The sequence below is a fragment of the Gavia stellata genome, chromosome 7, assembly GCF_030936135.1.
Source record: "Gavia stellata isolate bGavSte3 chromosome 7, bGavSte3.hap2, whole genome shotgun sequence".
Lineage (NCBI taxonomy): Eukaryota > Metazoa > Chordata > Aves > Gaviiformes > Gaviidae > Gavia > Gavia stellata.
In genome coordinates this window covers 28,926,533-28,998,621 of record NC_082600.1, presented here as the reverse complement: position 1 = coordinate 28,998,621, position 72,089 = coordinate 28,926,533, and the positions used below count along the sequence as shown (strand labels likewise).

Sequence of the window (72,089 nt, the reverse complement as noted above, 5' to 3'; positions counted from 1 at the left end):
GAAGCCAGAGCCCTAATATTAAGCATTAGTGAGATTGCTATTGGAAGAAGAGCTTGTGTATCTGCCTTTGAAAAGGATCCTGACATAGTGAAATAGGTTCAGAAAAGAGTTACAAGAAAAAATCTGGGAAATCTGTCTACAGTAAGAAAGTCTGTCTATGGTAAGAAAGTAGAGAGGTACCATCTTTTTCAGTTTATCTGGAAGATGATGAAGAGCAGGCTTGACCATGGTCTGTAATTTCTACAGAGAGATGATTTCTGACAGCCCAAGGCTCTTGAACTTTACAGACCAAGACACAAGTAGGTAGAAAAAATTCAGACTAAAAATAAGGCAGTATTATGGTGTTACTAATTAACTTTCAGAAAAACTTGCCAAGAGATGGAGTGGATTTTCTGTCATTTGAAATCTCTAAATAAGGATCTTTTTTTTTTTTTTTTTTTTTTTTACTATGTGTCTTCCAGCTCATCCCTGGGATATAGACAACACACAGGAATTACCAGCTGGAAACCTCTGTCCCGTGTCATGCAAGGGATTAGGATAGTCCCTTCTGGCTGTAAATCTGTGCATATACATTTTTAGACAGACGTGACATATAAAAGAGTAGAAAGAACAGAATATAAAGGTGCAGAGATTGATGGTAGAATTGCCTGGTTACTGCAGATATTATGCTTTAACCTTCAATCTTTTATTCATTTCATTCAGGCTCAATCTTGAAAGGCTCAGGTCTTAAAAATTAAGCTAAATAAGAAGGAAACGTAGTTGGAGGGATCTGCCATGGGATGGGTTTTGTACGTCAGGCACAGCCGGAGGGTCTGGGGATGAGAGAGAAGGTGGAGAATTTGTGAATTAAGAGCAGGCAGCCAACCTGCTTATCTTTGCTGCTGTTTTTAAATCTATAGATTCCAAAGGAAGTGGATTATATTTATATAGATGTATAGAAAGAGGCTTTTGCTCTAAACAGCTCCTAATGCAGGTGAAAACCATGTATTGATTACTTAAAGAAAGTTAAAATAAAAGCAATTTTTCCCCCATTTCCACACATTGCAGCTTTTGGCCTATCCACTCATAGCTAAAAAAGCATTCTTTCCTGATAATCAAGCTTCAGCTGTCTGAATTTCAGGCCGAGCCTCTCATCTTGAGCTCTGCTGAAGAGCTTCTTTAATTAACCATTATACCACAGATGTTATTGATTTTTTTTTTTCAAATCTGGTTGAAACATCATTGTGCTGGATCATCGCCAAGACGAAGGCCTGCATTTTTTGTGCACTGCTTTTACTCCTTCTGCATACCTTATTAGTCTCCATGTCTGTTAAGTGCAACCCTTAGTATTAACTCAGAAAATATAGCATTGATTTTTAGCCTTGCAGCCGTGATCTAAGGGCTCCTAATTTGGAATGTGGAAACCAGAGTTCTGCAAGAGGCTATATTACTGTACACTTCCTACAAGTAAGACCTTTCACTCTCTTTACCTTTTTGCCAGACTTTTGATGTGGTTTAAAGTTCTTGGAATTGTTTTGTTGCAAGAGGAACTGAGCAACATGTCCAAAACATGTCTGCTTACATGTGTGTAAATAAGCATATATTTATATACATTAAAAAAATATGTGAGTAAATTAGAAGTCTGATTTGCAAAGGTGCTGTTCGCCACAGTTTCTAATGATGATTTCAGCCAGGTTGTGGCAGCTCAGTTTCTCCGCAAACCTGTTTGCTCACCTTTAGCTGCATAAGTGTAATTTGGGGAGCTAAATTTTGCTGGCCAGGCTTCAATGTTTGGGCAGTGTTCTTTTAAATGTTACTGTATTTTTCTCTTTCAGCCTGTGATTGGGTCGGTTATTAGCATGGTGTAACATCTCTGGTAGAATTAATTCTTGAATTTAAGGACTCGGTTAAATCAAGTCTGCATTGTCGTGGGGGGAGGTTATGCTTTAGCTTGGGGGACAAGCTGAGTCCAAGCCTTGAGTGAATCTCAGCCTTCCTAACAACAGCGCATTCCTTTCAAAATACGTCTTCCTCTGATGATGAATTCAAGAACTAAAACAACGACAATAGGTTCTTAAATTCTGATAAGATTTCTCCAAGTTTAGCGATATGTTATTTAAACATAATTTGAAGCTTTTAAAATACTGTAATGGCACCTCTTGACCTTTCCAAAATCACATGGAGCAAGCGATGGTGAAAAATGTTTATTTACTCTGCATTAGAAGCTAAATCCCTGTTCCTTCTTAGAACCGGTAGTTCTTTTATACTGGGGAACTCATGCATGGCACTTCCATTCTTCAAACAAGAGCTAGACAGTCCTACTTGAACTGCAGAAACAATGACCTGCAGTCTATCCTATGCCTGAGTGATAAACAACAATGCAGACCTCTTGACAAGCTCTGGCATCAAGCGTGGAGTCTTGCAGCTCAACATGTCTGCTGAACAGAAGTTAGAAAAAGAAAAGATCATCTTGTAAACAATTAATTAATGTTTGTCATGAATTATCATTTTTACTTCCTTCTCAAGAGGCTCAAAGGGAATAAAAAGGCATTTTTGCAGGTGGTGGCATTCAAAGTAAGGGCAATCAAATGTTTGAGAGCAGTGGCACAGCACTTTGAGTCTCTAAGGGTGAATGGTGCTAGGATTAGAGCACAGCAGGGGGTTGAGGGTTTCAGGTGTGAAGCTTAATGTTTGTGATCAGCAAAAAAAAGTCTTGAATTTATCTAAACTGCTCTTCTGCTAACAGTACTTCTAGCACATAAATGTTCTGAAAGTGACAAGTGTTCTCATTGCTCTACTAATGCAAACATGATCTGCATTTGAAAGATGCATCCCTTTTGCCTAAATTAGAATGTGCATCACAAAGAGCGTAAGATGATGACCCAAAAACAGTTCTTTACACACACACACACACTCACTCTCTCTCTCTCACACATGCACACACACTTCAGTTCAAGATACAGCCACAAAAATGCAAACTTCCACTTCTTTTTACACAGCTACCAGAGCTGCTACTCTGTCCATTATTCTGCCTGCACCGCAGGTTTGTAATTAGGATGCTTTACCACCGGTGCTTCAGTCCTTATGCAGCATCATTCACACAGAGTTTCGTGTCTTTGCGGCGCTGTGCACGAGCAGCTCAATTTTATTTCGGCCAAGCGGTTCTCAGGGATTTTTTGCTGTGCCATCCTAATGCACGCAGACTCCTTACCTCCTCCCCCTGCTTATATTGCTCAGCACCACAGAGAAGATAGCATGAGAGGAGTCCTAACAATACGTTTAAGCTATTCTGAGGAAATTAATGGGTTTAGGATTTGTGTAGAATGTTTGCTATCCCTGGGAAAGAGAAAATAGGTTTTAGTAAATACGACAAATAAACAGATTGTAGAAATTAATTTCTGTCTCTCCTGGGACCATCTATTTTGCCTTTTTGGAAAATATTTTCCCTCTGCTTAACATTAAATAAAATCTTAGTAACCAGCAGGAAGATTCTGCCCCTAAGAGAAAAAGTATTGTGCAACACAGGTTAGAAATTAAAGCAGCAAGGAAAAAAACTCTCAGATGTATGTACAAATGTAGGAAAACCTGCATGGATCCTCTGTTTTTGTTTCAAATGTTTTCATGATGCAATACGCTGTTAAAATTTGGCATCCGGAGGGAGCGTGCTGTGTTCTAGAATTTGAGAACTATTGAGGCAGACCACACAGGCTGCAGACAATAACCATAAAGGTAAATATATGTATATTTTTTTTTCCTACAACTTAATTGAACAATCAGAAGAGGGAGTGTTGTCTAATCATTTACTTCATGGGCCTGAGCTGGCCATGTAAGATTGGGTGAATAACTTCAGCTTTCAGTTCATAAGCCTGTCTATTTATAAAATAAGATTTTTAACTGATATAGAAGCCAATTATTTGGGAACTTTGACATTTGTCATTGTCATAAATTAATAAATTAATTTCATAATATACTATGAGATAGAAGAGGAAGAGTGGTAAAGAACAATAACTTCATTTTTTCCAGTCTCTCACGTAAACTGATACGAACTGACAATAGTTGATTAGTATACGTTTTCATCAGCTAACGTCTGAAGTTCAAGGACTAGATTTCTATTCACCCTAAGGTCCTTTCACCTCTCTTTGGCAGAGTGTCAGGGACTCCATGACGTAGCACGTTCTCATCAGAAAAATCTCTATTTGTCAAAACAAATTAGTTTTAATCCATGCTGTAGAATTATCTGTTTCTAGGCAGTGGTGGAAGGAGAAAGCATCTCAGCTCTAGCTCAGCCCTGGGGGATGCTCTGCGGTAGCAACCAATGTCCGGCTCAGAGCTCTCACTCCACTTGATTTAGGCAAGGGTTTGGACAGGTCTTTCCTACTCCAGTGAGTCTCTAAACACCTCTTTCGAGTGCCCATCAGCTGGGCTGGAGGGAGTCTCTCTCTGTCCCTCTATTTTGAAGTTGTTCCTTTCTGAGTCATCCCTGACCCTCACTCAAGCAGGGGGCTGATCCTCGGGAGCCATCCATGTATTCTCAGCCTTCCTTGCTGGTTCTTTCTTGTTTGCTTGCTTTTTGCAGAAATAACTCTATAAGAAAGAAAGAAAGAAAGGTCTTCCTGAATCCCAGTTAGTAATGGGGAAAGTTTTGCAGCCCAGGAAAAGTTTTCTGCCCAGCTTAGTGCAATTCCCACGCAAAGACAATTTTGAACAGAGAACCCATGACTTGTGCCCCCACTTTAAGGATCCTTGTACACCATCAAAGTGGCTCAAGGGGACTCAGAAATGACAGGGACCTGGTCCAAAATGCTTCTGCCTGAATTCCTGCTGGTGGCCGCTCGTTGAGGTGGAGGCAGGAAATGAAAAATATCGGAAAGTGCTGTAGGACTGTTTGTTTGTTTGCTTTCCCCCTCTCTCTCACTGCCCCTCCTCGCCTGATTGCAGATGTTTCTGCAATAACTCACCCCCCCACTCGGAGGGACCGATGTTTGGGGGGCACTGAGCCGGCACCTTTCCTCTCTGTTGGTCAGGCCCCGTGTCAAAACACTCCTGACTCCCGGGAAGTCGGCTCTGCTGAATCCCAAGTCTTGCCAGTGCCAGTCAGCTGCTGTTTGAACTAAGTCCTGACCGCAAAATCAAAAGTGGGTCCAAAGAAAGCTGTAAACAGTGTGCAATGAGCCATTTGAAGGCAGCTGATGCCTCATTTGGGGTGACATGTTGTGGCTGATGAGTGTGGATGATGTGGGGTTTTCGATAAGTGCCTCATCAGTATCCTCATCATGATCGTGTTGCTCAGCCACGGCGTGTGCCCTGACTTGATTGTAATTGCCTGAATCTGCTCCTGCTGCTCAGGAGCGCACAGTAATATGCAATAAAACAGCAAGAAGTGAATGTTAACCATCTGAGTTCTGACATGGCTGCTTGCAGTTCAAGTTTTCCATTAAGGATAAAAAAAAATCCATATAGACACACAAATATGGGTATATAATTGCATGTTTAGAATAATTATTGTTTGTATATGTAATAAACTCATTTCATAAATAATGCATGATGGTCATACACAGATACATAGGTAGATGTATCTATATACATCTTCCCCCTGACACCTGTATATACCGTATACAAATGAACATCACATGCTCACGGTGTGTAAGTAAATAGTAGAGGGATGAAGAGCATCAGGACCATACTTTGATTCAAATTTTTAGGAATGTAAGCAGAACCTGTAGTTAAATCTATGCATAGTCTTCATAAATCTTAATAGCACGTGTGCATACAGATAAGTAATTGATTTTTAGATGCAGTTAATCTACTCATGTAAATGTGTGCGTGTGTGTACTTGTGCAGGTGTGTGGGGGGGGTAAGGTACACATGCATATGTGGTTCATACTGCTAAATTAGTCTTTGGAGAGAAGACAATTTATTCTCACAAGTTAGCCAGTTTGGATTAATTCCATAGCGTCACTGGCTGGAAAAAAAAAACAAACCCAAATTTTCTGAACCCTGTGCCTGTGAGTTTGACAATACAAAGTACTGAGAACTTGTGCCCGGGGGAAGCTCTTCAGATCAGAGACTTTTTGTAAGGTGGGAACTGTCATTACCCTGTTAGGGTCCCACTGCATGAGAGGGGTTCCTAGGTGTTGTGTTCATGCCTATTGGTAGCAACAGAAATGGCAGGTTTGCCAATGACTTGTCAAAACATACAATATAATCAGAATGTGATCTATGTTTCTTTTTAATAAATAAGTGGCAGGGATGGTGTTCTTGACTTTAAAATTATGTTCAGCTGTGGTTATAGGTCAGAAAGGTAAAAAAACAGACAATCATTTAATTGTTGTCTGCTACACTACACCCTTGCAGTCAACAGCTTTGGGGTTTCTGCATGCAGCTGGTTTTTTGGAATAGTTTGGGGGACATTTAAACAATAAAATTTACACAGGCAAACTCTGTTTGCATTCAGTTAACGTTTGATGGAATGAACAAGTGGGTTTTCTTCATCTCCACTGTGTTATTTAAGTATATCAGCAAAAGTGCACAAAAATGTTTCGAAAACGTTATTTGCAGCTGCTGTTGCTACTGTGCATCGTCCTGCATGCTCCGTGCCTGCGTACGGAGGCTACCACTGTAAGGTACAGGTCCTGCTACACCGACACAGAAAGATCAGTGTTAAAGTGAAGGTAGAGAAGAGAGAGACTGTTATTTGCAGACCAAAATCGCCAGGGCATAAGATGTTTTAAACCCTTTAAAAATAATTCCCTTTCCCCAATTCAAGAGAAATTTGCACTGCCTTAGAAATGTCCTTAATATCTTCATTATAGAAAACAAATCTGCACAGATTAAACACTCTAAGTCTGACCATTTGAGAGGTAAGACAATCATTATAATTATAAATACTTCTGTTGTCATGTGTGATCAAGTGGATTCACTGTTGTAGCTTAAATATATTAACTTTAACCCTTTTTAATTACGGATTTAGCATAATGCTGACGGAGTCCCTCCTAGAATCCTGCATTCACCCTGGGCCTCTCTTTATGCTCAAAATATGTAGACAAATAGAAAGGAATTCCTAGGAGGGTAGAAAACATGACTGAGAAGTTGGAAGGATTTGTTTATGAGGAAAGATTAGAAGAATGAAATGGGGAGCTTTAGTTAAATGGGATTAAAAGCAACTAATCTGCCTAGCATTTATAGTTTCAGAGGATGAAACTCATCATTCCTATTAAATTAACTATACATCATTCCCCAAACTTGTATATCAGATATCTGATTACTGCTTTACTTATTCAAAAATAACTTTTACTATCGACAATACTGATTTTTCATCATTTTAAGAAAAGAACCTGCATTTGTTCGGCAGAGCAAAGTGATAACAAAGGGATGGGTTATAGCTGGGTACAAGCATACGGAGTGTTCAGACAAGGAAAGGCATTTCTTGACTTGGTAAATATTGATTCTGACTATCAGCAGAGAGAATTTTTTTAAAGGGAACGATAGCTGGACAAAGGCCCAGATTTTCTCTCAGTAGCACCTACAGGTAGTAAAACAGTTTTTTGAAAATGGGGCTAGGATCTCCATTGAGAGAAACACAGACTACCAGTTTGGATTAAGAATTGGGACAAAATTTAGCACTGAGAGCAATCTGACAGCCCTGAGTAACATGGGTTTGCTCTTGAATTAAATAATTCTTGCATGTGGGTTTTTTTCTTTTTTTCTTTTCTTTTTAATGAAGAATGCATTGCCTTCACATGCACAAAACACCTTTGCATGTGATTTATTACTAGCATTAGAAACTATCCTGAGAAAAATTTCATTGTGAGTTTTGCCAGGGACTTTCTAGACATTCAGAAAAACGCAGCATGTGTCTTGAAAGGTTTTTATACTAATTTAAATTAACTCAAAAGCAACAGCTTTATGCAAGTGTAAACCAAAATCAATGCAGTGCTGAATCAGGCCCCACATCTTGGACCTTTCTGAGATCTAAATAGCAAACCACAGAATCTCAAATACAAGATGCAGTCCGGTGTGAACTGGCTGATTTGTTAACTTCACAGTATTAATGTATCTTCCCAAGAAAAGTTTTCTTAAGAAATGGAGGATAAACAATTCTTTCAGATTGCAGTTTCTACATAAAATGCATGACAAGAAAAATTTCTTTTTTTTATCTTTGAAGGTTTGTGTAGCGTCAGGATTCTTTTGCATAAAAGAAATGTTCTCTAACAATAAGATATAAAGGAGAGTACAAACAAAAAAACCCAGGATGAAAACCCAGGATTCAGCATGAATCAATTATAAAAATGCTTTTTCTAGCCCTTGTGTTCATAAACATCTGCACTGGCCCAGATTTTTTGATCTGTATTGTTCAAAACCCCTATCTAGTTCTGTCTGTGCCAGCTGGGATCACCCAATTCCGTATGTTTGGATGCCACTTCTAATTCCAACCTGGTGCTCTGAGCCCACCCAGCATAGAAATGTTAATGCAGCATTGCATGATCAAAGAAATCCTGCCAGATCCAGACTGGGCTGCAAATTCCTCCTTCCCTCCCCACTGCAACCCTCCATTCCTGCAACACATGATATTACCCCCAGTTTTGCTTTCCTCTGCCCAAGGAGTATTCCCAGGAGGGTGGAAGAAACTGTCCCGTGGGCTAGATATGCTCACCAGTTTGCCATCCCTGAAACAAAAGAAATTTTCTGGGATCTCGATTTTGCTCAAGCAGGAATAGCAAGGACCAAATAAGAAGTTAATTGACAGTAATGGGGGATTTAATGCTGGATAGGAAGAATGACAGATGAAAATATGATTGTCCAATAGTAATGTTAGAAGTCGTTCACAGCTCCTGGCAAGCTGGAAAGGGTATTTGACTTGTAAAGAACTTTTTCTTCCTTTAACAAGTGCTAAATTCAGAATTAAACTCGGAATTAGATTCTTAGTTATTCAGAATTACACCTTATGCACAGTATGTGTGAAGGTTACAAGGAAGAAACGGGCCCGTGCTGCACTGCAGGACACCTTTTGCACAGCTTTACTCCTGCTCTGGTGGGATAGCTCTGGCTAAAGCCAACACACAGGGGATGTGACGCATCTCCTCCAAAGGACTTTCAAGCTCTCCCTTTTTCAGGTCGTGTTTTTCTGTTCAGAGCATAAGCCTTCTGCACACCTGAATCTGACTCCTTGCCACGACACAAGGCATCTCTCAGAGCACCAACAGGGCTGCGTGGGCTCTTCCCACCCCTTGCGTATTTTCTCTACAGAGGCCCAAACCTTATGTCTATATTACATCCCCTGGCAACATCCAGCTCCTCAGAGTGCTGCTGGTGTGGCCCCTGGGCAGGGGGGCTGCGCCGGGCTCCGAGCAGGGAGCAGAGCTCAGCCCGGCCACGGTGCAGAGCAGTGGGTAGGTGCAGCTGCACTCCGGGTGAATTTTTCTCTCGCTAAATGATGGCGAGGGAAGGGATTCTTCCTGCTTCACTACAGCAAGTGTTCTGCCTTCACCCTGAACACGTCCCAAATATTTCCACGTTCTCAAGATAACTTCAGAGACAAGGGGTTATTTAACTCTGGCAAATCGTGGCGTTTGTTCTATGCAACGTATAACTGCCAAATATTTATGCGATTAACACCTGAATTCAAGCATACTTTACTAGTACAAAGATGTGATTAGTCCCACCAGAATACGATTTTTTTAATGGACGTGGCTCCCACTTTCCAGCAAAGATTTAATAGCTGAGTCCTGCAGGGAAGTCTCCATTTACTGAACTTTTATAGCTTTAAAAATATCCTAGGGTACATTTCCTAGCATGCAGCATGGCACAACACAGAATTTAAATGAAATGCTGTGTTCAAAGTGAATGAACAAAGTATGTAGTGTCAATCACTACCCTCATGCGTTCCTTTGTTTGGCCAAAATCCTATAAATGACTGGTACTGACAATTAGCATCGTTCTGGTGCTTGGGAGCAGCATTTTTCCTCTTCATCCTAAAGATCTGGAACGGGGGGGCTAAGAGGCTCCGAGCATGCCTTGGGGGAGCTCCTCAGCCTTCTCCACTCCATGGAGATCCGCTGGCCTCTCCAGGGCGCAGGGGAGAGGCCCAGAGGCAGACAGGCCCCCACAGCCATTTTTGAGCCTCCTCAATCCCAACGCACACGGGGAGACAGGGGACAGTGCCAACGGCACGGGCCCTTCCCTTTCACCCCGCCGTGTGCGTCTGCAGCGCCTGCCGAGGTCCAGCCCAACGCGGGCGGCTCTGACCCCTACCAGGTGTCCCAGGGGACCCGGGCTCCCGGTACACAGCTCTGGTAAAAGCTCCTGGGCTGCAGGAGCCAGCCACTGGGTCTTCCCGTGAACTTCTCCCGGTTTGTTTTTTAACCAAACTTACTTTTTCCCCCTTCACACCATTGCCCTCAAGATCAGAAAGCGGGTCCTGAGCCACCTAGCAGAGGGCAGAGGCCAAATTTCATGTCAGTGCATTTGCAGATGGAGAAACGTAAAATAGAAAACAGCAGAATCATCTTAAAATCCAAACCCCGCCACCTTCTGCAATTTCTTCGCGCAGTAAGTAAACTATGAAAAATAAACAAGTTGGTTGTTATTATGGGAAGAAAACCCAAACAAACCAGGACATACCTAACATGTTTCATCTCCCTAAGGATGATGAGGACAGTCAGTGGTCAGCCGAATTGCCTTCCACATGCAACCGTGGGCTCAGACTATGAATCTGATATAAGTAGCTGGGTGCACAATAACTGCAGAATCAGCATCTTGTTTTGAAAGGGCTCCTGCAAATCCTGCAGGAACATTTCAGTACTAGATGGTGTTGCTATGGGCACCAGAAGGAAGCTTAATATAAGAGAAACTGTCTTAGGAATTCATGGGGGATGGGTGTAAACAGAATACGTACGTAGGAACCGGAATGTCCCTGGCACTAAAAAGCAAATGGCATTTTGGGGTTTTTAATGTTCTGCTAACAACATTTTAGCGTAGGTCTTTCCAGAGGGAAAATATAAGCTGGTACCTTTTTTCAAGTTGCCTAAAGTGAAAGACAGGTAAATAGATAATGAAGTTCTGTATTGTATATCTGCATGCCATGTAGCGTACGCGTAAGGAAATCTGGACGCTCCAGATAGATATAATTTCTCTTTAAAAACAGACGTTAAAAACAGGAGTGGAAAACGGGGGAAACAGAAGCACTGCAGTTCCCTCTCATATTCAGGAATAAGGATCCCACACTGCCTTTGAGTACAGTTCAAACTTTAGGCAAAAATCACATTGGCAAGGGACAGCCGGATGATTTAATTCATGGCTAGATTTCTCCCATTCTGGCTGTCTCTCCACCAGTGTAGACTACCTAAGTGGATGAAAAGAAAGAAAAAGTAACCAGTGTAGAATAACTGCAAGTATATCTCACGACAGACAAAGAGAATGCAAAATTAAATTCTTGATGTGAAAAGGATGGGACAATGAGCCCCTCTCCCCAAGATACCTTCAGAGAGGATTCCATTTCAGAGCTTGCTTTCTTTCTTGCTTGCTTTATTTTTCATTGATGCGTCCCAAAGAAAGCCTGAAAGCCTTTTATTATTTCTTATTTTCTTTTTCTTTTTCGTATGTGGCATAAGTTTTTTTTATATATATTATTTTCCTGCCAATGTTAAAGCAGTTCTCATTTTTCTAGTTTGTTTCTGACACCTAGCTGTGATCAACAATGCTTCCCACTGAATCACTTCTTTCATCTATTCAGCTTCTGTTATTTCCCTTATCTCCTCTCCCCCCCTTCACCAGCTTACCTCTTATTAACCCTCAGGGTTCCGAACATATTGTGTCTCTCCCGAAGATACATATTTTTATTCGGACATAAGTAATTTTTGCTCGCTAGCCTCAGTTTTCATAATTCCCTAACAGAATAGCTGGTATAGTACATACTCTTCATGGCACGGTGAACAATAAACCCAGACATTAATTTATACTTGTGCATTGCACAGTGTTCCACTTCACCTTTTTCCCCCTCTGAACTGATAGTCACATAAAAACTCATTCTTCTCTAACGTAGGGAGTATAGTTCAATCCGCATGTAAAAATCTGCTTGGCTAGCAATTTTGTTTGACCAACAAAACTATTATTTTCTAAGAGGTACTTTAACGTTTTAACTTTAAAAGTAGTCGTAGCGATACATTAAGTTACATTTCTGCTCGTATAAAAGATACAGGGGGTTTCTAGGAAATAAGCTCTCTCTTACGTATACCAATGTATTTATGGCTCATTTTCAGATGTACAACTGCCTTTACTTTTCTGAGGATGAAAAATAGGCAAAATCCAAGAGATTTAACTCCTGAGCTTTAGCTATAACTTTTGTGACTGAAACTGGTGAAAGCAGCTGGAAATATATTCAGCTATTCATGTAGACTTCCCTTTTTGCTATCCCTTCAATTAATTGTGTAACCCAGCTCCAATGGTGAAGTCCTTTCCCAGCTAAAATTCGTATAGTTTTTGGAAATGTGTATTGCGTAGCATGAGGTGAGAGTGTCTGTTCAGATACACACAGAGAAGGCTCATTGCTCATCCTGGTAAATAACATACCTGTGTCAATAAGCTCAAGCAGGCATCTATATTTAAGAAAAATTAGGGTACTGTATGGAATATTATGAAAATAACTTCACAGCTAGTAGTGTGTGTAAAAAGAAGACATACTTTGGAAAACATATTTTCAGCATTAATTTCAGCATTAATTGATGCTGGCTGTAAACAAAGGTTATTTAACACTCATGGAAAGTATTTGCTTTGTTAATACATTAACAGGCGTGTTTATTGGAATCAGGTGGAAGTTTTTGTGTATTATTTGAAAAGATATTGAACTGAGCAAATGGATTCATCTGTCTCAACTTAAAAACTAACAGTTGGATGAACTGATGTTTAGAAAGCAGAAATTAGTTTTTCTTTTTTAATTTGGGCAACATTTCTTCTGATTTTATTATGTAAATTATCATTTGACTGTATACAGTATCTTTCACACAAAAAAACCACCTTAAAAATGAATACAGCTTTCATATTTTTAAATGAAATGTTTATACTGGTTTATGGTAAACTTTCTCAAAATTCAGTAAAATTGTAGCACAATTCAATGCAGTCTTTTGAGCAAAAGCAAATTACATCCAAGGACATCCTTATAGACATTAAAAATAACTGGCGTCACTGAAAATTTCAAGTTCGTGCCAGGAGCAAAATAAATATTTAAGTTACATTGTGTGCAAGTAGTCCTTGCTAATTTAACCCTCAGAGATACTCAGTCCTGTATAAATTAATCTCTCCTTCATCTTATATTTACTACTTCAAAAGGTTAGTTTTCTGTTACAGGGGAACTTACTGCTGCACCAAAGGTTTAATTGAGCTCCTTTTAAAGTATCACGATTGTCACTATAAAATCATGCATCCCAGAAAGCACGTTTATAGAGAACTTACAGCTTTAAATTTCACTTAGAAAAAAAGCCTTATACTTTCCTGCAGGTTTTGAATGCAGATTTACTACAAAATAAGTGAATAATAATACCAGGTTATTTTGGAAAGTGTTCTTTCATGCAATCCCTGCATTTAGCACAATCCCAAAATGGCAGCCCAACAGGTGGTCCTTTCACAGCCTTCAGCCCAAACAATCGGAACAAAAAGGACACCAAGAATCGAATGTTCTTCAGGATTTAAAAAGCTGTTCACTTCCCTTTGTTCATTTTCAGATTTAGCCATGTTCATTATTGTTGAGCCACAAATGCAGGACATTCTTTTTTGACATTTTGCCATAAATAGACACTGACTGAGGCTGACTAGCCAGCTAGCTGCTTTGTCACATGCAAGCGGAAACTACTTCTTCACAAAGCGAATGCATTCCTGGTGCCTCAATGGCCCCGGCAAGCACCGGTTGTGACATGTTGCAAATCTGGCAAAGTCTAGGTTAACAAAAGTATGGGTGACAAAGGCTGAAGTTTCTCTTCCTATATTTTCCTCCACAGTAAGTATTTAATTCTGGCCTAATGAATTTGCCTGCAAGACTGGGTGTCACGTTGACAGGCTCTTGAATGTCTGAAAATATACTTCTGCATTGTGGGCTCTCTTTAGAGGTTAGTTAACCGGTAATGATGGACTTCAGGGGCGAAATCTAAGATGAAATACTTGTTTCTCGGTATTTTAAAAGTTGTGAAAGTTCCTCGTTACAGTGATCTCAGTCTCAAGATACGTAACAAAAGATGGGCACAGTCCTATGAGGCTTTAATGATGCAAGGAGCCTTTACAGCTGCCCTCACTGCGCTGCGAGGAATTACACAAGTAACGGGCGCAGAGACACAGACCGAGATTTTTTGGTAGAAAAGGCAGAGCTCTAATGGTACTGGTCAAGTCTAGTAAGTGAATTTATCATCAAAATTTTTAATTTACCAAGTCAAATCCTCTTCTGCTACTGTGTACTTTAAATGTAGTCCACACAGCATTTTTCTTTTTTTTTTTTTTTCTCCTTTTTTTGATACCTCCAGCCAAATTCAAAACTTCCAGGCTTTCCTACTGCTATTACCTTGGGGACTTTCCAACGCCCATGTGAGTCCAGGGCTTCTGATGCCTGCCGGGGTGTGGATGAGACCTGTGTTTGTAGGGAGTCCCGGTGTGCGGTTTGAAACTAGACCCTTGTTAACCTGCTAGATTACAACTAGACCCTGTTAACCTCTTACTTTCAGCATTCAACTTTTGGTGGAAAATGTGACTTCCTTCAAACTGTCCTAAGGAAAAATATGTTGCAGATATAAATAAAAGATTAATGTATTTTAACTTTAAAACATCTATGTTCAGACTTGTTTATAACAGAAAAAAAGATATTTTGATCACTTCTGGTAACAATTCCAGCACATGCACAAGGAAATACGTGTCACTCAAGTCCCGCTGCTGCCAAAGGCAACAGCACGGTCTGGAAGAAAACAGCCTTTAGGTACAGACACAGTCTTGCCTGTTAGTAAGGTGGCAATTAGGTAAGGTGGCAATTAAGTAAGGTGGCAGCTACGCTGAGCAGTGAATTTTTCCTCTTCAGTTCAAAAACTTGAAATCAGTAATGAAAAAACACAGTGTTGAATTGGTTATTGAATGAAGCCGATGCTCGATGTTGTTTGCCATCCTGATGTTCGTTTCATGGTTTACCTGAGCCCATTGTATGTGGAGGAACGAGTTTATAGATGAACGAAAGGGTGAAAGCCAAGACCTGCTGCTGAGACCCTGAAGACACTTTGGCAAACTCGTTCACTGCGGGTCTCCCCTTCCAGGGTCCTGAACTCGCGGGGGTCTTTCCATTGCAAACGAAGCTTCACAGAGAGCTGGGGGTCCTCATGGGGCCCTCATGGTGTTCCTCCAAAGGAAGAGGCCTCTGCTATTTTTTTGCAGTAGCAAAGGTAGAATTGTTCAGCTTTTTAATATATGAATTTAAAATCCATAACCCTCATAGATTTCAGGGGGAATCAGTCAGCAAAATGTTTAGGCAACCACCAGCCAAAATGATTGTTGGGTGCTAAACAATGAATATGTGTTGTAAGAGGACTTTGACTTATTTTAACCACCAAGTACACACAGGCCAAAAAAGTCAGTTTGTGAAAAAAAAAAAAAAAGTACAATCTCACAAAAGTGGGACTTGATGCTCTTTCTAATCTTATCCTTATTTTTAATTTTATTTTAGCCTTATTATCATTCCAACATTCCCTAGCAACTGTTTTAAATCAAGATATCTTTCCTAAAGAAAAGTACTTACACAAAATATCTACATATATTTTTGTAAACTCAAGACCAAGTTTCAAGTTAAAACTCTGGGGGAAAAAAAAATCTGTGGAAAAAAAAGCTGGCTTAAGGGAAGAAAAGTAGGAGTCGCAGGACACAGAGAAACTTCACTAGAATAAATCAAACATCACTGAAAGTCAATTAATGCAGAGGTAGAAGCAGGGAAGCATCCAGCTTTACCTCTCTCCAGACAGCAGTAAGTCTCTTGCAAATTTAGCTGTCAGAAATGATTGCTTTGTTTTCGACAAGTGGCATTACTTCCTCTTATACTGGAATTAAAATTGATTGAAATTGATTCATGACTTTTCAATATTTTCTGCACCCCTTCATTCCTTTCAATTTGAAAACATTATGTCACTGAAATAAACACAGATAGAAACAGTATATATATGGGGTTTTGGTATTCTTTTTTTTTGTGTGTTTGAGACATCTAAGTATTAAGATGAGAGAATGGTATACCTAGTGTTTTTTGACTGGGTAGAAATTAATTTTCCATGAAAGAAATGCTTTCAGAAATTATGTCTTCCTAAGGGAACAAGGTTTTTAAAAATGTTTTTTACTGATTCTTCTGGGGGAAAAAAAAAGGGGGAATAAAATAACTATAAATTCTTAAGCAGCCACACACAGAAAGATTCAAATCAGAACAAAACTTTTGCTATGCTGCTTGGAAGGGTTTCCCATTTGAAGTCTTGCCCCTGCTTTCGGACCCACCTGGACGAAGGGCAGTGAGCAGGCGGTGATGCCTGGGAGCAGGGCCGAGGATGATGAGGAACTTGCACTGGACAGGGACCCTCAGGGGAAAGCAGAGCCTGGCAAAAGTGTGCTGATGGTTCAAGGAGCTCATGATGACAGTTCACGGTGAAACTGCCTGCTCTGCCTAAACTCCTTTGGCTTCAGCAGCTGTAAAGCTGCGTTTGTTTGGATTCAGCTCCAGGACCAGTTTACCTAAAGTCTTGCAGCAGCAGAATACAGCATAACTCAGGCATCTTTACTCTGTAGCATAATTAAAACAAGATCCTATTAGAAAGTCTGCTAATTCTTGTCCCAGATACAATACGTGATAGCACCATTTTAAGTGCAGGACCCAAACACATCCCAAACATTTCTTGATATATCACAACAGCAACCCTGTAAGACAGCCAGTCTTTATGATCCCCATTTACCTACAGGGAACTGAGGGATAAGGCATGGAAAGGTCAAATGATTTGCACAGAGCTTCACTAGTAACTTGTGGATGTGGCAGGCACTGGACCCGTCCCTGCTAAATCTCAACAGAGAACTGTAACCATGAGAACATCCTTTCCCTGAGAACACAGGAGTTTGTATTCAGTCTAATTGAATACTTTGTTTTTCAGTGTTTTTGCCCCCTTGTATTTCAAGCCTTTGCTGACTTCTGCTCAACTGCAGAACCCCACATGAAACCAGGGTGCCTTGCTGCAAAACAGACCTGCATGTCACCCTTATATAGACCCACTGGCAGCAGTCCAAGGACTTCCCTTATCCCAGGGAGCTTTTCCACATGTTCAGAGCAGTGACGAATGAGATCACCAAATACATGGCAGATAAAGGGAGGATGAGGGCAGTAATCTGAGCAAGGGAGAGCAGGTGGGAAAGCTAGCAGTGATTGCATAGCTAAATTGTCAAGAATGGGAGCGACTAAAATACTAAGCAGCTGCAGTCATAGGGAACATGTTGGGATATGGTGAGGAGTGCTGAATGGCGGAAGGATGGTAGCGTTTCTTTCTTGTCATGAAGGTATGCTCTGTTCTTGGTGGTTACTAGCTGGTAAACCTTTTTTCTAACTCTTGCTGTAGTACATCTATTCCCTCAGAAGGAAGTAAGCAGGCAAAATTCACTGTGTCATCCAGCAGATTCTGTGTGACTGACAAATTGAAAGGATGTAAAAAATATTTTGTAATTAATCAAATCTGTGGAGTTACAAAAATGACCATAACAATCTCCTTAAAAACTAGATTGTGAAGCCAATTCCTTCTTTAGTTAATTCCCCAGGAGCCCTGAACCCTGGTTATAAGACACAACACTGATATTAACTGAGAGAAAACCAGTTTCTGAAGCCTGTAGCCATTGCATGCGGAATCATGGGGCTCTGCATCACTAGGAGTCAGAAACACCTTTTGCACTGAGATGTTCTGAGGGACTAATAGTCTGGTTTTCTTCTGCACGGAAACAGCTCTCCTCTATGCAGTTAATGACCTGATACCCTTTAGACTTCTTGGTGCCTGTGTAACCTTCAGCAGCAGCAGTAGCCTGTCAGAGTCACGTAGCCAGAATTGGTTCTTTCCTCTCCTGTCAAACTGCTTTTTCTTTGTTTTCATCTCCTCTGTGCTAACAACCCTTCTGTGTAGCATCCTGCAAGGTCAATCTCTGACACTCTCCTTTGGCCCATGTTGTGTCACTCTGGTCTCTTCTCTACCTTCACAGCTATCTGTGCTGGGTAAGTGTCTTCTCTTCTGCAGCTCCACCACCTGGAACAACCTTATTTTGTCTCTTGTTGACTCTGTCTTCTTTCAAATTGCATTTGAAACAGCTTTTCACCTTTGCTGTACCTATTTTTCTCATTCTCCGCTGCTTGCTTGCCTTGTAATTGCATTAAAGGCACTCAGTGAAACACTTTGTCACAGCTAAAAGACAAGTCCAGATACACAAATGTTATTGTACTGTATTAAAGTGGAATTCACAGGCCAGAACAGTTTGTTGTTTGACAGCTGTTATTGTTGCAAAACCAAAGCAGAGATGAAAAACTCCCTGTAAGTGTGGGTTTTGAACTGATGCTTCCCTCAACCTGTGCTGGAGGGTGTATCAGTACTGTTTCTCCATGGGTAAGAAGCAATTAGCATCAGCAACTTTTAACATACTGATTTTTAAATACTCCAAAACAACTCCATTTTGCAGTGGTTTTCCTCCTTCGCTGTTTAGGACACGTAATAATGAAGAACTGTGAGTGTTCACTCTAAAGGAGAATCTCTTTCATCCCCACAATCTAAGAAATGTTTTTGTCATAAGCTATTGCAACGTGTCAGTGGAGATTTTTCACTGCACTGAGGAATTCCTGTATTTGGCTGTCTCACACTAAGCTGTGGTAGATAACTCACACAAGCACGATGTTTCTTTTTGCACCCTGTAACTGAAGTTACAGGCAGAAAAATCTTCTTAGCTGTGTCACCTGAAGAGGCTGCCTTCCCACAACGGTAGTTTAGTCTGTATTAAACAGAAGGCTCTTTCTGCTCTCCTTTCCCATCTTATGATGCTATTATTTGGTGACATCAGATTCTGAAAAATTAATGCATACATAAAGGCAACAATCCATACATTTTCTTTCCTTCGCAAGTTTTGTGCAAAGGCGGTAGTTCAGGATTTGAGCTTGTTTGATAATACCTACCCTCGTGGCCAGAGAAGCATCTGGTTAGTAAAGGTCCTTGCTGGTTTTCTTCACATTTATTAGTGGTGGCTGTTGTGACTGATCACAAAATAAATTCCCTGTGTGGTGGTCAAGCAAAGTAGCTGGCGTGCTTAAGCAAACGTCTACAGTATGACGTGTACAAAATTACCGGCATGAAAGTGTACCTCTCATTACTGCACTAGCTCTGCATGCATCCTGCTTTCTTGCTATTACATGTACAGGTTACATGCATACAGCTCTGACTACGTCTCAGAGGTGGGGCTACTGGGTAATTAAGGGCCCTTTCTCCATTCTTTGAATGATTTCAATGATTCAAGGTCTGGGGTTGATAACAATTCTTCTGTCTAAAGACAACTACAGTGCAGCTTATTCAAACTACTCCCCATATACCCAGAAGACTCAGAAATGAAACAGAGCAAGAGCTAGCTTTACAGGCCACCACTTGGTGAAGACTTGCCCATGCTATGTGTTTTCACAGGAAGAGAGGAGACCCTTTGGTGGAAAACATCTAGCCAGCTTCTGCTCCTTTTGACAACTCAAAAGGAAGTGGGAGAGTCTCCACAAATGCAAAAATATATATGTATACACTGTGTCTAAAATAATGTAGCATATGCATGCACAGCTGTATGAGATAGACTACATAAGAACTTACTAGAATTATCATAGAACAGGCTACAGAGGCATAGCTTTTATTCTCTCACAAGTGTTAGTAGGGGTATAATTCTTGTTTTGAGCCAAATGAGTTTGTGACAATTGCTTTAGCCTGGCTCTTGCTACAAAACTTCATAATAACAGAGCATATTGTAGAACCGGTAAAATAGGTCATAATTAAGACCTCTTATTATATTTATGTATAAACAACTTATTTGTATTCATAGTGGATTGTCTCCACAAATCTATTCTTGTCTCAGAGACAAATAGAAATTTTATGTCATTATTATGTTTAGGTGAGCATCACACTCTTATATTCCCCTCTGTTTGGCCTTGAATAAAAATCAGAGCAACGATAATATAAATGGTATGAAAGTAGTCATGAACAGTAGCCCATCTGTACTGGACAGAATTCTACAAATCAATTAGATGGTCATAAAAAGCTAAACAGATGTGGATGAATCAACTGTGGAAATAAAATGGATTGAACTCTTACATTTATTGTTCATGTATATCCCTTTTTAATAACCAAGATGGGTAAATTACACTAATTAACCTTTAAAAATTTAGATGATTTCTAAATAATAGCTTCAAACAATGCCTATTCTTTTCATTGTTACTCCTAAGTGTTTTGTCCATGAGAAGGCAGTTCCATTAGAGGATCTAGAGAGGTAGTTGTTTAAATGCGCTTTTTCTTTTTCTTATTTCTCTATCATTAGACTTTCTACAGCACACACTCCCACCTCTCCCCCATCAGGTAGCCCTTGGAGTCAGAAGAAATCAAATCCATATATCCTAGGAAGCAATGACAAGAAAACTTGTCTGCTGAGACCACTTGAGTTGGGTCTTACTGCTCTTGGGTGGGATAGATGATCCGCCAAGCCAGCAAATCCTACTCCTAGCCATAAGAACGTGCTATCTGGGCTATGGCGATGCTGGCAGCAAAGGCAATGTGTAGCCCAACACTTTTGGACAGGTTGCCCGGATCCTCAGCAACCTGCAGGGCTGCAGGTAGTTTTCAGCCACTTTCTGTCATGCTTTGAGATAAAAGCAATTGTGAGAGGATTATATGGGTTCATGTTACAGCACAGCTGAAATCAGGGTAGAGAGATTCCTATGGCTACAGAAGCCTGACAGGCTCAGCAAGTCTTCAGCAGGAAGGGTTAAGAGAAAGACCTGCTCTTATGGGGGAAGGGAAAAGGTAGCTGTAAGGGAAACTTTCTGGAGACTTTTCTTCCTCTTCAAAGCCCCCTCCCCATGTCTTCATTCAGGAGAGTATGGTTCAGCATGTGTTACTGGAGAAAATGTTTTGTTTGTTCTCACTGGTGCAAATGATTTGTAAACTCATCAATCAAAAACATGTTTTTATTCAGTATTTTGACTACTAGTCCTTCAAATAATGTATCTTTGGCATTCTGGGATTAAAGTTTCTCAGTGGTGTTGTAAGGTCTTAATTAAAACAAAAGAGATAACTTATGATGTATTTAAAAATAAAAAATCCAGCACTGATCACAATACATTGGATGGAATGGTGAATGCTTTGAGTTTCCTAAATTACTGATATTACCTGCTGATATGAGGGCTGTTCAAAAGGGCACTTCACTTTTGGGTTTATTTATTAAAATCCTGCACTCAACTGTAAGAAATTAGCCTCCTAGAGATGAATCACTCCCTACACAGGGGAGCTTGAAGCAAAGAAACCTTTCATACACACATTGCAAACTGCACAGTAACACAAGCTCCAATGTTTTACTACATCTCTCATGCAAGGTGCTAAACAGCAATGTGAAGCATTCCTAAGGGAGACAAATGTTCTTGGCTTAAAAGTGACGATCTTAAGACGTCCCTGGTGAGGTGCCCTGGTGAGGCCGCATCTGGAGTACTGTGTCCAGTTCTGGGCTCCGCAGTTCAAGAAGGACAGGGAGCTGCCGGAGAGGGTACAGCAAAGGGCTACGAAGATGATTGGGGGACTGGAACATCTTTCTTATGAGGAAAGGCTGAGGGACTTGGGCCTTTTTAGTCTGGAGAGGAGAAGACTGAGGGGGATCTTATTATTGCTTATAAAGACTTAAGGGGTGGGTGCCAGGAGGATGGGGCCAGTCTTTTTTCAGTGGTGCCCAGTGACAGGACAAGAGGTAACGGGCACAAACTTGATCATAGGAAGTTCCATCTAAACAGGAGGACGAACTTCTTTACTTTGAGGGTGGTAGAGTACTGGAACAAGCTGCCCAGAGTCTCCTTCTCTGGAGATATTCAAAACTCACCTGGACCCATTCCTGTGCAATCTGCTCTAGGGGAACCTGCTCTGGCAGCGGGGGTTGGACTAGATGATCTCCAGAGGTCCCTTCCAACCCCCATGATTCTGTGATTCTGTGATTCCTCAGATAATTAATGCCAGATTTACATTGCTGTAGGATTTTTTTTAATCTTGTATGGAAGCCCTTAATAACTGAGGTGAAGTGTGAAGCACAGGCTATTGGACTCCAGCAAAACCTTTAAAGATCTCTACGTTAGCTTTCAGGTAAGCATAAATGAGAAGACAGAATGTCTCATTTTATCTGTGAAATTTTATGTATTGCAGCTAGGATACAAGTCTGTCTTGACTTCTTGCAGTGGAAGCCAAGCTACCCTTCCAGTTCTTGGTTGGCTACAAAGTTTTTAAGCATTTCCTTCAAAGCGTGCACCTTGAAAACATCAGGACAGAAGAGATGCAGCTCAGCCAAGAGCCTTGGCAGCCTGCAATTCTTTGCAATCTCTCTCCAGCAGGACGCACCGTGGTCATTCTCTCTTTTCCAGCCAGTTTACAGCAGAACAAGCATGTTGGTGTGGATAAAGTGGAATACCTGTACACTAGAACAATGGGAAACCTTCTCTGGATAAGTTAATTAAGCAATGCTATTTGTAATTCCATGCAATTTTAATATATATAGATGGGACATGTGTGGGAAATGTTCACAGAATTTCATCTGAACCTGGTGATATACCATCCTGCAATGGGTTGCAGTTATGTTCAATGCAAGAGTTCCTCAACAGGGAAACCTACACAAAATTACCATTGTGTAACCCAAATGTAGGTGGCTTTTGGCTACTACCAAGTTAGGGTAGTCCTAAAAGAGAAATCAGTTTTCATACTCCCGTGTGACTCCAGTAACATATGCCAGAATCCAGCTATGCCATTCTAGTATGACTGATGTCAATAGGATTTCCACTACTGACTGCGGTGGGGGAAAGTGGAGCTGGGACACCCACTCAAATGCCCACATGTTGAAGGTGAGACGGGCTTTTAACAAACAGCATACTTGCTTGTAAGCCTAATTTAATAAAGAATCTGCTCCACGTTTATCATTTTTATTGCAAGTGTGCTTGCTCATGGACTGAGATACCATCTTGCAGGAAAACCAGCAGCAATAGTTTTCTCAAATTGCTTGCAAATTGAAGAGCTCTGGACTGACAGCCAGGCAGAATACTTGTTGCTGTACAATAGTTGATGCCCTTGCTATGCTGCAGAAGATGTTTCCCCAAAAGCGCTGGTGTCCTTTCACAGGCAAACCTTTAACAATAATGGGATTATGTATGCTGGAGGATGGTGAACTGGATCACTTAGGTAACCTATAAAAATGCTTCTGTATAGTTTTAGCTATTCAGCAAATTATCCTCTGGAGTGAGCATGCATATCCAAACCACTCCTTTGCCCAGTTCAGATTCAAACCTGGCCTTTTGCCGAGTGACAGATACTGCTGTAGTAGCAGCAGCCACAGCAGTGATTCTCGTTACTCTGGAATCTGAACTTGCCCAGCTGCGTTCCTTCGTCTTTCTCAAAGCATAATGGAGGACTGTTTTGTTCTACTCTTTACCTCAAACTCAGCGAACGTCAGCACGGTTCTGCTAGAGCTCTAACACGAAAGAAAGGCAGCCAGTAATGCTGGGCTAAACTTACTGAATTCCCGCTTCTGTCTGAAATCTCTGACTCAAGAGTCTGAAGAACCGTGTCATTTCCTTGCAATGCTCAGGCCATTGTACTTCTATGCAAAATAAATGTAGAGGCTTAGTCAAGCCTGGGATCGTCAACTGGAAGAGCTGCTTCCTTCTAGTGCCTTAAGTCCTAGATGATCACCACTGAGTGCTCTCAGTATTCATATGAGGTGGTTTGGTGTTTTGTTGCTAGAAAATCTGCCCTATTGCAATGAAAAAGGTCCTTTTGGAACACCAATCCCCTTTTGTGTCTTGCCATTGTTCTAGGACTCTTCTTGCCTTAAGGCATTTTTATCTTAAAATGACTTTAATATAGTTAATTCCCTTTCATGTTTTAAGAGCGTGCTGTCATGTTACATTGGGTTAGATGAAGTGCTTAACACCAAGCTGCCTGTTGCAAAAGATTTTAGGTAACAGCACTGAGAACACACAAGAGACATTAATGCTGGGAAATGGAGGCAGCCTTTCTGATTGCCAGGAGCAGCCTGAGAGGAAAACATTGTATGAGGGAAGGCACCCTCAGCATAATATTGTACTGCTAGCTCTAGCTGGAAGTGGAGAAGGAAAAATTATGTTAAACAAAGAAATAAAGTCCTGTTCTTAAGAACACTTTGGTGTGTCCTTTTGGAAGGGAGGCTAGATCAGCCCAACATCAGTAAAAATGTCTCAGTCGAGGGGTTGACATGCCAACAAGAGTAAATGCATCCTCTGCTTTTGCATCATTTGTGGTTACCTTTCAGACTTTTTCAGCTACTGCAGCCCCACCTATCAGCACTGCAGTGTTTCAGGTGCAGAGGAAAAACAGCTTAATTGGTAGTTCTGGAAAAAGGACAGTGTAAGAGGTCTATTCTGCATCCCCTTTATTGGGTAGCACACCTCTTTCTGCAGAAATAGTCCTTATAGTGGAAGTTAGTTGTAAAAGGTAAAGCCCAAAGAGACAAAAGGCAAGGAAGGATTAACTGGTAAGACCAATAGCATTGAATACCAGAACAATGTCCTGTTCCCCCATCCCTCTATGCATAAATCATATAGCAGAGGAAGGGAAACTTCCAACAGCTTGGCAGCCGTCTGAAAACTGCAACTACTTTTAATGTGCAACTCACAGCAGAGAATATCTTTCCAATCAATTTTTATAGGACATGCACATTGGCATTAAGTGTACAGGAAATTAACAACTTGAAACCAAAGAATGGCAAAGGTCTAATAACAAAGCAAGGTGAATACCTTGCCCTTTTTCAAGTATATCGGTAGCATTTATTTGAGAAACTATATAGGGCTAATAAATTACCATCCAGAGTACTTTTGCTGTTGTCTCCTTAGCTATTGTCTTGTTACAATACATCTTCATTATGCTTTCAACCCTTAATTGCTACGTTGCTGCCATCTTGAGAAAGAAGAGAAGGAGAATCCCATGGCAAGAGATCTTTCAAGTAGCAGGCAATTCACGACAGAAAAAGCCACTTTGAAGCTGCTAATGCAGTCTTTTTGTAACCAGTCTCCCTTGCGGAAATCAGCGGTGTTTGCAATTTATTCCAAGAACTGACCCCATCTGAGGACTGAAGTATTATTTTTTCCTGTATATATATACACATATGCACTTGTTTTAATGTAAAATGACAACAAATAACTTAATATTAGACAAATCTTTCAGACCTAGGTATCTGCCACAGGTTAATATCTTCTAGGGCTTCACTCCAGAATTTTCCAGAGAAAATTGCATAGTGCAACTGCAGTAGACTTAGCCAGCATGTCCCACCAGTACTTGAATTACGATGCACATGAGTAGAGGCTACTGCATTATAAAAACTAAATCCCTGTGGTCATCCTTCCTTGTCCCCAGTTGTAACAGGACAAAAAAATAAAATGTTTTGTAGACAGCAAGTAAAGCTTATCTACTTGTAAAAGTTGCAGCTCACTATGCTGCTTCGCCAAAATACTGTTAGGATTTTCAACAATTGCAACACTTCGTGTAACAGAAGTAGTCTCTGTAGGACACCATACTGATACATAGCATACAATCTGAGTAACGGTCCTACACACAAGCAGGTCACAGTCTTCAACTGCAAAAGTACCTCTTTGTATCCAATGATGTATTTGAGGCACTCATGACTGCTTGGGTTTATCTATTCCTGGGTGGACACTAAGTGTCCGAACAGGTAACTATTATACTGTCTTCTTTCCTGGAGCTAGGACCAGAGCTCAAGCAGCTTTGTCTCCCACCTCTGCTGGTTCACCTTCAGAGAAGCATTAGGTGCAGTTGCTACAACAAATGTTAGTCCAGGTAAGAACACGGAATCACAGGAAATGCCAACTGTTCTTCAAAGTGCAAGACTGTGTCCAGTCAATACTGTTCATAACACCCATCACAGGGACTCATAGAAGGACATCAGTGGTATGATTGCTGTAAGCAGAGCAGTTAACATAAAAGACTCCCTCTGTAACAGCTACTTTTCTTCTAAACTGGAATAAAGACAAAGACAGCAAAGAAACTGAAGAACTGGTATAAATAGAAAATGGTTTATTAAAAAAAAACAAAACAAACAAAATCACACTTCAGTGTGTGGCCAAAGGTCTGACTTTAATTTAAACGACGTATCCAGCATCCATGCTTCAGAAGTCATGTAAACATGCATATGAAAGAAAGGGAAGCTGGTGCCTGCTGGCACGCTCCTCAAAACCTCACCTGGAGTGGTCTTTAGAATATATTAAGTTTGTTAGCAGGGTATGAAGTTTGAATTCCTACAGGGTACTAAGGAAGTGAAGAACAGGTGTCTCTATTTACACATATAGTATTTCCATAACCATCTTTCAAACAGAAATGCAATTTGCTGCATTTCTAACAGCTGTAAAAACAGTGACAAATACAGAAAAAAATGCAAGTAAGCATGCAATACTACAAGGTTTTTTGTAATTTTTTTTTTCCTAAGACAGTTTACTTACTTACGAGGAAGTGTTACATTTTATTTCACAAGCCTATGCAAACTAGTTATAGGAAAAGTATTCAAAAGATAGCCCTTTTGAAAACTCAATCATCAAGAATTACATGGAAATGTAGCTTTTGTATGCGGGTTAAGACTTTCCACATACGAACAATACTGCAATCCTCCTTTATAACAGAAGGGAATGTATTATTAGAATGCTATTGCTAAAACATTCTTCATTTTAAAGTAACTATTTAATTAATAAGACTGTTTTTAAAGGAGTTGTTCTGAAAGCAAGCTTTCAAGATGATCCAAAAGGAGCTTATATGCATGCTTTGTTTTCATTGCTAAAGTCATCTCCAATGAACACTACTCAGCTCTATGGTTTAGGTATGTGTAAAGCATCATGAGGATTCTGAAAAGATTTCTTTTTTATTGAAGAAGCCGCTCAGCCTCCTTGGACTTGCTTTCTTTTGTTTTCCTCAGTAATGCCTGTTTTATAGCATTGATCTTTTCATCAAGTTCAGCCAATGAGTAGTTCTGCTAAAAGAACAAAATAAAAACCACAATCATTTACATCTTGTAATTGCTAGAGAAGTGGCCTAGCACTTGATACTTGAGGTCACTGCATATTGCACTAAATGATAGAAATACTTTTGCAGAATTGTCTGAATCTAGTCTATGGCTATTTAAACTTGAAAGAAAAAGAATGTAAACTTGGAAGAAACTGACAGTCCTAATCATGGATCAATATATCCACGCTACTTCCATTAGATGCTTGTTTAACCTGTTCATGAAAAACCAAAAATCCTTTGATGGTAAAACACTGGATGAGACTATCTAGATCTTGTAGAACCCGGCTTTAAAACTGAAGGGTTTTTCTCCTATTGCCCAATATTGATCTCCTCTATGCCCACTTGACTTGACAATTTTTTTGATCTCTTCTTACACAAAGAACTGGTCATCACCCTTTTTATAAAAATACTTCACCCTATGGACGATTTTCTTCTCGTGTAAACAAGCCTACTTCCTCAAGCCTCAGATGGCCCACATCCCATTCTAAGCATTCTCCCCAGTCCATCTGTCTCCACGTGTGATGGCTACTAGCAGACAGTGTTCCAGCTACGGTTTCACTTGCACTGATGAGAATTTCTCTCTTGTGGCCTAAGGTACACTCTTAATGCATTCCCTTATGTGATGGTGTTGTGAAAATAGCAAGTCTTACTGACTTAGGTCAATATCTGCTATGATGTCAGGTGCTTCTGCAGCACTTTTGCCAAGCCGGCCATTTCTACTTTTATTGTCTCTTCATAAACTGATAAAGTGAATAAATAAAAAAAACAAACAAACAAACAAACAAAAAAAAAAACCCCAAACAACAAACAAACAAACAAACAAAAAAACCACCAAACAAAAAACCCAACAAAACCCACCAAACCGCAAAATAAAATCAGAAGCCATTACTAGGAAGCTGATCAGAATTCACAAATTGCTTGTTACCCCTATATTAACATCATTATAGATTTTTTTTATTCTATCATCCTTCTAACTGGTGAAAACACTAACCTACCCTAGTACAGACTCTTAGAAGACCCATTTCATTGTGACACCCACTAACTTTCATTCTCCTTCCCACCCTTTCTTTGCCTGCAAGCTATCCAATACTGATGCAGCCATTTCTGAGAAGTTGCTTTGTAGAACTTCTGATTGCTTTTCACTCAAAACATCCTAAAATTAAGGTAAACAAAAGTTAACAGCACTTACGTGGGGAGGTTGAACCTTTCTCCTCTTGCCAGAACAGCTCTAAAGAAAAGACATAATCAAAACAGACTTAATGTTGCACTGACAGAAGACCACAAGTAATTCTTTAACAACATTGAGGAGTACAGAAAGAACAGTGACTGCCATTCCATGGATTAAAGAAATCTTTTTATAATTAAGTGTACTTTGGATCACGAGAAATACTACTGAAGAGCAGTCAGAAGCTGTTGAAGCTTCTCCATACTTGCCACCCAACACCTATCAACTGAAGCTTCCTTCAGACAAAATCAAGATCAATATCCAGCTTTTGAAACTGTCAATATTTTTCTCCCTAAAATTTTCATATATCCACACCAATATTTATGCAAAACTTTGGGCAAAAAAAAATGCTAATTACTGCACAACACTACTATTGCCACAATCACAAATTTTTCCCAGATCCCCATTCTAGAGAAGATCCTAAAGCACTTTCCATGGAATTTTCAGCTTATGAAAGTATACGTTTTAACTTCTAGTTTCCAACAACTTAAAGAAATAGCCTCACAAATAAATTACTTTATTGGTCTCCAACACAAAAAAAATGAAACAAAAATTTATAATATCGCTACCGATTTTTAAATGCTGACTCTTCTTTGACTGTTCTCAAGGGAGAAGTTACAAATCAAAACACGATCAACAGTAAAAGAGCCATTTTTACTGTTACGTGGGGAAAGAAGGAAGAGCAAGATAACAGACAAGAAATTTCTATAGCCAAGCAGATCCTGATGTAGTAACAACTGTTCTTTTTGTCCTGATTTCCTTTGGTGAATGAAGGATAAGGATTACTATTCAGAAAGAGACAGAACCCTGCCTGAAAACTAGCAACAAAGAAATCTACATCATAGAATCACATGAAACAATTTTTAAACGGTTTACTCTCTCATCCTATTGGAACAGTTATTTCACACAGCTGATCTTTAGTAAACAGATCATGTACAGAAGCCCAAAGGATTTCAGCTGATTTAAGCCATTAATAATTTGTGCCAAGATCAAAACTTTAGTCAATTTTCTTGTTGTTAGAAACACTTCAGATTTTAATGCAGGGGCGAGGGGGCAGAAATCCAACCCCTATAATACATTTCTTACAAATTAGTTGCTGGCCACAATTTTTTCCCCCAACATATACTATTTTCTTTCAAATGAGAAATTAGGTAAAATATGAACTTAGATAGATGGTCCACATGAAATGTAACCATTACGCCAAGCCAGAGCTGTCTACCAAAAGTGCCTGCCCTCTAACTCCTTAGCTTTTTGCCTCTACACCAGAGATTTAAACGCAAAAGTCCTGAATGCATTTAGGTATGCTAAAATAAGTTGAGAGAATTTCTTACTACAGATTGAAAATATTCAGGAGACAGTCCTTCCAGCTCAAGGATTTTATCTTCAAGCTTCTTAATTCTCTGATAAATGTCTCTTGGTACAGGACCACCTAAATACACCAGTACAAATACAAAGAAATCAGGAAAAGCGCTTGAATAACTTTTTAAACTAAAGACTGCAATTTTTACAGGTGAATTCTTCGAGTCCAGCTATCAACCAGTAGCTGAAACAAAATGAATGGATGGGATAATAAAAAGGAAGGGTAATTAATATGATTCAGGGTAAAACCTGATTGATAAGCCAGTGCAGTCAGTGAAGGCAACAGACAACTTTATGCAGGTGGTTGAAATACGCCTGACAAGGTCCCTGGAACAAGTAACGATCACTCTTACAATACATTGGTCACACACCAAATGTTATCACTTCAAAACTGAGAGCAGCATCAGGAGGGAGCAGATAGGATGGCAGACCACACATCCATTCAGCATTGGTATCTAAGGTTGTTCTGAAGGAAACCTACCTCCACCAAACACCAAAGGTTAGAGGACAGGTATGAGTTGAGCTTCACAAAGAACAGCATTTGCCTGGCCACAGATGGGAAAAGCAGGGGTGGGCAATGTGTGTGTGGAATGGACTAACACAGCTTTGGAAAAAACCCAACCAACTAAACAAAAAAAAAAACAAAACAAAAGAACAAAACCCACAAACACCACAAAAACAACAGCAACAAAAAACCCCACCTCAATCCATTTGCTGTTTGCAGCTATCCTACAGCAGCTTGGGCTTGTTTCCTCACATAAGAACAGAACTGATCAAAAGATCAGCCTTAGAAAGCATCTTATTTATGCTACATAGTATTCTATAAACTGAAATCACTATTTATCACAACTAACTACTGGCTATCCCAATTAAAATGATAGTCTGGTTCTAAACAGTAGTGACAACCAAGGCCTTAGCAAGCTTTTACTTCTTCTCTTGCCACCCATTTCCATTTATTTCTAGGTCTGTTAGATAAGACAATTCTATTCCACAAACTACTGAAAATAGGCACTAATGGGGTTTTTTACCATTTATCTATTTCCTCACTTCAGACAGACAATTTTGCAGGTAGCTTCCCTCCTTCAGTTCTTCTCTCTACTCATCACTCAGCAGCTACTAATTAAATCAGCTAACCTCTCCCTCTTCTTAATATTGCTGTCTCTTAATGTAAAGAGAAAAGAGCAGTACTAGCACTAGAAGAAGCTGTTCTGAAAAACAGCAGGTTGACTCAAGAACAACTCTTTCAGTTATCAGAAACAAAAACTGGCGAGCAGGTAGCTGAGGGAGGTTACCTGCTCAGATGAATACTTTTTGCACAGCTGCTGGGGTAAGCAACAAATGATCTTGAGACCTTCCCCAGGAATGCTGATTCAGACAGGAGTTGAGCTGGAATTGCACACTTTCATCCTTTTTCCCTATAATGTAGTTTAGCTGACCTGTTCCTTCAAACAAAATTATTATACCTATTACAGGCTCATCCTGGAAGCAAGGGCCCCTCCTTAGCTACCCCCAATCATTATCCTTGACATGCATAAACTCCAAAGCTACTACATGTTGTAACCTTAATGCTGGCCAGGCACTTGCAAATTCTATTTCCATGCACAAAAGTCACCCTATTTTTGAGACACCTATACAGCTAAGCATCAAGCTCTGACTGCTGCCTCAACAGTATCTAGGAGTATTCTACTCTCCTTGCCACCAGGGGACTTTGATCCAGTATGCATTCACAGGAATCTAGTAATCTAGTCGATGCTCACCATATCCTTAGAGAATGGACTGGCATCTACTCAGTATTCAGAAGACAAAAAAGGACAGTGTGCGTCTGCAGTTTGATGTGTAGAACATTCACTTTATTAGGTGAAGATCTAGACTTCTGTTCTGTTTTGAAAACATTTTTCAGGAATAATTCAGGTTCCTCCTTGATAACTGCTTCATTGATTTATATTCTAGAAAACTGAGGCTGGGGTGAGGAAATCAACTACTTTTTTGAAGTCAGTAGCCTGGTGGCTATGGCATTTATTTTAGTGAAAGGTGTGGACTTATGTTTGCATGGCTAAAGGTAAGTATTGACAACGAGCTTCCCACATTCTGAAAAATAAGCTTCTCATCTAACTGTATTTCAAGAATCATCTACCTTTAGGAAAAGGTTTCAGGTTGTTTTTTGGGTTCATCCTATCCCCAGCCCACAAGGTTTCCATGAAGCAGGACTAAGTCCTAACCTCAGCTTTTCCTGTTCAGTGGGTCAAGACAGAAGGATTCCACTGGCTGTAGAGAAAACCTACCTCCAGATATTCCAGATTGTTTTAAATCCCATTCTGAAGTGCCTCTCTCTCGCTTGCCACCACATCAAGTGTAGATTTACTAACTCGGCATCCCAATTTGGGCATAAATCTGGGTTATATTTTGGGCATAAGAACCTAAACATTAGATTACAGTACTTGGGGTGACTAAACCCTTTGTTGAATCTATCCACTGTTTTTACAGTCACAGTTTTTATAGACTTGCCCAGTTCTACTACAGTAATGATAACTGTAGTACAAACTGGCACACCGACGTCAAAAATAAAACATGATACAAACCTGTTTGTAACCGTAAGTGTGCTTCAATGTTTTGCAATCTCTCCTCAATAGCTTGGTTTCCACAATCATGAATGGGTACATTGGCTTTATGACTGGACCCATGTGCTCCTTCAGATCTAGTCTGAGGTCCATATGTATTTACTACCCTAGAAACTAGGTAAAGAGAACACCAATTTAACATATATGCACATGAAACACAAAGCACATCTAACTAAAACAATCAAAATATTAAAATCCGAAAACCTGCGTTAAATCAATTTCACACCAGTCTCTCATATGAAGGGTCCCCCACACTTTAAGACCAAAGGTTCAAGTAAAAACATTTTCCTATTTTTGCACAAGTAACTAAACTAAACAAAAACCTAGGACTGTACATATGCAAAGTAAAAGAATTACTCACACATTCACGTAGAATGGCAGTATCAAGAATTTGTCATCAGCTGCTGATAAATAGCAGAAAACCCGATATCTATGTCAGCAGTTGCACATGCAAGCTGCTGTGAATGCAAAGGAGAGGCCAGGCCTAATATTACAGGAAGCATCATAAATATACAAAGATGAGGGGAGGTACACAACTAGAAGAGCCACTATGAATCTCGGCAAAGAAGTTCTCTTCTAATTTTTGTTATTCAGGTAACAGCTTTAATGACTCTTCAGCTGTTTCTGGGTCTATCTTTTCCCCCTGCTGAACCATGTCTTCATCAGAAGATTTTAGTCACTTCTCTTTAAATCACAGTCATTTCTCAGGTCCTTCCTGATAGGACTACTGCAGTGTACTGCAGACTATGTTGGCAACTCCAGACTGAAAAACACACCTTCTTACTCAGTACTTCATGAAGGTCACATGTTATGTTCTTGCTTCAGTTTATGCTGGTTTTACCTCCAATTCCTTTCTAAGTGTTATTCATGTTTCAGTCATGAACTGTTTGGGTTTTAGATACCTGAAGTGCAAACTTTTCTTTCTTCCTGTAATACACTACCATCCAAGTTACAAACTAGCACTCAGTTTAAAAGTGACTACTGAAAGGGGTTCTTAGTGAAAGATTCTAACCTCAAACTCACTTCCCCATCTCCCTCTTAGCTCACCAGACCTTTTAATGCTTATACCTATCATCGTGCTTCACAGTATTATTCTGAATTCAGAATAATGAATTGGTTTCTAGAACCAGTATCAAGTGGATAACTCAATACTACCACTCTCAAAAATGGAAGAGAGGGTTACTTTCATTCTCATTTTGGAGATTTTGTTTGTTTGTTTTTAAACACAGAGTAACTTGTATACACCTAGAGTGCAGCAGATGGACAAGCGATCTTCTACGTTAATCTTATAACTTCTGTTGGACAATCGTTTCTACACTATTTACTCCTTTTCAAAAGGTAGTGCAGTGGTAAGCTTGTTCCCTAGCTTGTCACTTCCCATAAATCTCTATCTCAGAACTTCCACTGTGTCCCAAAATTTTCTAATTCAATATACTTACACCGGCTAATGAAAAATAGAAGATAATTTTATTAATCTCAATTCCTTAACCGGACTGCTGGGTTCACCTTAGAAGAAAAGCTAAGAATTGTTCAGCTTCTCTGTCCTGCTTTATCTTTCGCATCTTTTCTTTCAGACAATGAAAATAGGCTACTTTGTTTTGGTCTTTAGTGCATAACCATCAGTTTAATGAAGCAGTTACGGGATTGAAAACCTTGGGGAAGTAAGTGAAGATGCAAAAGTATTCACTAGAGTCAAAAATCAATACATTAAGTCTGCATTTTTTGAGCATTCTGTAAAAAGTTTTTAAGTCAAAAATTCATGAGTGCTGTTCTATCTGGACACTCTTAATAAATAGGTATTAAAATAGCTGCTTACCCTTTATATGGCTTTTAAATCCAGGATAGGGTGTGAAAATTGCATCTGTTCTGGCACAGCTATTTTCTAAATAAATAATAATAATGTAAGAAGTGAGGTCCTACTTATGTATTTATAATTTAAAATATTCTAACCATCATCAGTTTTAAGGCTTTTAACAAATCTAGTTAAAATTTTTCATACAATAAAAACATCAGAAATACTTCATTCATTCTATAAACTCTTGCTCATTAATAGTTTCACACACTTGCATGGACCTACTAGTTTTAATCGGATAAGTCACTTATATAAACGTATGCACACGTGTATTGCATGTATGCACAAGTTTATCGGATCAGGACCAAATGTCTTCCAATTTACATTTTAATTGGTTCTTACTTTTCACTGTATTTCTCTGTAACTTATTTCTTTTTTCCAGTACAGAAGTCTCTTCCCTGCTTACCACTGTTGCTCTGTTTTTATGTCCTTTTTTAAAACTGTTCTCCTCCTATTTTTAGACTGGTCTAGTTTACTCATCAGCATTCTTTTCTCACCTTCCTGCATTTAGTCTGATGCCTGTGACTTCTTCAATTTGTTTAATCATAAAAACCTGCAGTACAGACCATCTTAATTTATTCTAATGTTATATTTTAATCTCTGTTCAGATACACCAAAGGTTTACACATAATTCACAATTTTAGGAATCAGTATTTTATTATATAGCATATTCTACTGGACTTCAGATGTCATTTTCATTTCAACTAATATTCAAGCAGATAAACTCTCTTCCTATAAAGCTTACAAAACAATAAGCTTTGATCTCTAAAAGCATGAGTACATCACAGAGACAATGCACATCTGGGTTCAGAGGTACTTAGAAAATGTCTCCGTAATATTTATGTATACATAAGTGTCGTCACTTTTAAGATGCATTTGGTTACACAGCTACAGCTCATGCTAATGGGATCCAGCCTACCAGATGGATTTAAGATTGTTTGGTTACAGATACAGCCAATTCTGCCAGTTGGTGCATTAAAAACACGAATAGAGTGAGTAATGTTGCAAGGAAAAAGTTATTCTAAGTAGCTAGTAATTCAAATTGATTGCAAAAAATACTTCTTTATAAATTAAATAGCATTAAATTAACTTCAATTTGAATATGCAATTCACAAGAGATTTCTGAATTGCAATTCTGTTTGAACATCTAGCTAAAACATTGGGAACAATAGCTACAAAATAATCTGATTTAAGATCACAGTTCTTAAAATGAACACAGTAATAGCTACAATCTTTCTGTATGGGGTGCATTAAACATTGTCATCCAGTGACTACTTTCTTTTTTTGTCTATCTGACAACATCTGCAGCACACATGCAAGTTCTTACTTTAAAACAAAGTTACTCTTAAACAAAATTCTGTTTTAAATATAGAATAGTGCTTTTAAAAAATAAAAAAAAAAACCCACCAACTTAAATTGCTATGAAGATTAAAGTCTGGCTAGCCAGTTACCTTGATTACAATCAATAACATTGCAAAATTCCCTGACATTATTTTCATTGATCTCAGCTTGTTTCCTCTCGATGAAGGCTGATATCCGCCTGTCAATCTGCAGGTAATAAACATGATGGCATATATCTATTTCATTCTTTAAATTTAAAATTTAGAAAGGTCTTTTTCTTTTTTTTTTTATATTTAGGTAAATCACTTACTTCTGCTTTTCCAGCTTTTATTTGGACCACCTCTGGATCAAAATTAATCTGAGCATCCTTCAGATCTCCCAAGTCGTAACTTGCATACTTTTCTTCAGTCTGACAGTTACCATCATAAACATCTAAACTTGTTTCACAAGTTTGGTCTTCTGTTTCACCTGCAGGTTCAACATGGCCTATATTTTCCTCTTTAATCAATGACTGGAGTTTTTCTAAAAGAGGCTGAACAAATAAAACAGTATGTTAGGGTTAAAAAAAAAAAAGTCAAAAAATTCCCCAAATAAAAGGCAAAAATCCAAGCACTATTATAATTTCTAAAATAGACCAACTGAAATAATTTTAGGAATTACAACATCTGCCTCTGATGGAACACAGTAATAAAATAAAATTAAAAAAAAAAAAAAAGCTGTAGTTCCAAATACTGTGCACACCATGATTCTGGCCTTTTTGACCTGTGCCTTTTAGAGGTTTGTATAGGAAAACTCCCAAATTTCTGCGAAAATCTGCCTGCTACTCTTCAATCCTTGGCACCAATGCCACTTAATTAACATGTCATTCAAATGCCTACTCAGAACAGTAAGGCTTAGTATTTTTCCTCCTTAACATGAAAGCCAATGCTTTCACACTGTAAAGCCTTTACTTTATCACCACAGCACTACATTCTCCACTTGAAACTGCAGTTGTCCGAGTGAATGAGAGAACACAGACATGAAATATATAGGCGTTATCCTGAACACATGCTTTTCTTGACACGGTTGATTATCTACTTAGGTCATGAAATTAAATGAGAAAATGCACTGACATTTGTAGCAGAAAAAATAAATCCTTATTATTCTACTGCAATAACTCTTACAGAAGATACAATAACAAAACCTCTGTACATATGTCACACCCCTTTTTTAATTTTTACCAGTATCGTCTAGTCTGAATTTCACTGCTTATTTTCCCTCTAGAAATTATTTTTATTTTTTTAAAGACAGCATGATTTTTACCAGTCACATTTCCTGAAATGGAATCAAATTCCTACTTGCAGTGTCCTTACTGTTGGATGTAATTGTTAATTGCTTTTATCTTGCATATTTTTTCTTTTTGTTTATCACACCAAAGATTTGGTGGATGTCTGGAAAACATAAAGGGTCTTTCTTTTACCTACAGACAAGCAAATACAGGAACTTCCTTTTTCACCCTCTCAATACTGCATGCTTGAAATAATTCATTGACTAGCTGAAGCAAAAAAATGGTATTCAAATCCCCACCTTTTACAGCTGAACTATCAAGGTCAAAACACTGTTCAGTTACCAGCTGACAAACCGCTCACCCTCCCTGCCATGCAACTAAATTACACATACTTTTGGCAGGGTTGGAAAGTTTCAAATAGTTAAAAGAAATGACAGTAATGGTGACTGGCTACTTGGCAAGATGAGACATTAATGTCAAAGAAATTACTCTTTTTAAAAAAAAAAACTACACTGAAAATATATTTAATTGCAGCAAGACACTCCAGGATGTGTCATGCTGGGATAATGCCACTTCTTGAACCACTGAAAGCACTCCATGAGCCTCAAAACTCACCCAACGCATGGAATCATTATCATAGCATGACACACACCTGCCGTGTCTTATTGCTTAATTATAACCCACCATAGATGGAAATGTATCACATTTACAATGCAAGTCTAGAAATCAATGAGGCTGCATTTATTCAGCCTGCTCACCTGCAGTGGCTATTCCCACCACTAATCTGAAAAATCCGTAAGTACCTATGAAGCATAGTGGAATCCCAAGACTATAATACTTTTGCATTCTTTTTTGTTGGACATAGCAATATAAGATGAAAACGACTGAAATTTTACAGTTCAGATAATACAACTGCATTCATACAACTACTACTACTTTCGTCAAGTCGAATGTGTCCAATGAAACATTTACCTGCAAACATAAAATATGCTGCTGAAGTGCGCTAAAGAGCAATGTTGGCTGTAGTGCTGATGTGCTTTGAAGCTTGCTCCAATCAATTACAACTTTCACAATATCGTCTCCAAGGTTAAGCTTCAAGAGGGCAAAACAAACACAACAAAAAATTACGCTGTTATGTTGCATTAACGTCACAAAAGTATACAAGACTTCTACAGGACAACAATTACGCTTAATCTCATACAGACTCCATTTTTATATGAGGACATTGGAGAGGTTTGACATTAATTATAATTCAAGCAGCTGCCATTTTCAAAGCTAGTATTTGTGGAGTATATTCAAAAATTAAAAATACCTTACTACCTCATCACACTTTCATTGTATTAATTTTATCTTTAACTTTAGACAATTCTCAATTCAATTAACTATTGTATGAAAACATAGTGTTCATGTTAATCACTCAAATCTTTTCTTTTAACAGATGACAGAACCACCAGTAGGAAGAAAAATGCACCCAGGATGGCAGTCTCCTGTAAGTTCATGTATTTTATTCTGAGATTTGCAAGGCTATCTATGCCTGTATGACCAAGGTCTTGATACTGCACCATGCCACATTCCTGAAATTTTTATTTGTTGCTAATCCAAAGGAGGATTTATATTAAAAATAAGTGCTTAAAAAAAAATAATTAAAAAAAAAACCTCAGGGTTAAACAAACTCTAGACTACACAGCACCACTATCAAACACATTTCCAAATCACACTATTTCCTTTTATATGCTTTCAGATTAAAATAGCAATTGCCATAGTCTATTCTCTTTGCCAAGGAATTGCAATATTTAGCTCCCAAAGCAGTGAAGAGAAACACACATAGTGAATCTGAAGTTTTATTTAAATATCTTCTATAAGCTAAAAATAAACTTCCACTTTCTAATACAAAGCTGATTGTTAATAATCATTAATGAACTACACACTTTCACACTCACCTTTGCCATTTTTGTTACACTGAAGCTCTTCTCCAGATCTTGAAGTAATGAGCACTTTCATTTCCCAAAGCCAACTAGGTTGTTCTCCAAACAAACAACCCATAAGTGATCCCCCAAATTCTAAATACTGATAAAACTCTTGTTTAAAATCAAGAGGACCTATGGGTACTCTGTTTGAGACACAGAATTCCCAATTCATATGCATATTTGTACAGGTACATCTCACTCCTTCCTTTCTTAAAAAAAAAAAAAAAAAGAAAGAAAGAAAAGAAAAAGAGACCTCAGGCAGATGACAAAAGTAACATTTAACATATGGTCTAAAGATATCTAACTTCTAACAGCATCAAATATTATGGACAAGAACACAGAATGCATATGCACTTGTTTCCTGAATCCACCGCACAGTGTATGAGGAAACAATGAGAACTAAACCCAAGAATACTTCCATCCCTCTGAAGGCAAAGCAGGGGATACTAAGTTGTTCTACGTTAGTTTTAAACCCCAACATTATCACAATTTTGTATGCAAAGAGCTATAAGCCTGAGCCTTCCTTCTTTAGTCAAAGAACAGCCTTGTTAAATCCAGGGTTAGATTCCAAATTACGTAGCAAAGGAGATGGTCTGACTAGATATATAACATATTTTAGATAATTTTCACAGAAATGGTTATTGCTGTTTAGTTCTTAAACTACACGGGATGTAGGACAAGTAATGTTTTAGGAAATACTAGTTTTGAACACCTTACAAAATCAAGAATGTATTTAGAATTAAGCCACTGTGCATATGTGATTATCTGAAGCACATATTTCTTCCCAAAGTTTCTAAAGTAACATCTCCTATACGCTACATTACAGTCCACTGACAGCGTAAAAAAGGTGTAGATGTAAGTCATCATAATGAAACAAAATAGGAGTCCTACTGCCATTTCCTAATAAGCCTCCTTTTTCAAAAAGAATCAGCTGATGTGTGCCTTCATAGCACAGCGTGTGACTCCTGTCTCGGTGGTTCAATGTACAAAAACAGTAAGGCTTCTGACTTAGAATAATTTAGAGGCCAGTGATATTTTAAACTCATAGACACTGTTTTTAAGTAAAGAATAAACCCCTCCTGCATCCAAACATGTTTCTAGTACAATAGAATTAGTTTTCTCAGTGTTTCACATCCTTCTACTTATAAGAACTGTGACAAGCAAGTTTATAAATTCTGTGATTTGGTAACTTCAAAGCCTTTGTATATTTACAAGTCCACAGCCTATTCTGTAGCTGTTTACAGGATCATGTCATTTCAGCCCTTTGAAATTGTTTTATGAAATACACTGACTGTTACTTGAGGTTTAAAGAACTCTTCACTATCAGCCAGGTTTTAAGAGCTGTTATCCTCAGATGTCCTCCTAGTCACTGTGCTGCAAGTGAAATGTCACTGTGTCAGAAATATTCCTATTTACAGTCCAACCTGCTAGCATAAATCCAATTTAAACTACTATGACAGATCACAAACTGTGACAGCTAACGATCTGGCATATGTTCACTCATCTCTATAAAATGGAAATGGGGAATCAGTAGTTTCAGTCAAAAATGCAAGATGGATTGCTACAGTCAGTAAGCTGGTAAAACATCACAGTTCAATCTACCAGAACTCAAGTGCTGGCAGACAAGAGTGTAACTCAAGAACTGGAAACAATCATGACTCAGCAACAAAAAGGGCCTTCTCAGCTAAGATGGAGCGACCAGAACCCTATTCATAGTTCAATGCAGTGCACAGTAAAATGGGTTTGTTGTCATAGAAAGAATACACTCCAAACACCAATGAAGACAATTTTACTCTGCACCATAACTACTGTAACTCTACTGAGGGGCTGTAGCAACTCTAAACTGGTCTCCTGCAATTGTCTGTGCACACCCAAATATTGTTAAAAATCACTAAGCTCTCTCCAGTGACACGCAAGACATAGAGCAAACTTTGGAGAACAAGTAAGCTACTGAAGAGGAGAGAGAAAATAGAGTGTTTAATGTCGTTTTAAAAACGATCAATTAAATTTGTGATGAGTACCCTAGTTAAGAGCTTAGTAAACTTTTCCTTTATTCTTCTTTGTGTTTTTCATAAATATAAGAGTTCAACTTTTCATTCATGCTAACATTGTAAGAACAACAGTATGAATGACAGTATCGCATCTGGACAAAATGACAGTCACTAGTTCTTCATTGATTACATTTAGAATTTTAACCAGTAAGAATTATGGGATATTTCATCCTCAATACACAGATAGTTTTCCTGTCCCAGTAATCCTATGAATCAGCAGTGTCTGATCATCAAGTTATTTAGCACTGTACTCCTGTTCAAAAGCTAGGATAGTTTTTAACCACTTTAGAGATAGGAAAACTGGAACTCTTACTAGTCAGCACCTGAATTTCCAGGCCATTAATTTTGGATTACTTTTGTTTGAAAACAGAGACAACTACTAGCAGACTTTGAGGTCAGAAGCAAATATAATACACAATTGTATTCAGATGGGAGGTGAAATGCTCTAAAAAATAATTTCAGCTCAGTCAGCAGCTACTACTAAACTGCCTCTGTATCTAACAGAGTCCATTTCTGAGTATTTTCGTAACATAAACATACATTAAGTTATATTATCTCCCCCAGATATCGCTCATCATCTGGCCCCAAACTTTCAAATTGCTATCTAATTTCAGAAGCAAAAGTGTGTTTCTACTGCCTTCACAGAACTACATATAAGCTTCCACAGTGGAAAAGGAGTTAATATGTAAATTATTTATGGTAATAATTAAGTTGTTACTAAAACCTTCTCCTGATAAGGGCCTCCCACCACTACTGTAACATGTTAAATAATTCATAGTCATTACTAAACCTAAAGTAGGTGTTTTAACTTAAGTACCACAGAGCAAAGCCACTTTAAAAATTCTGACCTACTGAGATGCACTGTGTGTTTCATAGTATGTTCTTACCAAGGCAAGTCTAACTTCAAGATCCTCATCATCTATTTTGATTTAATGTAATGCTTTAGCAGCTTTTCAATTCAGTATCGTTAATAATTAAAATACAGCAATTAGACAGACTGCAGTTTCTCACGGGAGAGATGATCCCTCAAACTACAAAGTGACACGAGACGTCCCATCACTAAGAGGCAAAGGCACGGCCACGACTATGAGATGCGGCAGCAGGCCACGCACCCTGGGGGTGCCCACGCCAGGAGGGATGCGGTGGCACCGCCAGCCTCCAGCCCTGAGAGGAGTTTCACCCCTCCCGCAGGCAGGCGTGAACAACCTCCCGAAGCAAGGCCGCTCCCTTGTTTGTGGCGGGCTTCTTTTCTCTCCGGCGCCGTACTTCATCCCTGGAGACCAAAAGGGCCCCGCAGGCCGGGGAGAACAGGAGCACGCCCTGCCCGTGCCCCACGGCGAGGCGAGCCAGGCGCGGTGCGGGGCCCGCGGCGCCCGGGCCAGCCCTGCCTCAGGCCTCCCCCTCCGCCCGCCCCGCACTCACCTGCCCCGCCAGCCCGGCCAGGGAGCGCAGGGCGCTGCTCGCCACCTCCGAGGCCGCAGGGTCGGCACCGATCTCCGGAGCGTGGCCGCCGGGCTGGAGCAGGCGGGGCACCGCCGCCGCCGCCATGACACCGGGCCGAGCCGAAGCCGCCAGCGACGTCTCTGCCGTCGCTCCGCGATGACGAACACCTCGGGTGGCCGTGCCCGCCGGCCTCGCCTCCCCGGGCTGATGGACAGGCGCGGCAGCCAATCCTGGGCTGCTCTTTCGAGGCCGGCGCTGCGCGGGGGGGGCGGCTCGCCCTACGGGCGCTGGCTTACGTTGCCGGGCGGGGTAGGTGTCTGTTACCGGCAGCGCTGGGGGGGAGGAGGTTCCGCCTGGGCTCCTGAGCCCGGCCGTCCTGCTGGGCTGGGGGCTGCTCTGCCCCAGCGCCTAGGAGCGGCGGCTCGGGGCGGCCTCTCGGCTGTGGCAGCAGGGCCCGGGTTGGGGAGGCAGCCTCAGGCCTGGCTGTCCTGGCCAGGCTCTGCCCGTCCTCCTCTGGCCCCCTGGGTTTCCGTGCTGTGGTGTGTGGAGGGCCCTCTCCTGCAGTACCTGTCTCTGCAGCATAGTGAGCAGCCCTGTTTCCCAAACCTGAGGAAACATCTTAGCTTTTGCTCTTTTCTCAGGCCTCTCTGGGACCCTGAAGCTTTTCTCAGCTCAGGTCCATTGCAGCTATCAGGTTAAAGACCACCTCAGTGGTCACAGAGTCACGGTGTGCTGGCCCAGGGGCGTAGGGCTGCCTCTGTGTGCTGCTTTGGCACCTTTGGTACCACCAGGCTTTGAACCCTGGACTGCAGCAGCTCCTGTGGGGTGTCCTCTCCCTGCCAGCTCACCTTGCCCCCTCATCCTTTTCTTTGCCTCCTGGCTCCTGCCTGTCCTTCAGCAGCCTCCACGGAGCTGTCGGCATGGGCACATGGCAGGCACACTTACAGGAGTGCCTCCACTGAGTGCTCATTCATGGACGGAAGGAAAACGTGTATTAATACTTAAGTATATCAGATTACTGGACTTGTTTTGGCTGTGCTTTTCTGGTTATACCTTCACTTTTATACATTCATATGTGCTTCTCTTCAAAGCCTTGACTCTTCTGGTTACAGCAAGGTTGTTTTTTCATCAAAACCTGAGGAGCAAGTTTATCAGAGTACTCTGATTATGGGGCTTGCCAGACTGTATTTCTTCTAAGACAGTCGACTTGATTCATTTCCTAGGACAGTAGGAATACTGACAAAGATTTTCTACCTGATGTTTCCTTTGATAGCCTAATTTTGATCCTTTAACCTTCATACCTCTTCCTGTTCCCTCCCCCCCAGTATTTTTTATTCCATTGGGAAACAGTGAATGCTGTTGTATATACAAATGGTAAAGCATTCTTAAATAAAGATATTAGAAAGGCAGATTAATTTATTTGACTGATATTTTGGGGAGTATTTTGAAGGCATTCCTCTCTAAGGTATCCAGACAAAACTTACCTTAATTCAGTGAAAATAAATCCCACTAAACTGAAGACATAGTATTCTGCGTCTCCATTCAGCAACCAACTTAAATATTTAAGAAGACTCAAGTAGAGAAAGTCCTGCTCAGTTCCAGAGGAAACTTAGTTCCAAAAGGGCTTCAGTGCTAATGGTTACAAATATGTTTCATGAAGAGCTGTGTTTTGCAAGAATATGTTATCTAAGGTGAGCTAGATGGCACTTGGCTGGATTCAGAAGATGAGAACCACTCTTTGGATTCAGAAATGCTCACTGCAAAACGTGTTCCTGATTTAGAAGCTCTGAAATATAAAGAAATTCACTTAATTCCTGCAAAGATACTGTTTTTGTCAAATGACAACATCTTGAACACATACACAGAACATGGTAGTCAGTTATGAATGGTAAGAAAGATTGTGAAATTTCATTTTGCAGCTCTGTCCAATGATGCTAAATCCAGCTTATGGTCGAGGACTTGCTGCTTCAGCCTGCCCTGCCTCTTGCAGTTTTATCTCTGGACAGGCAGCTGAAGCAACTCTGCAAAACATAATCATCTCATTTGGATCAAACCATGAAGCTTTCAAGAATAAACGAAAATACAATCTCCCTTCCTCCACCAGCACTATAATACTGAAACATGAAAGTAATTTGCTGGCCAGAACAGAATATGGAGCGCAGATGTAACACCCTGGCATTGATTGTCGCTTCTCAGTGTCAGAGGAGGCAACTTGCCCTGACAGAATCTCCAATGACCTGCAAAAATAGATCAAGTCCAGACATTTGAACCAAGTTTTTAACTTCAAGTGATGAATGCTCAGCTACCTGATAAATTAACTTCTGAAAAATGCAGCCTTTCTGGGATGATGAAGCGGATATATGCCTACTTTAGCAATGGCTAGATGTAGCTTTAGTAGTTGAGAGACCTGATCTCTTTCCTTTGTTTTTGGGAATGTTACCTTTACCTCTAGCAAGAGGTTGTTTTGGGGTACAAAAATGAAAAATAAAAAGATAAGCACATAAAGGTCAGAAAGATACTGGAGGTTACGCTGTCATGTACACGGAAATGTAAGGGACAATGAATGAATGTGGAGGATATCGAGAGGGTGGATGTGATGTACCATTACTTATTCAGTGATCATTTCCAGAAAAGTAGGCAAAAGACCATAAAGTAGCCTGTAGAGTTGTTGCTGTCCACCCGTTATAAGAATAGACTGGCTGTTGGCCGCCTTCCTGATGATGGCAAATGCCTTCTCTTAGAGAAACTGTAATGATTCCTATTGTTAAAGAGGGCACAGATTTTCTTTCTACTTTTCAGTATCTCAGAAGGCCTTGACCCATGTTGCAGCTGCTATCCGAATAAATTTGGTATATTTGAAATTTCACAGATTAAATTATGTAATGCAAGCATGGACAGACCAGAAATAATCCAAAGGGATTTAAGAGATTAGAAAAATGAGAGCAGGTGAGAAAATGAGAATAGGGAAAAAACATGTGCAAATACAGCTAAGACAAACATTCATATCTAAAGGAAGAGACAGACCAGAGCAGAATGGTTCCAAAAGATGATTATATGCTCACTGCATGTAGTGCACAGTACAAACAGATACACTTGCAATCGCCTCCATAAAGACAGAGGAAATTACATGGCATGCTCACTAAAGCTGGTGAAACAATAAAATATTGGAAGCTCTCATTGGTGGGAAGATACTGGTAATTTGGAGGGAATTTGTAGAAAACTGGCAAGGAGTGGATTGCCGGAGATAGAGACACTAGTTCAGAAAGAGGGATCAGAAGATTTAAATATGTGTAACTTCGCAATAATGGCCATTTTCAGATATTTGAATGGTGTGACTACCAAGGGAGGAGGAATCTGGAACTGCTTTCAACATTCAGGGACAGAGTTATCATAAGATTAAATCCTCTCCAGCTTTTTTTTCCTGAAATGGATCTCTAAGGTGTAAAAAAGCCTTTCCCACCAAAACCACCTTGAAAAATATAAACACAAAACCACTAAGTTCTTCGATAGCAAATATAGTTGTTTGAGTGAAAATTATTTTGAAATTAAAAGGATTATCTTTTGGTTTTGGACTATTGCTCCTTTTTATTTGGTTCGTAAAATGATAAAGATATGCACCTCCTTCCAACTCAGGTGCCTTTAAGCACTTTAAAATCACAGTAAACTTTAATAAATGGAGACAACTTGTGTGTGCTGGTCACCGTTGTTATTACTACTAGCACTATTTCTTCTGCTGAATATCACATTAACATAATTTCTGAACTCGCACTTTAATTTTGTCCCTAACACCCAGAGAAAGGTGGGTGCTTTGCAGAATGTACCAGTGGTTGAGGTTTGTTGTGCTAAAGAGTGAAATGCTGAGCTAAGGAGCCTGTATAATGTATAAGCAGATTTTTCTCCTGAATTGAAAAGCTCCTGCTGTGTACTCTGCTTATGTCAGCTGTAGTGCATGGAAAGGCAAAAGAGACAACACTTCAGAAAAACTTTAAACTGAAATAATTTGGATCTTCAAAGATAAAAACAATACCCTGAATACTGCCCAGACCCCAGGCAAGTGGTGCAGCTTGGCACTGACTGCTGTAAATGTAGTTTTCCTTAATATTCAAATTATCAGTGCTGCTCTGAATTATCTCAGGTTATATATAGAAAATTGATAGTATCCTACCCATTGGATTAAAATAGATGAGGACATAACAAAGTCCCTCCAGAATAGAAGTTTTTATTTATTTTTCCAAGCATTGATTTCAGAAGAAGAACAATTCATTTCTGTTGCTATCTGGGTACCCAGGAAAAGGCATCGCTCCAACCAAGGTTATGGGTCCTGGTTCAACAAGATGCTTAAGCTGGTGCCTAACTTTAAGCACTACCCCAGCTGAAAAAACTCAGCCTGCTTCCCTAAAATGTAGCCATGTGCTTATTAACTTCATCAAATAAAGGCTCTAAATTGCAAATCTAATTATCCAATATGATCGGCATTCCTTCAAAGCAAATGTCTTTGCTGACCTTTTGGTGTTTCTCTCACTCTACCAAAATGTAAAAAGCCCCGTTCAGACAGAATTGGAATGGGATTTGTATGAAATGTCTTGTGGAAAATACAGCTGTGAAGTATTTGCATTTAAAGAAAAAAAACCAGATATATTAATATCTTGCAATAATTACAGAATCACAGAATCATTAAGGTTGGAAAAGACCTGCAAGATCATCAAGTCCAACCATCCACCCAACACCACCGTGCCCATTAAACCATGTCCCGCAACACCACGTCCACACGTTCCTTGAACACCTCCAGTGAGGGTGACTCCACCACTTCCCTGGGCAGCCTGTTCCAGTGTCTCACCACTCTCTCAGTAAAGAAATTTTTCCTAATATCCAGCCTAAACCTCCCCTGGTGCAACTTGAGGCTATTTCCTCTTGTCCTGTCGCTAGTTACTTGGGAGAAGAGACCAACACCCACCTCTCTGCAACCCCCTTTCAGGTAATTGTAGAGAGCGATGAGGTCTCCCCTCAGCCTCCTCTTCTCCAGACTGAACAACCGCAGTTCTCTCAGCCGCTCCTCATAAGACTTGTGCTCCAGACCCCTCACCAGCTTCATTGCTCTTCTCTGGACACGCTCCAGCACCTCAATGTCCTTCTTGTAGTGAGGGGCCCAAATTTTATCATTCCTAACAAATTGCAAATCTTCATGAGGCAGTTACCTGCTTTCTGTTTAGTGTCCTTAACCTGACATGCACATAGACCCATGGCCCTTCCCGTCTCAATCCAGCAATTTTTTATCCTTGAGATTTTCTAATACTCCTGTATGCTTTGCTTTACTTTGCCCATTATTGTTCATATCTTTGTCTAGTAATTTTGCACAATATTTAAGTTTTATCTTCCTGCCTGCCCTCTCTTTCTTCCTGCCGTCTGCAAATAAGATTAGCATCCTCTGCACAAAATTCTTCGGTTGAGTTATATAATTTGGGATCAAGAACTGACCTCTGCAAGGCCCAGCTCAACAGCTCTTCTAAGAAGTCAGTAAACTATTATTATAATTATTCTGTGTTCACAAATTTTAGACTTCTATAGTTACTTTCAAAGGTTTGATTATAAACCTTTCTATAATTTCCTTTTGAGACTATCACATGAAAATGTAGAAGGTGTCTTGCAGAGTAGGTGTCTGTGCTCACAGTGTTTCCCTTGTCTGTAAACTGTCAGTAAATTGACACAAGCATTGTGAAATTAAGCACTCCTGCCTGAAGATAGTCTAAAAACTAATAATTTTCCATTGCATTAATATGTACATGCTGCACATATTATATATTTAACTCAGGTTTAATGGGATACTTGAAAATCTATCTTTAACAGGGAAACAGGAATATAGCACATTTACTTCAGAGAAACTTTAACTTTTCATATTCCTTGATTGCTGAGTGCTTGATTTTAAAAGCTGTAGCTTGCATCTTTATTAGTATAATTTGACTATTATTTTAAAAGAAAGAATAGTGATGGATGCTTAGGAATATTTAAAATAGGGTTCTTCAGCTGTGCTATGTACAAGCTTTTCACACAGCTTAGCTGGGAACCAAGTCCTTTTCTAAACATACAGTCTTCCTAGCCTTTTCTGTGGAACTGTTAAGTTGCTCAAATTTAAATTTACCTCCTGCTTCAGCAGTTTAGCTTGTAAATTTCTGTACCCCAGTAGCTGAACAGTTATAATCTAATAGACCACATCTGTCATTATTGGTCCGATCAATCATTCAGTATCCTAGCAGGCTCTTCCATTGACTTCAGGAACCAGATCCAGATCTGCTTTACATACGAGATGGACTGATAGTTGAAATTAGGGACCTATATTATGTAGTCGAGTTGAGCCTCTCAAAATAGCCTTGAGGGGTTAATATATCCGTATTACGATGTAAGGTAGGCACCTAAATCCTTTAAGCTCCTCTGGATGTATCACTCTGTGTTCATACCACCTGCAGTATTCTTCAATTTCTACATCTGTACGAGTAAATACATAATGCCCTTTTTCGATATAAAGTTACTATGAAGTTATTTGAATGATCCCCATTGTATTATAGTAAATGGACAAAACAAAAGATCACACTCATCTTTACACTGTCATTATTTTTCTAATGCAGAAGAGGCATTTGTTAATAGGGAATATGGAGTCTTTGATATTTTGGGTCCCAATCCTTCAGTGAAGCTAGTCATGCACCTGCTTACTTTGTGCACAAATCATTCTAATGAATTCTAAAGGACTATTCATGTGCATAAAGCTAAGCCTGTGTGTAAAAGCCTTTGCAAGGCTGGGCCTAGGTTGTAAGTTTGATAATGACCTGAGGCTGATTCAACAGAGAACAAGCAGTCCTTTTTAAGTGTTGAGAAGTGTAACTCCAGCTCAGCTGCACAGGTATGGGCAGTGCTAAGAAATCTCATAGTACATGGAACTCTCAGAACTGACCAAGAAAAAATTAAAATGGGGTTCATAGATATTTTTTCATTTACATTTTATGATACTGCATTTTACATAAATATTTTTAATTCTAGGCTTCAGCTTAATTTCATTACTGCTATGAATTCCATTTGAATAACTTTATGGCAGAAGCTCAGAAACTTTCCTGTTTTAAATTCATATACATACATCTCCTGTATTAAAGAGTAGATCTGTCTAGAGAATAATAATTGTGAGAAATCATAACTGTGCTCTTTGAAATGTTTTTGCTTGAGGAGAAGGCAAGATATCAGCACTGTTTCATAAAGAATTGCACAGAAGAGCTTCCCATACTTACTTGTTCTTACCATGCCATATTCTGGCTTCTGCTGCAAGTGCTTGTGCTGCACTGCAGCAGTTTATGTTCTCAGAGACAGCACATCACCTGTAGGAGCTTCCCAACAACATCAGGGTAATTCCAGTCATTGTGATACATCTCCTGAAACCTTGTTCTCATCACTGCTTCCATCAGGTGCTTCCATCAGGAAATTCCATAGAATTTGATACAGTTTTTTTCATGCATTTAACATTAAACACGCAGGCAGTGCTACTAAAATCACCATGAAAAATCAGTTAGATTCCTTATTTGCAAACTGAATTTCTGCTTGGGGCTATAGATTTTGGCACTTAATATGCTGAGTGTATGAAACAGGTGTGTTTATGCACCATCACAAAAGAGAAATGTTTTCTTCTGCATAAAGCTAACTGTTGCCTTATCATGATCTAATCACTGCTAAAATGATCACTCTACTTAATGGCCTTTAGGTAACATTGACTATGAAATGTCACTTTTTTGTTAGGCTCACTAAGATAAAGTTAGTAAAAAAAGAGGGAAAAGTCTTCGTCCTGCAGCTTAATCAACTTTTAGTCATACTAGACTGGTCCATCAGAAAATTCCAGTTTCCTCAGTTAAAGGATGAATTTAATAATCAGCTGAGTGAAGAAGTGAACAGATCAGGCATGGAAAAAAACATACCAAAGAGGTAGTGGGTGAAGGTGATAGTCCTGGGACCACCACTGCTGGCTTTGTTCTAGTTGGCCTTGGAGACGTAACAGATCTTTTGCTCAGTTTGATGCAGGAAAAAGAATGAAGAAGGTACCTCTTATAAGGCATGGTGCTCCTTTGCCACTCTTTTAAAATTATTACTTAAATGAAGATTAAAGTTATGGAGTTGGAGAGTATTTTGCTGTTTTATAATTTAGCAGTGCAGGCTGAGTTCCCTTTATGTTCTTTCTGATTTTATGCAGGCAGCCTAGAAGATGGACATTTGACAGGCCACAATAGACTGCTCCTTTCCCAGGTATCTCCTGCTTGTTTCCTTTATCTGTGAATAGGAAATGGCTTAAAGGCACCTGTGTTATGAAGGTCCCAGGGGCAGCTGCCTGACTAGTGAATGCCTGATTATGTGTTAACATGCTTTGTCAGATATTGGCAGAATCTGTTCTCTTCTTTTGCCTTTTCAGCAAGGGTACCATTGACAGACTGGCTACCCATTTATAGAAATGTTGTCCATCAAACTGTGAGGAAGGACAATGGTGTTTTTCTGTGGCCAGTGACTGTGGGAAACTTTTCTTTGGCTATTCAGGCAATTTTTGTAGCTTGCTCTGAAGAGGAGAGACTGATGAGTGCAAAAAGTACAATTAAACAAAGCCAGACTTCAATTGAAGGCTGTAGTGTAGTCTGCTGTTCTCATTTTTTTATTTGGAAAAAAATCTATGGGTTTTCACGTTGCTGTGTGGCATTCAGCAGGGGGCTATTACAATCCTAAATTTTTTTTCTAGACCACCTAATTCTAAGTAAAAATTAAATGTAATGAGAGCCACTTGGAGTTCTGAATATTTTAAAGCATAATTCCCACAGAAGGGATTCGACCTAAACTGCGGAGAGCATCAGTTGGCTAATTATAGCTGCATTTTATATTACAGCAGGTGTCAGATGCAGTCATCTCAATAAAGTCCACATAATACTCTGGAAAATAACAAAAGCTTTTCTTTGAATGTGGGTACTAATTTCTTCTAGGTGTCATATGAGCTCTGATACTTCTTACTGGCATTAACAAGAGCACTGAAGCACTCAAACATGCTTTTTGCTTAGGATGAATTGATACTGTAAAGCACTTACTAGTCAGCCTTGGCAGATGTCAGTAGTTAATACTAGTGTTGCAGAGGTTGGTATATAATGCAAAGAGTCTTATGTAAATACTTTTAGATGATGGGCTGGTTTTGAGAATGAGTGTGAGCCATGCACCAACTTAATGAAAGCTAAATAGACAACAGCAGGATAACAGCATTTCCTTCAGCTTCTATCTTATTTTAAGTCCTCTGCAAGTAAAGGGCAGATGGGAAGGTAGTGAACTAGATGAACAAGAACGTTAAACTTCATGTTTTCATACCATTTTCCCAATTCAATGGAAGCAGCAAGTTTGAGTTACTGAAGTGGTGGGTAAGAAAGGTCTTTCCTAAGCCTTGAAACTGAGATTCCCTAAAGCTTGTACCTTCAGAACAGCCTGCATGCGATGAAACTACAATCTATAGGCATTTGATGGTCGCCTGACTTTTAAATTAAAAGATGGGATTCTATGATTCCAAAAGGAATGTGTTTTAAAATATTCATGAATCAGTAAAATAAATGCTGAAGTGGGTAGCTTGCACAGAAGCCCTTGAATACAAGGAATTGTGACGCCATTGAAGTGGAATTGCAGGCACAATGGGCAGGGTGAAAAGCACAGGCAGCAAAGCCTGCCCAGCTGATTGTGCTTGGCCTAACATGCAACAGAGGCACTTCCCAAGCTTGCCAGGTACCCTGAGAAGCAGGAAGACAGGAGAAGCCTCAGTACAGAACAGCAGGGTCAGGTCATAGGAGGCTTGCTGCTTCTCCTGAAGGGGTAGGACATGCCTGGTCCAAGCATGGACAAGGAGAAGGGCTTCAACAAAGAATAATGCCAAACGTTAGGCTAATCATGCAGGAGGAACAAGCAGATACTAGCAAAACAAAGGAAATTCGACAGATGCTGAAAATCCCCTGACATCTGAGTCTTCCGTAAGAGCAACAAGCCACTTAATGATCCACTATCTAGTGCTATATACCTTTCCCCCACATTGTCTCCCCTGAGAAAAGGTACTCCCAAACACCAGGCTGCTTTTGTCTCTGGCGTAAAAGCCCATGGAGAATTGCAGAGGTTATAGGAATAATAAATACAACTTAATGTAATAAATCTTTTATTTTTAAAACGTAACAAACAGTCAGCTGAACAAAACTGAACCACAAGTTCCAGCATGTTACCTTAGCAACTCTGTAAGAAAAAACAATCACAGGTTATGAAATATCATTTAATATTTTCTAGAACTGCAGAATAGTTTAAACTATAATCTTACCACATGACATACTGAATATACTAACATGTAGGAAGAGCCTGGTTTTGGCCTGAAGACTAGATGTAATAAGTAATTTGTAAAAAAACCAAGTGAAAGTAAATTAGAGAAATATATTCATACTAAGAATACATGTATTTCTGGACTAACATACACATATTGTTAAAAAAAGTTTCTAAATACCATAATGAACATGTATAATCCATATAGCCTCTAAACCTGGCCAAAAACAGATACAGAAATCAAACACAGAGGTACAGAGAAGAAAATGAAGGGAGAAATAAATCCTTGGCTAATCTGTGTCTAGCATCTGGGGAGCAGAGGGCTGTCTATGAGAGAACTGCTTTAGCTCTCACACATGAGGTTACCTCTAAGGAAAAGACATATGAAAAGGCCTGAGAACAAAAGCCCAATTATAAAAGCTGAAGGCATGATTGCCGTTGTACAAATGAATTTACTGATTTACCCCATTTATTCCACATAGCCCCTTTCTGAAACCTTTTAATATTGAGAGCAGCACAGCTTAACTTGGAAAGCTCTGAGGAGTTCTGTGAAAGGTTGGGAAGGTAAATAAGAGGTAGAGTTAACTGCAGGAACTGTAAACCTAGTTGTCCTTTGGTTATCTCCCTTTTAGCCCAAAAGGCATGAGGAGACCACCACTGTACTACATTGCTTTTGCACTATTGCTTTCCCCTGTCTTAAATTTATGGTGTTGGGATATGCTCCTGTGCATGTGATACAGAGCTGGGGATTAAAAAATAAAACCTCTTCCTGCTGGTAGACATCCTCATTTTTTTCATTCCAGGGGGAAAAGGTAAGGGGTAGTTATCAGCAAGTAGAGATGCTGTTGTAAAAAGTAACTACCAATAGTGTCACTCAGAATTTATTACCCTCTGCAGATTACAAAAACCTAATGGCTTCTCCTTGTGATATCTCTGAAGGATTCTCTGGAAGCAGGCATCTGACAGACAGTTCCTATGGTAATGACTGTTACTGCCCTATATATAACATGAGTTTTATATGTGTGTAATTCTCCTCGATTATTCTAAAAAACTGAATGAGTCTAGGATAATTTTGTATATCACCTACTGTGAAAATTGCTTTGGTGGCAAGCAAAATCAACTACTCTGTGACCTACACTTCTTGATATTAGAGGTTATATGAAACTTACTGCACGATCCTTTCTCCACAGTTATTGCTACTTCTTCCCCTCCATTTTTACTCTAAGATTACAGGGATGTGATTGCACAATACAGGCAGCACAGATGGCAGCTGAAGGTCTGTATCTGCCAGGTGTCTGCATAACAGCTGAGTCAGTGTATGCAGCTGAGCACAGCTCACTTTCTGACATAGATGTTCCGCGCCATTTCTCTGAATCACGGCCTTGCATAACCTTTGGAAGTACCTCTGGCAAATTTTGGACTATATGCAAGTACACGGTACTTTGGCAGGCAGATGTCAGAGGAAGTCTTGCTCTGAGTTCATTGTAAATGCTCAGAAGACAGAAATACTTCCTGCATTTGTTACTGTGGATGCAAACGATGGACTTAATGATGTAAAACACTGGGAAAGCCTAGGCCCCATATAAATATATCACCTATAAATATAAACAGTATTTAAGTAATCACCTATACTTAGAGAAAGTTTGCGGGACTCCTGCTCAGGTTTGCTGACAGACTTCAGTAGAGAGAGGAAGACGAATCTTTAGAGCCAAGGAGGAAGTCATGTAGTCCTATGATAGCTAGGAGCAAAGAACTGGTTCTTGTAGTTTGGGAGGGCAGGGTGATGTCATTCTGAGCTCTGTGGAATTTCCTTCCTCTTGGTAGGGCTCATATACACCCAACAGCTCCTTTCTGATAGTTGAGGTTCACAAATCAGCTGTCATGGGGAGAGAGTGGTGTGATGCAATATATGGACCATCCTGTGACAGTACCACAGCGAGATACCCTTTTCTGTAGATACTGCAGTTATACGGTAGTAGGCAGTGCAGACAGAAGCTCTTCCAGCCTAATGCTGCTGGTCCCCATGTGCACACAGATACAAGAGGTGGGAGACTGGGAACCTTGACGGAAGGGGGGAAAGAAATCTGAGGAAGAAAGAAACCAGGTGATGGCTTACCTGGTAAGAAGCAGTTTGGGAAAGAAGAGGAGGTTTGCACCTTATGGGTCCAAGAACTTCAAATAGTTTAGGGACAAAGGAAGGCAGAAAATGCGAGAGGGAGTTCTGAGCATGGTGCCTGCTGTGACTGATACACTAAGAGACCAGAAATGGAGCCAAAGCCTTATGTCTGAGAAGGCTTTGTGCTTCTCCAGTAGTTTTATAGGCAACATTATTTCATTGTCTGCATGAAATATTAGAGCTGATTACAATGCTGTAGATCCAAACAAACTGGGGAGATTTGGGGAGGAATGTCGTTCCCTTGAGTAGCTTCACAAGATCAGCTTACAGTAGGGAGTGGATGGTGGGGAATGGGACAAAAAAAACGCGTGGGAAAGAACTGAAAATTCCCAGAGAGTTCCACCAACCATCATAGCTGTCAGCAAGGTGGTTTGTGCATAAAAGAGTGGCAAGGTCCCAAGGGTGCCAGCAGTGCTGTACGCTATTTGTAATTACTTCGTAGTGAGATACAGGGACGAGTTCATCTATTACCAGCGCTGCAAAGAACTGAGCTATGGAGTCTAGTGGTGGACAATTTCATTCCTAGATCCAAGCCTATGAGAGTGAAGCAATGGTGCTTGCTGCCTCATGTGAAAGATGTATCTTCTTTGGGAGCTCACTTCTTTTGTTAAAGGAGAAAATAAAAACATTTTTGTAAAAATGAAGAGTAAAATAAACACTGATAGTACGTCTGTGGACATAGTTTCATTTTACTTCAGCTGTCGCATGAAAGACCATGAAATATCTTCATCTGGCCTTTCATTAAACCACTCTATCTTTAAACATACCTCAAGGACAGTAAAGAGTTTGGAGTATTAAAAACATACAAAAAGATTTTGCAGGTAGTGTGTATGTGAAGGTTCAAGCAATCATCCAAGGCCAGAGTACCTGAAGAAGTGAGGGACTGTTAAATTACTGTGATCTTAAAAATAATTACTATAATACTTTGAAGAATACATTTGCCATAACAAATATAGAGCATATTTTCTAATTTCTCTTATGGTTATCAAAGTCATTCAGTGACAGAATGCAAAATCTTTTCTTTTTCTCATTCAGATACTGTCAGGTGCATAAATGCTATAGCTAAGGTAGAAAGGCATTTAAAAATTGGACTTCATTAATGAAGAAATTATGTCTTTGCCCAATATCACACAATAATTTTTATCTTGTGAACAGAGTTTAACAATACTCAGGCTCAGGCTGGTTTAATTCCACTAATACATGCCATTTCCAAAAGTGTGTTGCCTGTATATTAAACACAGTGCACACACAAGTACCCTAGCATTCCTTGAAAATGAATTTCAAATCCACATTTATTGTAAGTGCTTTGGGGCAAGAACCATCTTTTGTTATTAAACAATGCAAATGGGATCTTGGCCCATAATTGGGGCTCCTAAGCACTGTGAATTCTTTCACCAATGTCTCACATTCTCTTTCTCTCTCTCTTTGTCCCTCTGCAGATTATGCCAGTGTTTACAAAGGTTGGGATCCCTTGCATCCTCATCAGTTTTTACATTTGCCCAAGAATCAGATTCAGTTAGCCCAGCATTCTTCACAAAGATAAAAGGGTGACAGATCCTGACACATTTGTGCTTTTGAAAAGTAGAAAAGCTGATTTAATGCATAAACCCTATCCTAAAGCTGTCTCCAAGGTGAAATTGTACCAGTCTTGGTATAAAAAGTGTAAGGAGCCAGATATTTAAACTACATACAGTTGTGCTTGAGCACTCTTTCTTATACTATAACTAGAAAATGCTGTAATAGCCTTATTTTCCAGTTTTTAACTGCTGAAACTTTGCCTTAAATCTCATTTCTTTGTGATCAAAAGACACTTAAGACACCTCATTTGTGTCTTAGGTGATAGCCAATCTTCTTCACATGTATGGACTTCTGTCAGTATTATTTAAAACTATAATACTGGGCAAGAAGATATATTATTGAATGCTTATTTTGCAGTTGCATTACCTGGACAGACATATACACGAGTCATGCATTTATCACTGAATTACTAGACTTTAATGATCGATTTATACATGACAGATCAGTATGTTCTATCATAAATAAATAAGTTAATTTACTAAAGTATTGATAATTCTTTGTGATTTTATTCAGTGACAGTGATTTAGTAAATCTAGAAAGAAACTTGAAATTATTAAAGACATACAAAGAGCCAGAATGGGTGATATTGCCAAATTAGGTGTCTCTTTCTAGGGTCTTATATTTTATCCTGTAGTTAAACTGAGGTTTGCCACTGAAAGAGCATTGTGACCACAATGCTTGTTCCCCGAACAGGAGTGGTGTAGCAACAACTATTCAGTCCCAGGTTCTTAGGTTGTTTGTATAGTATAAAGCCAGTAGAAAGCATTGCAATTCTCTAGCTGGACCTCCCACATAACATAGATCTAAGAATTTCCTGGAATTAATTCCTTCTGGAATTGAGAAAACATGCTATTCTTGATTATAACATTTCCAGAGATAAAAAATCTACCAAAACTCTGAGTGTAACGTTTCAATGATTATCATAACAATGAAAAAAATGGGACCTTTAGTCTAAATTTATGTAGCTTTTAATTTCAGCCACTGAGCCTTGTTACACATTGATTTGCCCAGACTGAAGACATTGACCAAACTTCATCTTTCTTTAGTAAAAACCTTATTGAACTTGGACAAATCACTCTTTAACTTTCTTCCTGGGCTTTTCTACAGGCAGAACTTTGTGTGCAGAAAGCATATGCATTCACAGTGCTTAAGCTAGTCAGCTCTAGTTTGCCAGGCACACCCACCTGATGAATGCTAAGTAGATAGACAAAAACTACCTTACCTTAAAGACAATTTTAATGTAACATACATGACATTTTTTATTTCACTTTGAAATGAAACAAACTGCATCTAAAAAAATGTTGAACCAGCACTAAGGAAAAAAAGTGATGTACATCCTCTCTCTTTACTCAAGACTCTTGTGCATGCAGATCACATGAGGCCGCAGTTATCATTGGCATATATGCATCAGGCCAGGCTAAACCTTATATTTTCAGAAGCATTCAGTATGTTTATACTTCCATCTGGTCTGGTCAGGGAGCAGAACTATATCATTTGAGTTATAGTCTGCATTGCACATAGGCTATAGCTGTAGATAGGATTGTTCCTAAAGCTCATGTATTGGCTTTCAGTTAATTAGGGAGGATAAAAAAGTTGTCAGGGGAGGAAAACACTTGATGCCAAAATCTTTTCCAACAAGAAGTTCATTATTAATAGCAGTACATTAATGGAAGCCTCACCTTCAAGGAAATCACGATTAGAGGCTGGAAAAGGGTTAAAGAGATATAGGTACAGCAGAATGTCAAGGGAATCTTGCTATTATTTTATCTTGTGGGACATGTTACACAGCATTAGTAGCCTGGATATGGATTTGGACAGCAGAACCACTGACAGGCATGTGACTGCATGGAATTGCAAGATGATGAGCACAGCTCATAGTCCCCCATTGAAACCCAGTATTCTGCTGCTAAAGAGCAGACAGAGATGATAAGGACCCCCCACAAAGAAGCAGACCCCTAAGAAAGATCCAGCAAGTCAGGTTTTTTAAATATTGATTTGGACAGTGTTACCAGCATGATCGTGGTATTTCAGAAATCTATCCAAAGCAACACTGAAATGGACCAGATGTGGGCAGTGTGTCATTGAGTCCCTGTTGAGCTAGATATGCAGTTCCTGAGAGAGGCATTCTTAAGTTAGAAAATACATGACCATGGTTTTGAAGCATTTAGCTACAAATATCAGTTATGTCAGTAGCTTGTTGTAACTGCCTGATCCCAATTCAAGGCATCCTTCTTCGAAAAGACCTGAAATTGAGAGCCCAAAAAGCTGTTAGTACTACAGGTTGAGCTTGAGCACAGGGAGAAATCTCATCTAAATTTCTGCCATCTCTTCTAAGTTATTAACAATACCACAGAATTCTGGTTCAGGGCCTCCCATTGAGAGAATTCCTGTCAGCTTCCTTGTTCCTGTGACAAAACCAGGCCGTATAAAACCATGTGTTGTTTGCTTGAACCCCATTACCTAACAATGCAGAAGACTTGGTGTCTGGTTTCTCCTCAGGCACTTCTGCCTGAGACACCTTTAGGACGGCCCAGCCGCAGGACTATACTCGCAGTTGTAGGGCACTTCTGAGCAGAAATGTCCTCCCTTTCTGTGGAAGCAGGGTCAGTGCGCATACTCGTGTGCAAGGAGCCTGGGTCAGAGATGTAAATGCACACACACATATGGGGGAGCAGGGTCAAGAAACCCAAGCTCATCCTCCCAGCTGGGTCCTCTAATCGCCTTAGCTGAAGTTGGACTCGGTCATGCTTTGTCTCTGCCTGAGCCTATGATTTTTATATTCCTTGCTGTTTTAACAAGAGATGGCAGAGTTCTCCCAGAAAAGCCAAGGCCTTGTGGTGAGATCTGGTCATATTGGGCCCTTGTAGTCATGCCGCTTGTTTGGGAGGCAGGACCTTTGAGTGAAGAGGCCTAAGCCAAAATTTTAGTCATTACTCTTGGAATTAATATCACCATCAGATGATAATATGAATATATCATCTTGCTTTTCCAGATACAGAAACTAAATATTGATATAGAGCTTCTGTTTAATTATAACTAGTTCTGCCATTTCAATCTAATAAAGTCCCAATATCTCTCTTCGGATTTCTTTTGTTCCCAGTTTTTTTAAATGTATTTTTAAAATTTACCTCTGCGTAGTTTTAATTCTTGTTAGTTTGTTCTAATTTCTGTTCTCTGATCTGTATCCATTACCCTTAACTTTTCTGTTCCTCCGTTTGTTTTATATGAAGTGTGAATTTGCTTATCAATTATTTTTACAGCTGCTTTCACTTGGCAGTAGGCTAGGTTTGTTTCATAATTAGTCTACCCTTCTTTCCTTGTTATGCTAATGTTTTAGGAGATATCTATTAAAACGTTCTTAAGCAGCTCACAATTACTGGTCACATTTTTTCATGCATGTTCTTCTCACATTTCATTTGATTGATCTGTTTCCAGATAGGATTTTATTCTGTTCAACCATCAAATTTCCTCATGATCCCTTGTGCCCAAGCAACCACTAATGCTTAGTCCTGCAAATAAGTCCCCTTCACCTCCTCCCTGTGAGGTCCAAGATGAAAACCTACATGGTAGAGGCAACAGTCTGAATGAAGACATCATCACCTAGGATTTCTAGGCAATCCATTGATGTTTTGATATTGGAGACAGGAGAAACATGAGAGGTCTTGTAGGTGATCCCTCTGAGGGGGAGCAGAGGTCGGCCAGTCCCGGCCTTATGCCAGACTTCTCCCCCTTCAGTCTTTAAATAAGCGATAACCGTTGATTTTAACATCCCAGTCATATAAGTTTCTTTCAGGTCTCAGTAATACCGATGAGATTGATTTTAGACTCATAATTGACCTATTCCAATTCCCCTCGCCCCTTTTTTTTTTCAGCTGGGTTTCTAGCAGTCATGCCTTGGCAATTCCATAATTTCTTCTCTTTGTGCTCTTCAATGTCTTGATTAAGTCTGTTCTCAACATCTTGATTTTTTTACTGTGTAAGTGCTCATTTGTTTCCTTTTCCACTCTGTCCTGTAAGTGCAACACCTCCTCTGACTCCTGTAGTTGGTCCATGTGCTAGAAGACTGGTTCCTTCTCCACACCAGAAGCCACCCAAACTGTGCAGCCTCCATCCACCTATGAGATAAACTGGTATTCCATCCACCTTGCATCATTTATCTAATAAATCACTTTTTGTGGTATATGTTCTATTGTCTTAGAGTAGGCTTGCAGTATTCTGTGATAAAGTGTAGTATTGCATCAGGCTAATTACCATCTTGTGAGCACCGTGTTGTACCTGTACTCACAGAATACCTTTTCATTAACTTCATAATCTCGGGATATATTTAAAATGGGGGTATAAATGAACAGGGCTTAGAAGAGTGAGTAGTTATATGATTTATCCTGCACATAGCTTTTAGCTTCACTTTCCTCTATTTAAACATCCTCTGTCAGTCTTCCCTGCCTTCAGCTGGAAATAGTAGTGCTGTTGTAGCAGTGGTGATCTAAGAATAGGCAGAGGTACAGGGCATGGAGAAAGAGGTAGATCAGATCAGCTGGTGTAGTTGCTAAAGAAAGGCAAGCTTTTGGGAGCAGTCTCCTCACCAAACTGTTACCCCTTGTGGTGGGTTGACCTTGGCTGGACACCAGGTGCCACCAAGCTGCTCTATCACTTTCCTTCTCAGCAGGACACGGGGGTGAGAAAATAAGATGAAAAAAGCTCATGGGTCAAGATAAAAGCAGTTTAATGTAGCAAAAGCAAAGGCCGCACACAGAAGCAAAGGAAAACAAAAGGTTTATTCTCTACTTCCCATCAGCCTGCAATATCCAGCCGCTTCCTGGGAAGCAGGGCTTCAGTACGCATAGCGGTTGCTCTAGAAGACAAACATAAATAACAAATGCCCCCCCCTTCCTCCTTCTTCTCTTAGCTTTTATTGCTGAGCAGATGTCATATGGTATGGAATATCCCTTTGGTCATTTGGGGTCAGCTGTCCTGGCTATGTCCCCTCCAAAGATCTTGCCCACCCCCAGCCTACTGGAGAGGGTGGAATGTTGGAGAGACAGCCTTGATGCTGCGCAAGCACTGCTCAGCAGTAGCCAGAACACTGGTGCGTTATCTACACCTTTCTAGCTACCAATACAAAGCACAGCACTATGAGGGTTGCTATGGGGCAAATAAACTCCATCTCAGCCAGACCCGATATACCATTGGCAGTGATCAGGGACTGTCTGAAAGCTTGTCCCCATTTCCCACCTCCACTGGCTTGTCCGGTAGAAGATATTCTCTCTCTCTATGAACTGCGTGTATCCTAAATCACAATGAGATTATGTTGTTTGCTTTAATTAATTGATAAGTTTTGTCTTGACTTCTTTATTCAGAACCTGAGTGAACCATTTTGGATGTCCAAGATCTCTTCTTTGAGGGAGAGGTCTATCTTGTATTCTTCTTGTACTTCATTTTTGGAGCACTGTCTTTAGCAAATGATTTGGAGAATGTTTGAATTCCCAGATTAAGGCTATATCAAAAGTAATTGTTACAACTCTTCCTACATATTGTAATTCTTTTAATCCTGTCAGTCTCCTCCATGTTTTTCCTGGGTAGGATGTCTCTTATCAGACACCAAAAAAAGTGAAGATTTGAAGGGTAACGTGATGTTAACACATTTATATTTGTGTTTCAAACAGATGTCTGCACAGGTCTTGGAAGAAATGAAAAGCAAAATGCTGCTGTGCAAACTAATTCACTGTTTTGTCATAATATTTACAGAATTGCAGTCATCTATAAATTAGTTTGAAGGATTTTTTTCTGTAATAACAGTTTTCAGCATGAAGCTTGACGTTCAAGTTGAAATCTCAAACTGCTACTGATATTGGAGAAGAAACAGAAAAGTATTGGAGGAAAAAATAGAGAATTTTTTGGCTAAATATGTTCTGGTTTATATTATGTATTATGTAACTACGTAGTTGGGTCTTGTGGTAGTGATATGTTTAATGCAAATTGATACAATAATGAACTTTACTGAACAGATTTTATAGTACCCTAAATTTGGTTGATGTCTATATATCTCTATCTCTGTCTAAATTTTATAATTCCACATCATAAAAACATATTTCTATTGAGTGTGCTGCACAACTAATCTTAGATACTTTAATAACAGTTTGTCTTAGTTAATAATTTCAAGAATTTTGAGACACTCAAAATTTTCAGTTATTTTTGAAAAATCTTGATCATACCACATTTTCATATTTTAAAGCACACGAAGTTTTCTGAGCCGAGGCACAACAAATTGCAGAGGATGGGATCATGAAGTTGGATGGATCAGAAACTCATAAGTGAAATCTCAGTATTTTGGAAATGTTGAGAGGGGAGAGGTTAAAAAACTGTGTCCTGTAATTATCAGATTAGCTTCCTGGTGAACATGTTGCAGAAATTGCTTCTTTTCTTCATATGAATGATTTTTTTTTTAATGTGGATTCTGTGAGCTTGTATTAGAAGGGGCTGAGCATGCCATTCTCTATAAATCATTTAAGCACCTGAGTAATTCCACTTACTTTAACAATACTGATTCAGCATCTGCTTAGAGTTATATACATGCTTAAGTACTCTGTTGGGACTTAAATGATGTAGTTTTCAATAGCCTGATCTTGTTATTTCTATTGTCACTAAATATATATAAAACGAAAGTACAAAGCCCTATCATTAATACCCGTGTTGCTCTATTCCTATTTGTTTCAGAATAATAAAGTTTTCCTCTTAGAAAAATTATTTAGTTTATTCCTTTACCAACATCAGAGTACACTATATTAGTCCTTGATTTAAAATTTTCCTGAATACTCCCTGAAAATGAAAACCAAATTCATGCTATCTACTTGTTCCCTTGATTATGTATAACCTGAAAGAAATTCAAAAGCTAGTGAAGCATGACCTTTCATTCCTGGGGCAATATTGGCTATCCTTCATCAAGCTGTGCTTTTCTAAATGGTATCCATTTAATGTCCAAAAATGCTTTTTAAGATTCCCTCCTCCCAAAAGGCATCCAAACTAAATGGTCTATAATTTCCTGAAGTGTTCCCAGAGCCTGTCTTCAATAATGACATTATGTTGGCCATTTTCACAGAATCACAGAATCACAGAATCCTAAGGTTGGAAAAGACCTGTAAGATCATCAAGTCCAACCATTAAAAAAAAAAACAAAAACAAAACCAACAACAACAAAAAAAAAGCACACAAAAAACCCACCACCCACAAACCACAAACCACACCACAAACCACACCACAACCCACACCAAAACAACCCACCCACACCACACAGCACCCATCAAGCCACATCCCACAATGCCATATCCACACGCTCCTTGAATACCTCCAGGGAGGGTGACTCCACTACCTCCCTGGGCAGCCTGTTCCAGTGTTTCACCACTCTCTCAGTAAAGACATTTTTCCTAATATCCAGTCTGAACCTCCCCTGGCGCAACTTGAGGCCATTTCCTCTTGTCCTGTCACTCGTCACCTGGGAGAAGAGACCAACACCCACCTCTCTGCAACCCCCTTTCAGGTAGCTGTAGAGAGCAATAAGGTCTCCCCTCAGCCTCCTCTTCTCCAGACTGAACAACCCCAGTTCCCTCAGCCGCTCCTCAGAAGACTTGTGTTCCAGACCCCTCACCAGCTTCGTCACCCTTCTCTGGACACGCTCCAGCACCTCAATGTCCTTCTTGTAGTGAGGGGCCCAAAACTGAACACAGTATTTGAGGTGCAGCCTCACCAGAGCCGAGTACAGGGGCACGATCACCTCCCTGCTCCTGCTGGGCACACTATTTCTGATACAGGCCAGGATGCCGTTGGCCTTCTTGGCCACCTGGGCACACTGCTGGCTCATATTCAGCCGGCTGTCAACCAACACCCCCAGGTCCTTTTCTGCAGGGGAGCTTTCCAGCCACTCGTCCCCAAGCCTGTAGCGTTGCACGGGGTTGTTGTGGCCAAAGTGCAGGACCCGGCACTTGGCCTTGTTGAACCTCATACAATTGGCCTGGGCCCATCGATCCAGCCTGTCCAGATCCCTCTGCAGAGCCTTCCTACCCTCAAGCAGATCAACACTCCAGCCCAACTTGGTGTTGTCTGCAAACTTGCTGAGGGAGCACTCGATCCCCTCATCCAGATCATCAATAAAGACATTAAACAAGACCGGTCCCAAAACTGAGCCCTGGGGGACTCCGCTTGTGACCGGCCGCCAACTGGATTTTGCTCCATTCACCACAACTCTCGGGGCTCGGCCGTCCAGCCAGTTTTTAACCCAGTGAAGAGTGTACCTGTCTAAGCCACGAGTCGCCAGCTTCTCGAGGAGAATACTGTGGGGAACAGTGTCAAAGGCTTTACTAAAGTCCAGGTAGACAACATCCACAGCCTTTACCTCACCCACTGGGCGGGTCACCTGGTCATAGAAGGAGATCAGGTTGGTCAAGCAGGACCTGCCCTTTCATGAACCCGTGCTGGCTGGGCCTGATCCCTTGGTTGTCCTACACGTGTCCCGTGAGCGCCCTCAAGATGAGCCTCTCCATAACCTTCCCCGGCACCGAGGTCAGGCTGACAGGCCTATAGTTCCCCGGATCCTCCTTCCGGCCCTTCTTGTAGATGGGTGTCACGTTGGCAAGCCTCCAGTCGTCTGGGACCTCCCCTGTTATCCAGGACTGTTGATAAATGATGGAGAGCGGCTTGGCAAGCTCTTCTGCCAGCTCCCTCAGCACCCTTGGGTGGATGCCCTCAGACCCCATAGACTTGTGAGTGTCCAGGTGGCATAGCAGGTTGTTAACTGCTTCCTCCTGGATCACGGGGAGTTTGTTTTGCTCTCCATCCTTGTCTTCCAGCTCAGGGAGCTGGATACCCTGAGGATACCTGGTGTGGCTATTAAAGACTGAGGCAAAGAAGACATTAAGTACCTCAGCCTTTTCCTCATCCTTGGTGACAATGTTCCCTCCCGCACCCAGTAAAGGATGGAGATTCTCCTTGGCTCTCTTTTTGTTGTTAATGTATTTATAGAAGCATTTTTTGTTGTCCCTCACGACCGTGGCCAGGTTGAGCTCTAGCTGGGCTTTTGCCTTCCTAATTCCCTCTCTGCATGACCCAACGAGGTCCTTGTATTCTTCTTCACTTGCCTGCCCCTTCTTCCAGAGGTGATAAATTCTCTTCTTTTCCCCGAGTCTCAGCAATCAGCCATCAGCTCTTTTTCTGAATAGAATGACTTTGTAAAATGTCTGCAAAACTTGCAATAATAACACACCTACTTTTTAAAAGAAATATTGAAAATAGGTAACTATTTATTAGTGGAATGCTGTTATTAAAAGTCAATATATTATTATACCATATTACAGAAGAATTATTAGTTTCCCTTTCCCAAAACCAAATCCACTGTTTATGTTTCATCTAGAAAATACTCACTTGAGGCATTTACTGTAAATGCATATTTGAATTCTGTACCTGGTTGCATATAGTCATTTACAGTAAATGTCCTTAAAATAATGTGTTGTTTTACAAATAGGAAAACAGCTAAATCACTTTGTCTAATACATTGTCTCATAAACTGAAATACAGTCTTCACAGAACAGATTTTAAAAGAAAACTAGCAGAAAATTAGAGAGATGTCCTTGCTATTTAAAATATAATTTCATTTAAAGTGCTTCAAAACTAAAATAAAAAATAACCAGAAAAAAGTAGATGTAGGACACATACAAAAATATTGCATAAAAAGACGGGTATTAGGAATGCTTCTAGTACACTTGTAGGTGCCATGGCCTGTATGCTGTAGCTACAAGCTTGCTAACACAGACCATCAGGTGTCATATTCCTTTCTAAATGTGTTAAGTCTAGTAGTAGTAGTACTATTACTGATATTTCTCTGTACTGGATCATATGCCAGTACAGGAGTTAAGCCTAACTGTTCTACATCCATGTAATAAAACAGTGATTACTGCCCCACGGAACCTACATCTGAAATATTGGACAAGAAAAAAATCTGGATGCTGCAAAAAGAGGACCCAGGATAACAGTTAGGTGTCCGTCGCTAGCAGTCACTATGAAACTACTGTTGAGGGCTCCTCATTAAGTCAACGTTAACTGACTGACCATATGCATACTCCTGTCTGCACCAAATGCAAGGTAAAATACGTTACATGAAACTGCTTTCGATGAAAATAAGGCCTCATGCACATATGGTCAATTACGACAGCTCAGTTGATGCTCAGTACTTGGCTAAGAGGGGATACTGCAAGATGTCTAAGCCTTGTGTTTTGGTTAGTAATTTTTGTGAGGTTTTTGGTGGTTTGTTCAATATATTGCTCCAGCACTTCATTTGCAACACAAATTTTTCATTTTAAATAATTCATACTTAATTACAGTAGTTGTCAGTTTATGTGGTCCTTTTCATTCTTGAAATGCTTTAGAAGCATTAATTCCACAAAGTTTTGAGAAGCAATTAAGTATTAATGTTCCATTTTTACAAACAAAAACCAGAAAATACAGAGGTTGGGCAAACATTTCTGAATATCAACTGTAAAATTAGGCACTGACTAGATAGATACATGATCTAATTTTCAGAGGCACTGAAGAAGACATTTGCATATTCAGAATGGAAAGTTTTGTCCTAGTAGTTAAATTCACAAAGAATCTTGGATACCATAATACTGAGCATTGCAAGCTTTTAACTATCCAGGATCAAGACGTGGGAGGAGTTTATTAACTCAGAATAATGTTTACAGCAGGTGAGCATGAAGCATGAAGCTACCTAAGCTAACACAAAGGAAAGACTGGTTTTCAGATTCCAGCTGTATAAATAGCTGGAATTTACAAACTTCTCTCCATGTGGGCTGAAGAACTCTGCATCCTTTCCTGGCATGAACTGCTTAAGTCAATTTTAGAGAAAAAGGAGATTGAGAGAACTGGGGACTGTGAGTCTGATCTTAAAATCTATTGCCTCGAGCACTCACAAGATTGGAAATCTCAGCTGCTACTGAACAGCTCCAACAACCAATGAAAAATGTGTGTCCCAAGAAGAGATTTCAGCCAAACAGTGAAGCTGTTGGGAGCTGTGGATTTGACCTTGCTTTTTCTTTCAGCCTGAGGAGACAACTGAACCTAGGGGAAATGCTCTGATCACCAGAGTATGGTACAAAGGGCAGGTCGGTACATGCCTTTATTTTTAATAAAATAAATGGCTAACACCCAGTTTCACACAAATCAATCTCCTAGATACACACTTCACATGACTCCACTCTTCATGATACACACTTCACTCTGAGCACAGCTACTATTTCAGGCTTCTCAAAAGGTGTAGGCATAGGCACAGTTTCTCGATATGAACAAGGGAAAGTGGGTATGAGGTGGGTGTTCTGCTGCTGAGCATTTGTGAACATGTGTGGAAAGAAATGTTTAAGTAGTGAGAATTTTAACTGGTAGTATCTCTGTCCTATGGGACTAAGTTGCAGCTTTGTATATTTTGACAAGAGTGGTGTTGAGACTGTTATAAAGATATGCCTTAAGGGTATGTCTATAATGATAGACATTCAAGGGTTCACCTTGAAGTTATTGTAAAACATTTTGAGCCCCATGAGCCAATATTTCTTGTTTGCATCATATATATACAGGCTGTTTGGTGTAAGCCAAAGCTGTTTGCGCTGCATTTCTATTTCATGAGCATAGAGGTAAGATTTATCCCAAGTTTCCTTGTGGGGCACTGCTGTGAATCATTTGGCAGCCTTGTCTCTTCTTCTAGGCGAGCTTCCATTTATAAATAGTAAAGAAAGGAAGGAGGTACAGAAAGAGTCAGAAGCAAAGAATAGCAAATTGCTGCATTCCTGGTGAGAGTATACAAGTATCTTCTGATGTGAATTTCTGAGAAAGTGTAGAAAGACATGGCATAGTGAGTAATGTCAGAGTGAGCTTCACACCCTGAAGCGTGGCAGAGTTTACAGTACTGAGGTAAATGGCTGGTGATCATGTTTAAGTATTCACAATTCCTAAAAATTTGTGGGTCCAGGAGTGAAGGTGACTGTAAAATTGACCTCAGGGTAGGCATGACTGAAGAGAATTATCCGAAGCTACAAAGGGAAGTTGGGGCCTGACCTAAAATCAGCTGTTAGGATTTCTTGCTTCTTCCATCTGTAGCCCAGATCACTGCACTTTACCTCTCCAAAAAGCTAGACCAAAACATAAAAGTTAAGTGTTTTAGTCAGTGTTTAAGAAAAAGCAAGCAACAATGAAAAATGAGGAATAACTGATATGCAAATTGTTAAGAGCCATTTATATACATACTATTAGCAAAGGATTACATGCATCGATGAATCAGCGGTTTTAATCAGATGAAAATACTTTTGAGCACAGTTCCATGTGATGAATATGCTGGAGTTGTAGATCACCAGGAAGAAGATTAATATTCTGTATATAATTATACACATTTCTTCTCAATTCTTTTTTTGAAGACAGACAGCAAATAGGATTTAAAGCAACAGTCATTCACTCCACAAGAGCACAAAGAAAACGTACAAGGAAGCATGCAACTGCCTGCCCCCCACCTGCCAGCTTGCAGCATCTGTCTAGAAGACATTTTCTACTTAGTTTCCTGTCTACTCCCATCTTGCTCCCCTGAGCCTGGTCTCATGGCCCCACTCAACATACTTCTTCCATCCTTTTTCAGGCACGGAGAGGCTCCTGGACTGTGGCAGCATATGCAGAAGTGCAGTGCTGGATAGCGCCCCATTCCTGGCAGTGATCTTACACTCTGTCCCTGCGATGAGATGTCTCACTGTAGCTGTGTGGTGACCCTTGACAATAGAAGTTTCTGTGGGTCCAGTTGTAACGAGGCCTGCACTGGATGAGTATGTTGAATATTTCATTTGCAGCCCTTCTGAGAGTATGTCTGTGTTCAGATTCTTTGATGCTTTCCTCTTTCTTCAGTGGGTGACACTGTACCTTCTTCTTGTACATAACTACAAACTGTCCATCTTTAGCCTTGCTTGAAGCATGTCTCGGCACTTTCCCTGGCTCACCTGCACGCCAGCTTGCCAGAATAGGCAATGCTCTCTGCACATATGTAGCTGTTTTCAACTGTGTAGTCTCTTCGATCCAGTTTCCATTTGGAAAGAAGCATATGAGCCTCCTACTGGGATGAGAGGTTGTGTTGTCCCTATCTCAGCCGTTTGACACCATTAAGATTAAATATTTGTGCTGTGTTGATTTGCAGAGTGGCACAGGACATCTGAGGTAGAGTCTGAAGTGCAATTTGGGCCAAGCTCATGGTTTCGTAGGACAGGGTGAACTTGGGCGTCTGTAGACCACCCAGATATCCATAATACTCTGCAGGTGGGTCCTCTGAGGTTCCCCACTTGCTATGAGTTGAAGAGCTCAAAGTGCAGCCTGAGAGATGGTTAGTGGCTTGGCAGTGTAGACAGTGAGTGAGGACACTCCCTGGGATGCTGATGCGAGATAACAGAGATGTAATTGTTTCTGCATCTGTGGGTCAATGGTCATTAATTTGCATTCATTGGCTACTTGATACTGTCAAAGGTCTACAACATAGCAATCTCAATAATGTAAGAACAGCAGCCAGTCCTATTTCAAAGAACTAATTGGATGACTCCTCCTAAACACCAATTAGCATGATCAGGTCCTTAGTGATGATTTTTGAAGCATTATTGTTAATTTTCTTGTTGGATTTTTTATAGCTGTCATCTGTTGCTATCAGACAGTGTTAATGCAATACACAGTGTGCTCTCTTTGTAGGAGCAAAATGAGAAAAACATTTCCGTACTGCACACTGATAGCTACTAATTACCTTTGCTGTGGAGAACTCCATTCTGTGTTGAAGAAGTATTTAAATACATAAAGTGGCAGAAAGTCATGTTAGGTAAAATTGAAATAAACTCCATGATATTGAATAAAAAACCTGGCTTTTGTTGGAGTTGTACAGGTCACCAGACTGTAGTTGTTTGCCACAGAGCGTCCTTGCACACCGGTCATCCAGATGAGGAACTTTTTTCAGAGAATAGCCCAACTCCCTCTGACATTAGAGCTACAACGGGAATGGGGTGCACACCGATTGCCAGTTCAGGAGCACTCTTTCCTTGCCTTTTGCTGAAGAATATAAATAGGCTAGATCCCTGCTGCAACTGTAGGGGGGGATCAAGATAGCTCAGCCACAAAGCATTCCTACTGATGGCAGCATTTTTTTGGAAGGGAAAATTGATCCAAGCTGACAGCTGTGCTGGAATGGCTGGACTGCATCTAAGTCGTTTAAGGCCAGTTCATATACCTCGCCCTGCACTGCAGCCCAGACATGGCATAGAGCAGTCCCCATGCAAAGAAGGCACACTTTAGCTAAACAGTTACTGTGGGATTTTGTTACTGCAGAAGGATATTAAGACAGTTTGGTTTAGAAGTTAAAAAAAAATAAGGACAAGAAAAATAAAGGAACATACTTTGAACATGGACAGGGTCTTTTTGCTCAGTACAACAGGGCTGTAAAATGTCCCTGAAAACAATAGCTGAAATCATTTTAGATGCCCCAAAACTTCAACACAAGCCACCTTGAGCCAAGACAAGCTGCAGGTCTTGCTGGCTCACTCTGAGAGCACAGAGGGACCATGACCTGCACAGCAGCAGCCCCCACGGAGGAGCTCAGCCAGCTCATCAGGTAGTCACAACCTGGAATGCAGGTCACGAACATCTACAGATATTCAAATGTAGCCATCAGTACCCAGAAGTGGCAGCATCTGAATGCTCATGGGTACTCAACATTAAGTGAATTGATAGTTTCCCTTTACTTTTTGCTGGTAATGGTCTACTTTATAGAAAATACACCTGCATGTGGCACTCTTGTTAGTACTTCCTGCAGTGAGACTAAGAAAGGAGTAGTCTGGAGAGTGAGCTGCCCAGGGTCACTATAATAAATCTGTAGTTCAGGAAGGTCTGCACAGCCTCTGTCACTAGGTACCTGTAGTTTGGACAAATTAAGGGGTTGGTATCCTTTTCTATTATCACCAACTAAATTATCAGAATTAATAAAAATGCTTTGGTATTTTTGTTTACTCTCTCCCTCTAGTACATTTATATCTGCTGTCTGGAGCAATGACTATGCCAGGCCTTTGCTTTATTCCTAGGCCTAGAGAAAGTTTTATGAAGAGAGATAGAAAAGTCTGGGATTCATTACCTGACAAAGGAAATTAATAAAAAGGGACAGATTAGAATATGTAAGATAGTGAGAGGCAGAAAAGACTGAGGAAGAACTTCTGTTCTCTGAGGCTATGTTTAAACTGCAGGATCTGGGAATACTTCTCCACCCTCTGATCGAGGTATGGGATGTAAGTAGAAGCATACCTCTCAGGTGGAGGCATGCCATCTTAGTCTGTCCTCTGCTCTGTGTTGGTTTCTGTGGAAAATGAAGCTTAATGTGAAGAGCAACAGTGCTGGTAGCATACTCTGGTCAGGTTCCTGCTTAGACCAAAAAGGAGCAGGATCCTGATGCTTTTGGGTTTTTTTTATATATATACATGCCTAGAAAGAGAAAACCTACCAGCCTCTGCTTATCTATTCACATTTTT

General features: G+C 40.0%; 1 protein-coding gene across 1 annotated transcript; it reads right to left on the bottom strand.

Annotated features, from left to right (window-relative positions):
- Positions 1-26,320: 26,320 nt before the first annotated feature.
- Positions 26,321-43,347, bottom strand: MBIP (MAP3K12 binding inhibitory protein 1). Its single transcript, XM_059819541.1, has 10 exons — positions 43,279-43,347; positions 42,405-42,629; positions 37,937-38,056; positions 36,008-36,229; positions 35,808-35,904; positions 34,321-34,386; positions 32,466-32,618; positions 29,859-29,956; positions 28,492-28,530; positions 26,321-27,270 (listed from the first exon to the last, which is right to left on the bottom strand). Exons 1-10 carry the CDS (start codon positions 43,345-43,347, stop codon positions 27,160-27,162), a joined length of 1,200 nt encoding a protein of 399 aa, XP_059675524.1. The 3' UTR covers positions 26,321-27,159.
- Positions 43,348-72,089: the final 28,742 nt, after the last annotated feature.

Excerpts from the sequence above, each read along its gene's own strand:
- MBIP (XM_059819541.1), bottom strand. The coding sequence starts at position 43,347 with ATGCCGACAGCTCCGTGGAGGCTGCTGAAGGACAGGCAGGAGCCAGGA. Across the intron at positions 35,905-36,007 it reads TAAAAGCTGGAAAAGCAGAA|ATTGACAGGCGGATATCAGC; the intron begins GTAAGTGATTTA and ends TATTACCTGCAG. Across the intron at positions 27,271-28,491 it reads GAAAGGTTCAACCTCCCCAC|CAGAACTACTCATTGGCTGA; the intron begins GTAAGTGCTGTT and ends TTGTTCTTTTAG.